This window comes from Canis lupus, chromosome 1, assembly GCF_048164855.1.
Source record: "Canis lupus baileyi chromosome 1, mCanLup2.hap1, whole genome shotgun sequence".
NCBI lineage: Eukaryota > Metazoa > Chordata > Mammalia > Carnivora > Canidae > Canis > Canis lupus.
The window spans coordinates 85,491,228-85,563,316 of record NC_132838.1 but is presented as its reverse complement, the minus strand read 5'-3'; the positions used below and the strand labels follow the sequence as shown (position 1 = coordinate 85,563,316).

Genomic DNA, 72,089 nt, shown 5'->3' with positions numbered 1-72,089 from the left:
TTATTCATGAGGGACACAGGGGTGGGGGGGAGAGAGAGAGGCAGAGACACAGGCAGAGGGAGAAGCAGGCTCCATGCAGGCAGCCTGGTGTGGGATTCAATCCCGGGTTTCCAGGATCACCCCTGGGCTGAAGGCAGCGCTAAACTGCCGATCCACCTGGGCTGCCCTTATTCTTATTTTTTAAAGATGTATTCATTTTAGAGAGAGGGGGAAAAGGGAGAAAGTGGGGAGAGGGAGTAGAGGGAGAGAGAGAGTCCTAAGTGTACTCCATGCTGAGCACGGAGCCCATGCAGGGCTCAATCTCAAGACCCTCAGATCACTACCTGAACTGAAATTAAGGGCTGGGTGCTTAACTGACTAGGACACCCAGGCACCCATGAACCATTTTAATATTTATTGAGACTTGTTTTATGGTCTTGAATGTGGTTTATCTCAATGACTATTTCCTGTGCACTTCTGTATTCTGCTGTTGTTGGGCATTGTATTCAATGAGTGCCAAATAGGTCAAGTAGGTTGAATGGATTTTTAGGTCTATTTACTTCCCATTTTTCTATCTGTTTGTTCTATTAATTATTGACAGATGAGTGCTGAATTCTTCAAATTTAATTGTGGATTTATCTATTACTTTTTTAGTATGTTTTGCTTCATTTATTTTGAAGCTTTCTAATCAGATACAGACACCTTTATGGTTGCTGTGTCTTCTTTATAAGTTGATCCTTTTGTTATTATGAATTGTCTTCTTTCTGTTAATTAGACGTGTTATTTTATATTGCCTATTGTCAATACATTAATATGTATTGTTCAGTCTTTTATGATTAGTATGTGTATGGTATAGCCTTTTTATACTTTCACTTTTAACATAATCTATATTATCATCTGCACCCTTATATTTAAAGTTTATTTTTCACTGACATATTTAGATCTTTTATTTAAATAGAATATAAATAGTTTATTTTATTTTTTAAAAGATTTTTTTATCTATTCATGAGAGACACAGAGAGAAAAGCAGAGACATAGACAGAAGCAGGTTCCTCACAGGGAGCCCAATCCGGGACTTGATCTCAGGACCCCAAGATCACTCCCTGAGCTGAAGGCAGACTCTCAACTGCTGAGCCACCCACATGTCCCTAATAGTTTATTATTTTTTCCTAATAGTTTATTTTAAGGCGATTATTGAAATGTTTGAACCTACTGTCTTGCTAGTTATATTCTACTTTTCCCATCTGTTACTTATTTGCTTTTTAACTGCCTTCCTTTAGATTAATTTAGTAATTTATAGGATGCTATTTTATTTCTATCATTGGCTGTGGCATAGGCAGTGAGATAGTAGATAATTTTGACTCTAGAATTGTTTTTAAACTTTAGGGAATTCTTAGAGTAACCTTTATTTTAGTGAAAATTTAGTCCCACTACTAATTCCTGATCCTTATTGGGTCTCTACTGAATATTCTGACCTATCGAAAAGAACTCTTCACTCTGGCTGGTTGTAACTCCAATGACTTCTAGCTCTGTGCAAGTCTTGGAGACCATCAGGTTCAGTTCCAGTTACTCTTTGTTGGATCCTGTGGAGTTTTATCTTCTATGTACACTGCTGAATATTTAGCAAGGACTCAAGAGGGCTCCAGTGCATATTTCTGGAGCTTGTCTTCTACATGACTTCCTTCTTCTGGAACCCATGAGTTTTTCATCACTTCAGCCTTCCTGAACTCCAGATAAAGTCACACTCTGAGGTGCTGGGGCACACTCTGGGTCACACTCTGAGGACTGGGACATAGTTTTGTATGTATTATAAAATATTTTCTTTTTTCCAATAAAACACTTTTCATTTGTTTAGAATCTCAGTCTTCCATTCTTTTGGTACAAGGTTATCTGCAGCTTTCAGTGCCTACTGAACCATCTACCACCTCTACCTCCATAAGTCTCCATGAAGGCTGTTGTCAACTAAAGTTGTATGCCATTTTTGAAAAACAGTTTGCATTCTTTTTAGAGTTCACAGTCATATTTTTTTGGTATTTAATATGTTTCTGTGCTGAACAAGGTTTCTTTCATCCCATTCTTTCCTTCTGAATGTGTTTCTTTTTGTTAGCATACATTCTCCAGTGTTCTAAAACAGGATCTATAAAAGCTAACTGATTATTCTTTGTACTTCTGAAAACATGTTTTTTTTTTTTTTTTCAAATCTGAATGTACTTTAAGGGACTACAAATTTTGAGGCTAACAGTAGCCTTTATCAGCATCTTGAAGATATAAGAGAAAAAAAGTATTTTAAAAGATTTTATTTATTTCTTCATGAGAGACACATAAAGAGGCAGAGACGTAGGCAGAAGGAGAAGCAGGCTCCATGCAGGAAGTCAGATGTGGGACTCGATCCTGGGACTCCAGGATCACACCCTGAGCCAAAGGCAGATGTGCTTAACTGCTGAGTCACCCAGATGTCCCTCCAAAAAAAATATTTTTTTAAAAGATATAAAAAGTGATGAAATACGGAAAAAATTCAGAGATAATTGATAAAAATTTAATGGTTCAGTAATTTTATGAAATGTAAATAGGTTAAATACTCCAATTAAAAGATTAAATTTATTAGGTTGCATAAATACATACACACATACATCATGATATACTACTTACAAGAGAAACATAATAAGCTCACCTATGCAGAAATAAAATTTTGTAAAATTGAACACCATATCTACAAACCTAGCAGTGGAGTTCCTAGCCAGGGTAATAAGTTCTGGAGGGAAAATTAATATAACAACTGGATAAAATAAGTAAAATTTATATAGAAATATAATCTAAAAGAATGTACAAAGTATTAGAGGCAATAGTAAATTAATCAAAGTCATAGGATACAAGTTAAAAATTAAGAAAAATTTATTGAAATTCTGTGAACTACTAACAAAGATTGAAAATAATATTTATTAGAGCCTCAAAATTAGGAATTAATCCATCAAAAGACTTTTTATACACTCTCTCCACAGAAAGTCTCCATACAGAACACTATAAAATATTACCAAGGGGAACTTATGACCTAAATAAATGGAATATTAAATGTGCTAATATGTTAAATATGTTAATGTAACATGTTCACAGATTAGAAAAAGCAGTATTGTAAAGTTTCATTTTTTTCCCCAACTTGATTTAGAGATTCAAAGCAATACCAGTTTAAATTCTAGCAAGTGTATGTGTACATTTATAAGCCAATTCTTATATTTATATGGAAATGAAAAGGACCAGTAAAAGCCCAGGAAATTTGAAGAATAAAGTTAGAGCAAGAGTAAAAGGGAAAGAGAGAGAGGAGAATATAATGGGACCTGATTTATTATAAAAAGACCATTGAAATGACCAGAGGAAAAAAAAAGGAGGCAGATTTTTATGAAGTAGTTAGAGTAGTTGCATATCCATATGGAACAAAATAGCACAAAAGTCAATTCCAGATTGATGTAGGCTAAATATAAAAGGCAGCATCACAAATTTCCTAGAAGGTAAAATAAGATAATATTTTTATGATCTGGGGAAAAGTGGCAAAGATTCGTTGAAAGAGACACCAAAAACATTAAGCATAAGAGAAAAGATTGATAAGTAGTACTCTACTCATTAAAAGGAAAAAAAAAAATCCTTGCCCAACAAATGAAAAGATTAAAATCATGACAGGCTATTATTTATATACCAACTCAGTAACTGTATGCAAAACTATATAGGATCACTATAAACCTATAAGAGAAAGTTAGGTAACTTAAAAATAATGAAAATATTCCAAAGAAAATGAACATCAGCCAATAAGCACATGAAAGATGCATAACATCCTCAGTGACCATGGAAGAGCAAATTAAAACATTGTGTGTTAGTATTAACACATATGGTAAACAAAAAATAAAAATTTTGATTAATAAAATGTATTTAATAGGTAATGTAGTAATTACTGATTATTTAAGTAGATACATACAATGAAAATTTATACATGATAGTTCAAAATATTTAATAGTATTCCTACATTACAAAGTAAAATTTAAGATTTATTTTAAAGGCCAACTTTTCTGAGTGTTTTGCAATGAAATAGAAATAAATACCTCTAGGTTGACCAAAATATTATTGAGTTAGAAAATAAGAAATGCACAGAAGGAAAAGCCTTGTGTCTAAGATAATAACAATAATGAATACTTTATGCCTATTAACTCACTTAGATTTTACATAAACAAGGAGGTAGATGCTATAATTATTCCTTGGAAACTGAGGCGACAGATAAGTTAAGGGAACTACTTGATATGCTTCTTTTATTCATCAAAGTATGATGGCTGCTCTGGAGTTAACAGATCAGTGATCTGTTCTCCTGATCTCAGCCCCCTGCACCTTCAAAGAGGTTCATTTGGAAGACCTCAATGTCATCACCAGATGTTACAAGGTGTAGTCACCTTTTATATTTTCTTTAGCTTTGTTCTGTTTTCTACCAGTTTTAACCTATTATTAACTGTACACAGCATTTTCTTAAACATTCTATTCCAAGGCTTGTTCCCTTTCTCCTTTATGGGACTAAGGTTTTTTCCTTCCAATTTTGGGAGGCATATTTTCTGTAATTCTAAAAGAATTAGTGGAAGATTAGGTATCTCAATATGTTCATTCTTCCATTATGCATCCTGAGGTAGAAAACACTAGAAGTATTTAAAACAGAGATGTATAGGGTATATACATCTATGCCAACAAGACTATTCAGTTTAGTTTAGTTTGTTTTTTTTTAAGCCAGTCAAAGCAGACATTTTTAATTATGTACTTGAGAAAACAGTTGTGTCTATAACTGATAGATTTTCTTCTCAATTGTAGGTGAAAACAAACAAAAAAAATACACAATTTTCTTGGTGACTACTCCAATCTCTACCTCATCCAAAGCATGTTTAAAAAACAACTTTATCAGCAACCCATGTTCACACTTGTTAAATGAAATATCATTAATGGGATCTCAAGTGTGACAAAACAGCCAATAACTGCTTGGTTTTTAAGAAATGCCACCTCACAGGCTGAAATGGGGTTGTGAAGAGAAGTGTTTGTTGAGTACCTGCTATACATCCTAAATTTAATAACTTTTTGAAAACATATTATGTGTTAGGTACTATGATAAGCGTGTTATATTTATCATTAGTTCACTTGCTTTTCACAATAATCCTAAAATGAGTTTCCCCATTTTAAAAGTGGTAAGACCAAGGCTCATAAGATGAGGAGTAAACAACCTAAAAGAACTGTCTAGTCATTAATTATATAAAAGTTGGAGAGTAAATTATTCATACAGCTAGAAATGGTAAAATCAGGCAAAATATCATGTTTCTCAATCTGTTTTTCCCCATAACTGGGTTTTCTTACAATGCCAATGTCAGACTATTGACCATGTAAACTTATTTTTCTCAGTCTTATCATTTTGATAGTTCTTCTGGAAAACTGCAAACTGCATACAGTATTTGCAACTTTGTTAAGACACTAGTTAAAGTAAAATTGGAATACATGGTTCCTAATTCTCAGGGGATTGTCTCATCATTTGACCGCATACGTTCATGATCCAATTTTAGAAACTTGGCCAACTCAAATTAAAACATTCCAGTTTGCTAATCACCCTCCAGGACTGACTGCCCAAGAGATGAGAGAACATATGTTGGTAACTGATTCAGCCTTATCTTGTTCCAACTACATTTTATTATAAACAAAATAATTTATGTGCGACAATTACAATGATTCCAACCATTATTTTCAGAACAGCTTTTCATCCACTAGGTATGAGGAATTTAATCACTTACTTTATCAAAATTACATGTCACTGGTACAGAGCTAATCTCACTTTGTAAACTCACGTGTCAGACAGTTTGCAGGTTTGATGTGTTCTGAGTGTAGAATGTGCAATCAAATAAACTAATTTGCATTTTAAAATGCACTTTTTGTTTATTTTAATTTTCTTCATGTTAATAATATTGTATTTCCTTATGGCTGATGTACCACAGGCAGTATAGAAATTACTGGATTTTATGAATATTTAACACTATATTCTTTTTGGATGATGTAGTCTTTGTTTGATATAACAAGGGATTGCATTTGTAGACAGCATTTTTTTTTGGAAATTTGTAGAGTTTTAAGTAGATGGGTTGTACTGATTATAAGCATCTAAATATTTGAAGGGACCTTAAAAGAATTTTATTTTCTTTAAGATACAAAACATGATATTTCCCCCTCATTTTTGAATAGAATTGCCAAATGTGTAAAAGGTCAGATAGTTGTCCAAAGTCATAAAAGAAGTTTAGTCACAGAAAGTAGATGAGAATACAGGTTCCCTCTTTTCTTGTATATTTACTTACTATATTTTAAAAGTCTGATAAAGTGTTCTCCTAGTAATCTGTAGTATGATTATTTAGGATTAAATGGTATGGAGGGGGCAACTCTGGCTATTTCTATATCATTCTTACCTAGGAGCATATAGTACAATTTACATATATAATTTTGAGGATAAACTGCTAAACACTGGATGATAAATACGAAACAATATCAAGCTTTCAGATACTGAACATTTGGAAGACATCAGTTCACTGTGCCACATAAAGCCACTAGCTTCTCATGTATATCAAAATGTCATTCTAGGAACAAAAATGATCTTAACCAAAACTTTTAATTCTATGTGTCTTAAAACAAATATAAAATTTTTGTACAATACTTATCAGTAAATTCTATTTGAAATTTTCTATCCTAGACATTTTCATAGACATTTGGTCCTTGCGACACCTTTTTCATTAAGTGAAACAATTATTACCACATTTCCATTTTATTATTTTATTTTACTATTTCTATTTTGACAATCAAAAAAAAAAAAGCTGAAGGTAATTTAGTTTAAATAACTTCCTCCAAATTTCCAGCATTTGAAGCGACAGATTTGGAAGCATCTCCCAGGTCTTAACTCAGGTTATGGTTGTAATTCACCATATTCTTATGCTAATACACTTTTTATACAATGTCCTGCTTGCAAGTCAGCTGTTCTTGACTAAGTTTTGTTACCTGTAGCAGGAAGAGAGCGAAATTAATTTGCTGTCAAAAACAGTGAAACTGGAACGTCCTATCAGTGAGTTTTCAAAAATATTGTTATCCCAAATAGTGAACCACTTGACTTGTAGCAGACAGGACTTCCAAATAGTTAGGGTTGATTTAAACTCAGGCTGTGTTAATTTTTAAAAAGAGAATAAATTTAAAAAAATAGGTAAATAAATAAAAACAAAATAAATAGTGATACAGTAAACTCAGTATTATATAAAAAATTGATTATTATTTTAAATTCATAATCTTGGTGAAACAGGTGGTTGTAAATGATACTGGAAGGCCTGTGTAGAGTTCTAATTTATATGATGATGATTGAAATAGAATAGCTATTTGATATAATTTTAGAAGACAGTTATTTTTCAAACGTGTAGTGTTCTTACATTTTATAAAGGTAAAAACACCAATTTTGCTTTCAAATAAAAATTTTGAAATTTCATTCATATGTAGTACCGCTGTACAATATCCAGTGTTCCTCTCATTCTTTTTAACTTTCACTTAAGTTTTTTAGAAGATATCATAAGAAGGCTAGAACAATATTCACCTAAATAAATAAATCATTACCATTTATATATTAGCTCATTTTTTTTTTTTACTGCAATATCAGTAAAGATTTAGTGTTTTGTATTTTCAGGAAACTTTCATTTTAAATTAAATATTTTATTCTAAATTAAAGAAAAAGGAAAGTGTTACTATAATCTCACTCAATTCCCTAGAATCCATTCTTCCAAATGTAAACTGAATGTCTGGATATGTAAATTTCTTGTTTGTACTTGTTTGTTTTCAAAAAGGAAAAAAATTTATTGTGTGTTATTTTTTTTTTTAAATGACTCATTGAATGAGTGAGTCTAGTCTTTTCATTCACAAAAGGCTGATTTTCACAATTTTGGACATGGGATAAACTATTAATTTAACATTGGACTCTGAAAATTCATCATGCCTCTGCTTTCCTAGTTTTGTCCAAAGCAGCAGAGGTGGTCATTTCAGTGAGATCCTGCCACTGTCCATTAGTGATATATCTTTCTTATTCTCTACTTTCCAATCTATGTTATTAGCGACTGAATCCCCCAACCCCAAATACATAAATTGAAGCCTTAAACCTACTGTGACTAACATCTAAGGACTTCAGAAGGTAATTAAGGTTAAATGAGGTCATGAGGGTGGAACTCAAATCCAAGAGAACTGATGTCCTTATAAGAGGAAGAGACATCACAGAACTCACTCCCTCAAGCACAGAGGAAAGGTCATGTGAGGACACAGAAGAAGGCATCTTTCTGAAAATCAGTAAGAGAATTTATCTACAACCAATCCTGAAGGTGCCTTGATTTTGAACTTCTAGAAATATGAGAAAATATGTTTCTACTGTTTAAGCCATGCAGCCCATGATATTTTGTTATGGCAGCCTGAACACTCTAATACATATTTTTAAAGAACTTTTCTTAATTTTTATGACTCGTAGATTAAGCTTTTTATTTTTCTCTTTATGCTAATCTTCTCAGAAGTGCTTTTTTTTGCTGCCTGGTAGCATCTTTAACATTCTACCTCCCACAGAGAGATAATATCTAAACTTATAAAATTAGAAATGACTCTAAATTCTAGGAACTATATTGGAATAAGAGTAGAAAAACTATCCATCAAAAAGTAGACTTACATGATCTCTATGAAAATCCCAATGCTATTTTTTTTTTTTGCAGAAATAAAAATAGCTATTCCAAAACTCATAAGGCATCTCAAGAGAACCAGGATAGCCAAGACAATTTTGAAAAAGAAGAATGAAGTTGGAGTTCTCACACTCCAACTTCACACACATTACTGATGACAGTAATCAAAACAATGTAGTACTGAAATAAAGACAGACATATAGATCAATGGGAAAGAACAAAGAATCCAGTAATAAACTCTCTTCTAAATATTCAAACGATTATTTGGCAAAGGTGCCACGACCATTCAATGGGGAAAGGAGAGATTTTTAAACAAATGATATTAAGGAAACTGCATATTCACAAGTAACATAATGAAATGGTACACTTACCTTACACCATACATAAAACTTAACTCAAAATGAATCAAAGACTTAAATGTAAGAAATAATACTATAACATTTTTAGAAGAAAAGGGGAAAATATTCGCGATACAAGACTTGGAAATGACTCCTTTGATATGACATGAAAAGCAAGGCATCATAAATAAATAAAAATTAAAAAAAAAAAAAAAGGGATCCCTGGGTGGCGCAGTGGTTTAGCGCCTGCCTTTGGCCCAGGGCGCGATCCTGGAGACCCAGGATCGAATCCCACATCGGGCTCCCGGCATGGAGCCTGCTTCTCCCTCTGCCTGTGTCTCTGCCTCTCTCTCTCTCTGTCTCTCTCTGTGACTATCATAGATAAATAAAAATTAAAAAAAAAAAAAGAAAGAAAAGCAAGGCAACAAAAATTAAAATAGATAAAGTGAATTTTATCAAAATTGAACATTTCTGTACATCAAAGGACATAATCAATAGAGTGAAAAGGCAGCCTACAGAAGGGAAAAATATTTGCATATCATATATTTGATAAGTGTTTAATATCCAGAATACATAAAGAACTACAATTCAACAACAAAACAATCCAATTTAAAAAATGGTCGAAGAGTTGAATAGACATTTCTCTTTTTAAAAAAAAATATTTTATTTATTTATTCATGAGAAACACAGAGAGAGAGAGGCAGAGACATAGACAGAGGGAGAAGCACACTCCTCACAGGGAGCCGGATACAGGACTCTATCTCCAGACACAGGATTACGCCCTGAGCTGAGGGTAGACACTCAACCGCTAAGCTACCCAGGCATCCTTGAATAGACATCTCTGAGAAGATACATAAATGGTCTGTCCTATAAGTTCATGAAAAGATGGTCAATGTTAGGCAAATGCAATTCAAAACCACGGTGAGCTACCGCCTCACACCCATTATGATGGCTACTATAAAAAAAATAAGTTACAAGTGTTGTGAGGGATGTGGAGAATAGAGATTCTTATGCACTATTGTTGGATGTATAAAAAGGTGCAGTTACTATGAAAAACAGTATAGGGTTTCCTCAAAAAAATAAAAATAGAATTACCATATGATCTAGGAATTTCACTTTTGGTTTTATACCTATTATAAATAGAATTGTGTCTCAAAATTCCTAACCCCTAGAACCTCGGAAAGTGATTATATTTGGATTTAATCTTATTTTTAAAATATTTTATTTATTTATTTATTTATTTATTTATTTATTTATTTATTTATGAAAGACACACAGAGAGAGAGAGAGGCAGGGACAGAGGCAGGGGGAGAAGCAGGCTCCATGTAGGAGCCCAATGTGGAACTTGATCCCGGACCCCTGGATCCCGGACCTTTGGATCAAGCTCTGAGCCAAAGGCAGAGGCTCAACCACTGAGCCACCCAGATGTCCCTGGATTTAATCTTTAAAGAGATAATTAAATTTAAATAAGTTTGGCCCTAACTTAATATGACTGGTGTTTTCATAAGAAAAGAAAATTAGGATACAGATTTACCCAGATGAAAGAGCATGTGACAACACAGGGAGAAAATGGCCATTTACAAGATAAAAAGAAGATCCTAAGAAATCAATTGCTATGGTCTAAATTATTTCGATATTCCAATATTCAAATGTTAGAATTCTAATGCCTAATGTGATGATGTTAGGAGATGAGGTCTTCAGCAGGTAAATAGATTAAGGTTGGATCTTCATGAATGGGATTAGTGGTCTTATAAAAAAGATCCCACAGTAATGCTCAGTTCCTTTAGAGGAGGGTACATGAGAAGTCTGCCTCTTGGAAGAGCCCTTACCCAACCAACTGTGAGAAATACATTTCTGTTCTTTATAAGCTACCCAGGTAGTGGATTTTTGTTATTGCAGCTTGAAGGGACTACGACACCAACTCTGAAGCATTTTTTGTAATAATCAAAAAAGGTGAAAGCAACGCAAGTATCCATTGACAGGTGAATAGATAAACAGAAGTGGAATACTATTCAGCCTTTTAGAAAGGTAGGAAATTCTGAAACTTGCTACATGGATAAATCTTGAGGATACTCTGGTTAGTGAAATAAGCCAATAACATAAAACCCCAAATAGTGCATGATTCCACTTATAAGAGGTCTCTAGAATAGTCAAATTCAGAGACAGGAGTAGAATGCTGATTGACAAGGGCTAGAGTGAAGGGGAAATGACAAGTTATTCAATGGGTATGGAACTTCAGTTTTGCAAGATGAAGAGTTCTGGAGATTGGTGGCACAACGGGAATGCACTTAACACTACTGAACTATATACTTAAAAATGATTAAGGCAATTGGGATCCTTGGGTGGCTCAGTGGTTTAGTTCCTGCCTTTCGCCCATGGTGTGATCCTGGAGTCCTGGGATCGAGTCCCACATCAGGCTCCTTGCATGGAGCCTGCTTCTCCCTCTGCCTGTGTCTCTGCCTCTCTCTATTTGTGTGTGTCTCTTATGAATAAATAAAAATATCTTAAAAAATGATTAAGGCAGTAAATTTTATGTTATATGAGTTTTATCACAATATTAAAATCAGATCAATGCAATGTGATGATTCTGTGTAGCTGTTAGTGGTTGTTACTGCTTTGAATATCAATATGAAAATTGATTTGGCTATTGTATTAGATACACAAAAATTAGTTGCTAGGTAAAGCGCAAGATACCTAGTTAAATTTGAATTCAGATAAAAATAGATAATTGTTAGTATATATGTATCCCAAGTATTGCAAGGCACATACTTCTACTAAAAACAATATTTGCTCTTTACATGAAAAGTAAATATAACTGGGTACTCTTTGTTTTTATTTGCTATATCTGGTGACTCTAATACAAATGTACATTTTCATGTTGCCTTCCTATAAAGAGTACATACTAATCTATGTAAAAGAAATGTAGTACTTAGTATTTGAGTATTGAGATTATAAAATAAGGGTACATCTGAGATGTCAAGTGACACTCTGAGTACCATAGGTGGCTCTGGTAAAGGAGTTCCTTTTATAAATAATTCCAACCTCTAGTTTTTACTCTAGTTTTTTAGTCACTGTCCTATGGCACTTGAAATATTTCTACATTTACACCTATTTGTCTCATTTTGAAATATGATTTTTTTTTGGTAGGGGTAATATCAAAAGCATATGCTGAAAAAAATTCCTAAGATGTAAAGTAATTGCTTTACACACACACATACATGTACTCACATATTTATTTCTGTGACCAAATAAATCTATTAAGTGGTGAGTCAAATCAGTTAAACCATGAAAAATTCTCTATTGATTCTTAATCATTGTCATCCTAACTCAGATTAGTCAATCAAACAGAATAGTCATATACAAATAAGGGACAGCAGAAAAAAACATGAAATTTATAATTATTAAGTCTGTGTTTGAATATAGGATGTGCTATTTTTTGGCTTGGTTCTTGGACAGATCATACAGCATCTTTAGTAACACAGATGTAATAATAATACCTATTTCTCAGGGTAATTGTGAAAATTGAAACAGTATCAACCTATCTCAGGATAGGTAAACATGTAGAAAGGTATCAGGACATGACTTATTTGAGAGGAGTAAATAAAGGTGGGGTTGACAAGAGGCTGAAGTGATGCCACTGGAGAATTGGAAGAAGTAGAGAGAGGGTTCTCAGGAAGCAAAGAAGAGAAATAGACATTAAAAGGTAGAAATGCATGAAAGTGATGATCCAGACAAATCATCGACTTCCTACATATTTCTTGGTCTTTCTCACTATTTACAAAACAAGTTAACAGAGGAAGAAGAACCAGTTGTTGTGAATAAAGGAATTGAGGGGTGCCTGGGTGGCTCAGTCAGTTAAGCATCACATTCTTCATTTCTGCTGAAGTCATGATCTTAGGGTCCTGAGGTTGAGACCCCATTCTAGGCTCAATGCTTAAGTGTAGAATCTTCTTGAGATTCTCTCTCTCCCTCTCCCTCTGCTGATCTCCACTCCTTGTGGGCTCTCTAAATAAATAAATAAATAAACAAACTAACAAATAAATAAATAAATAAAAATAAATAAATAAAAAATTTAAAAAACAAAAGAATAAAGGAATTGAGTAGAGGAGAGATTCTGGATTTCTTTCCTTTTCTTATTTTACAGATTAATATCCTGAATATACTCTGGAACAAAATGGGAAAAAAAGGGAAATAATATATAGAACCATTAATAGTAACCATGTATTTTATTAAATTTTTAACACACTAACACTATTGAGTACTTAAAATGATACAGCTATTGTTATCTCTTAGAGATAAGGAAATTCAGATGCAATGCACTTAAGAAGCCTAAGATCATACAGCTCATTAAGTGGCCCAACATAGATTCAAATCTAGACTATCTAAACAAAGTGCATGCTTTTATGTATGACACACATAACCATCCTGAATTTTATGTTCTTTCTTCCTATTGTGTCCAAAGAACAAGTAGACATACACATTTAATGAGCCCAAATTTTCACAAAGCTCATTGGTGCCTAGACCTAGGAGACACAGAAGAATATTACACAACATACACACACATGCACACACACATACAAAAATATAAAAATATATATGCATACATAATACACACATATAAAAACACACCTATATATGGCAAGGATAGTTAAAATACTGGTGGAAATGAGTGATTTCATGGTTTTCAAAGGATGAAATACAGATATGGCTGATATACTGATAAGTTCATTTTCCATATACATCAAAATCAGAAGAAATCTAGTCATAAAGCAAGGAGACAGAATTCATGACCCCATCTTCACACTTATTGCTTTAGTATATTAGAGAACAAGCAAATTTAAATGAACAAATACTTCAAAAACTTTTTAAGCATTGTGTTTTTGGGTGCTATAGTATCTTGAATACCTTGTCAAAATAATAAAGTTAATTCAACAATTGTGGTAGAAGTAGTCAATGAGCAAATACTAACATATTTAATATTCAGTGCTGAAATAGCAATGCATGTATCTAGGAGGAATTAAAAATGGATCCCTGTCTTAACACTATTCACAAAAATTAACACCAGTTGAATTAAAACGCTGATTGTATTCTTGCCATAGTGCAAGAAAGTCTAGACAGTTCAAGTACAATGTTAAACACCTAGAGTATTTAGAAACTCAGAATTTACCAAACGAAATTTAAACCATTTGTATGCAAAATATATATATATATATACCAAGCAAGACCAATAGGTATACAATACATCTGGGAAAAATAAAATGCGTAACATGTCATGAGTTCATTTCAGTAATACACAAAAAGTTCTTACAAATTGACAGGAAAAAATACAAAACACACAGTATAAAAATGAACAAAGATATGAATATACAATGCATCAAGAGCCAATCCAAATAACTAACACACTTGGGAAAAAGGAAGTTGACTAGTTATTAGGGAAACAGAAATCAATATGATTTAACCTTGAGAGAAAGTTTAAATGCTCTAAAACCTAGTGTTGATGTGGACATGAGAAGAAAGGGTAGTCTCAGATTCCTGGTTGAAATTTACTGTGATTTAACTTTGTTCAGCCTTCTGTTGCAGGAGCCTCAGTATTATTAACCTGTAAAATGAAAATATGACAATATCTACTAAGAAAAAAAATCTTGTTGTGCCCAAGATTGCAAATCCGAGAAACCACCAAGGAGCCAACACCGATGCAAGCACACAAGGGTTTATTAGCAAGCTCGAGCTTGGGTCCGAGTATACCTGACACAGTGGAGCAGAGACTTGGACCCCGAAGTGGGTTACAGCCGGGTTTTTTATAGGCTGGTCTAGGGGATTTTCAGAAGGGGTGGAGGGATTTCTCAAGTTCTGTTTACATTCTGATATGGGGCTTTCAAGGGCATTGAGCTCTGTTCTCTTTCTAATATGGGACTTTCTACCATGGGCGTGGGCTCTGTTGTCTTTCTGATATGGGATCTCCTGACGAGGACATTCTGCAGTTTTTCCTATAAAGTTCAGCTCTTATTCACAGGGGCCTAAGATGGCTGTACTTGTGCTAATGCTAAACTTGAGGTAGAATGGCCTTAATTTTTCTCGGCCTCCACATTTCCCCCTCTCAGAGGAACCTAAGGAAGGACCCAATCATGGGTCCAGGTTGGTCTCAGAGTGAGCCAGTGGGAATGATTAAACCATGATTCAAACCAACCTTGTTGCTGTTCTCACTCCCGTTTATGTCTAGCCAAACCTTTTCTGACTTTTGCCATAGATTCCTGGACTATTCCTGAGTGATCAGTAAAGAAGCAACACTCCTCATTTGGGGCCACACATAACCTCCCCCCCTTGCTTGCAAAAGCCTCTCTACAGTAAAGATGGTCCCATCTTTTTAAACCTTAAAAGACTTTAAAAGCAAGGCTGAATTGGATGCACATTTTTTTTATTTATTTTTTTTTGGGGGTGCACATTTTTAAATGGCTAATGGGGATTGGTTCTGGCACAAAGAGGACAGAGCATAAGCAACATTAGTGGGGTAAGTGAGAACAGCACAGTCTTAACAAAGTCCTTGAGAATAGCGTGTGGGTCCGCTGGCTGGGTGTGGGTGTAGTGGACCCAGGGAGTAATCCTGTCGACCTTGAGAGTGGTGGGAGTGGTCAGGATCACGATGTAGGGTCCCTTCCAGTGAGATTGAAGTGTCTGGTGTTGGTATCTCTGCACGTACACCCAGTCACCTGGCCAGTATCAATGGGGGCCCGGGGGTGGCCCAGTCTCGTAGAGGGTCCTCAGCTTAGGCCACACCTGCTCATGGGTTTGTTTTAACATTTGAAGGGAGAAAAGGAGTTGGTAATCCTTAAACTCAGCAAGCACCTCAGGTTTTAAATTGGGGATAATAGGTGGAGGAATACCAACCATGATCTCGTAGGGAGTCGGTCCCATCTTATATGGGAAGTTCCTCACCCTATAAAGGGTGAAGGGGAGGAGAGTCACCCAGTCCCCGCCAGTCTCCAGGGCTAATTTAGTTAAGGTCTCCTTTAATGTTCTGTTCATCACCTCTACCTGTCCTGAGCTTTGGGGCCTATATGCACAAGGTAATTTCCAATCTGTCCCAAGTACTAGTGCCACTCCCTGTGTTACCTTAGAGACGAATCCTGGGCCATTGTGTGATCCAGTCTTAACAGGAAAACCATACCTCGGTAAGATGTCTTCCAGCAGTTTCTTGGTCACGGTCTGTGCTGTTTCATGTTTGGTGGGAAATGCCTCTGTCCATCCTGGAGGACAGTTTGCGACTGTGGGATCCTTAAGACGGTTTCCTTCCATGCATCCATCAACCATCTTTGTCCATCCTTTAATTTGTACCCAATTTGTACTCACCTCTGCTCTCCAGATCTGGGCTCTTTTAGCTGAGGCCCGGTATCCTAGAGCTGCTATGGTTTGGAGCAAGTCCCTGGTGCTTCACAGGCATGTGTCCAGGCCCTCCACCAACAACAGGATATCAAATGAGCGTGCTCGAAATGGAACTCACCCAAGTCTTCGTGTAAGGCCTCATCAAAGATGGTTGGTGAATTTTTGAATCCTTGTGGTAGTCGAGTTCAGGTGAGCTGGCCATTAATGCCTCTCTCAGGGTCCGTCCATTCAAAGGTGAAGAGGTCTTGGCTCTTGCATGCTAAAGGCAGGCTGAAAAAGGCATCTTTTAAATAGAGGAGTGTGTATGGGTTTGGGACCATAGGGTGCATATCCTCTACTCGCCGGTTGACTTCCCTTAAGTCCTGGATTGGCCTGTAATCGTTAGAGTGCGGTTTCCGAACCGGCAGCAAGTTGTGTTCCATGACGATTGGCAAGGCCTCAATATGCCCGAGTCCAGTAGTTGCTGTATGTGGGGTGTGATTCCTGTATGTGCTATGAGAGGCATGGGGTATTGGTGGACCCTGACAGGGTCTGCCCCCGGCTTTAGTTCTATGTATATGGCTGGTCGGTGCCAGGCCTGCCCAATTCCCCCAGTTTTTGCCCACACTTGGGGAAATTCCCGCAGCCAATGGTCAATGTCAGTCATTGGGGTTGAGGGCGTTTGATGGAGATGATAATCGTTTTCTAAACTCAGGACAAGCACCTGAATAGGGTGTCCCTCCTTGTTTAGGATTTTTGCCCTTTTGGGGTGGAAGTGAATTTGTGCCCCCATCTTGGTGAGCAAGTCCCGACCTAACAACGGGTAGGGACACTCAGGGATGACCATGAAGGAATGGGATACCCAGCCCATGCCGAGATCCACAGTTCTTCAGGTAGTCCAGGAGTACTATTTGGTGGCCGTGGCCCCTTGCACCCATGATGTCTTTTTTGCCAATTTCCCTTGGGGTTGTAATAAAATGTTGTGTCCCAGTGTCCACTAGGAATTCAACAGGTTGCCCCTCCACTCTGAGAGTTACCCTGGGCTCAGGAAGGGGTGCCGAACCCCGACTCCCCTAGTCCTCCAGGTCCTCCATCTCCAAGATCTTGGCAGGGGCCTTAGGTCTTTTGTTAAGATAGTCTTTCACCCAGTGGCACTCTTCTTTGCAATAAGCACATTGGTTTTTGTTCAGCTTAGGGCGCTCCCGACGGGGACCAGGGCCATCCTCTTTACCTGTCCCTGAAGCCAGCTTCTTGAGGTGCCTCCGTCTTTCCTGTGGGTCATCCATGGTTGTGGCCAGCAGGATCTTGGCCAGGTTTTGGGTCTTCCAGTCACTTAGTTTGGTTTGTTGCTCTCCTGGACTTTATTATTATAGACTCTTTCTGCTACTATAAGTCCTGCAAGCTCTTCTCTCCTAGTATTCTCTCTAAGAAGGCTGCTGGACTCTCATCCTTACCCTGTCTTACATAACCATACCTCGTCCAGATTGGTAGGCTTGCGCTGGCAGCCTGGAGACCTGCCATTAGAGTCTGGAGGTGGACCTGGAGTCTCTCCTTACCTTCAGCCAAGTTCAGCTTTGGGGGGTAAAAATGGTTTTAGCCAAGGAGGAGAATTCTTGATTATGTCCTGCCAGACCAGGATGTAGGGCACCTGGTCAGGGTGGCCGTTCGGTTTGTCCCTGAAGATCATGGCCTTAACCTGTAAGATAATAGGTAAGTGGAGAGTTCCTTCTTGGGGCCATCCCACGCCAAAGGTTGGCCATTTTGACATGCAGTAAGTTTGAAATTTCCCTCTCCTTATGTAAACAGTTATGACAGTTAACAAAGATACAGTAATACAGACAAATGCACAGTTAACAAGGACATAGTAACACAGACAAACGTTCCCGTGCAGCCGCATAGACAAAACAGAAAGTAACCCGAAGGGCTGGCAGCTGGTCCCCCTTACAGATGAGGACCCTGTCCTCCTTATAGATGAGGACCTCCATCCCCCTTACATGAGGACACCCGTCCCCCTTACAGATGAGGACCCTGTCCTCCTTACAGATGAGGACCTCCGTCCTCCTTACAGATGAGGACCTTGTTCTCCAGGCGGGGGCAAGGGACTTCTCCTAAAGACTCCCGGTCGACGGCCCGCCAGTGCATCCGCCTAAGCCAATGTCAACCCAATACAGATTGGAATTCCTACAGGTAAAAGTACAGTTTAGAGCTCTCAGAGAATATGCGCACAAAAGGTGGAAAAAGTTGAGTGCACTCACCATGCATGAAACCCTCCGGATAGGGTCCTAGAGGTCTCGGATCCTGGACGAGCCCCCAAATGTTGTGCCCAAGATTGCGAATCCGAGAAACCACCAAGGAGCCAACACCGATACAAGCGCATGAGGGTTTATTAGCAAGCTCGAGCTTGGGTCCAAGTATACTCCATACAGCAGAGCAGGGACTTGGACCCCGAAGTGGGTTACACCTTGGTTTTTTATAGGCTGGTCTAGGGGATTTTCAGAAGGGGTGGAGGAATTTCTCAAGTTCTGTTTACGTTCTGATATGGGGCTTTCAGGGCATTGAGCTCTGTTCTCATTCTAATATGGGACTTTCTGCCACTGGCTTGGGCTCTGTTCTTATTCTGATATGGGATTCTCTGCCGAGGGCAATTCTGAGCTCTGCTGTCTTTCTGATATGGGATTCCCTGCCGAGGACATTCTGCAGTTTTTCCTGTAAAGTTCAGCTCTTATTCACAGGGGCCTAAGATGGCTGTACTTGTGCTAATGCTAAACTTGAGGTGGAATGGCCTTAATTTTTCTCAGCCTCCACAATCTATTACTTTCCTAGAAAGCTATTCTGTAGAGCCAAAGGTACCAATTTATAAGAGCTTATATATAAAGATAACTTTTATAGAGTTGTTCAAGGTAATGAAAAACAAAAATAATAACAGGAACAAAAACCCAACCCTCATATGTGTGTATGAATACATATATTAATACTTATCTACATATTTTTATGTAGTCTATAAAAGATTATTAAAATGTGGAGGAAAATATGTACGAATACACACTGAGTTTTTAATATTGAGTTATCTAAGGGAGAGGGGTTGTTGCAATCAGAAAAAAGAAAGGGAGGAATGAAAAATAGGTGTCTTTCCTAAAACAATGTATGTCATTCCACTTACAAGGAAGAAAAAATCATGTGATTAAATATACTCCTCATTATAGCAGTGGGAATTAAGTTTTTTTTCTGTTTTGTATTATTTTGTTTTTACCTATTTTGGGTCAAGTAGAAAGATAATAGATCAGTATTTAGAGAATTCCTATTTTTGATATGATAATGAACTAAAAATCAAATTAATGAAGCCACATCATAATTAGGTTATTTAATAAAAAAATACACTGCATGTAGAATCAGTGAGCTAGAAATGTTTTTTTTTTTTTTTTTTAAAGCTCATTAAAAATAAGTCCAACTATATTGAATAAAATAAATGTAATAATGTTTTTGGAAATTAAGTTAGCCACTTATATCTTCTCATAATGGAGCCTTTACATTATTTGAAATAGGATGAAAGCCAGGAAACTTTCTAGTCAAAAATTAATCGATTGATAGTGAATGATCTAGAAATCTGTTCATTTAAATTAGTCTGTGATAAGTCTTAAAACTAAAAACTTGAAGTAAAATTGCTTTTAAAGTTTTTCTTTCTTTCTTTCTTTCTTTCTTTCTTTCTTTCTTTCTTTCTTTCTTTCTTTCATCTTGATAGTTTGCTTCACTTCAGTTCAAACTGCTGGAAGCTGATCCTTTTTATGTCCATGTTTCAGGAAGTGCTGAAGGTCAGATCACTCAAAGCCAACCCCATCAGACATCCTACCAAGATAATCTCTAAAGAGGTCAGAGGTGGGAATGACACAGAGAAGTGGCAGGTATTACCAGTCCAGTTCAAGGGATTTCTCACTGTTCTCATAGGGGACCTTGTTTCAGTGGAAAGATAAAGGGTTGCAATGAGAAAGTAATGGAAATCCCTCCATTTTATGCAGATTTGTTTTTTCATGAGATAAAAGTAAGAAAACATTTATGTTATTTATAGAGAATATAGTGTTTTGCTGAAGGCAGATTATTTATTTGGGGTTTATAGTGCTCCACTGAATTGTGCCTCAATTTTTATGTTCAAGTCCTAACCCCCAGAGTGACTGTACTTGGACATAGGGCTAGTGACAATGTGATAAAGGTTAAATAAGACCATAAGAGTAAGGTCTTAATTCAGCAGGGATGGTGTCCTTTTAAAAGGAGAGATACCCCCTGTGAAGAGAAGGTTGCCATGTGCAAGCCAGCAAGAGAGCTCCCACCAGAAACTGAATGTTGTTGGCACCTTGATCTTGAACTTGCAGTCATCAGAACTGTGATAAAATTTCTCTTGTTATTTTTATTATGGCAACTTGAGCAGACTAAAACAACTAACTAATAAAACAATGTGGTTGTGTTTGTTTTCAGTTTCATCTATGGTTGCCTTGATCCTTTTGATCTCTGACAAAGGGGATGAATATTCATTTCAGTCAACAGTTTCATTATAATCATTTTTTTTTTTAACAAGAGTGCACTTACTATCAAATTCATTGTGTTTGAAAGCCCCCATAATTTTATGTAACCATTTATTTTCATGTGTTTAGTATTTGGGAAATAAATTTGTCATTTTCAGTTTTTTATACTTAAACATATTTACACAATTTTTCCAATGTGGGATTTGAGATGATGATGGATAAAGCTTACCCAATACAAAATTCAGTTCCTTCATTATGCTTAAAATTAGATGTTTAAAATTTACTACCTGGGCTTCAGTACTTCAGACTTATAAGTATAAAGAGTTTGTTGAATATCTACTGCAGTATATTTACTATACAAATGAAAGCACTGATGAAAGGGAATTTAAAGAACATACCCTCAATTGTAAATTTTATCAGTAGTGAGAAAGGAAAAATATTGCTGGCATAGTGGCAGTGAAAATTGAAACACAGACCACAACTTACAAAGTGTACCCTGAATCACAAAATAGATAAAAGGTGCCAGAGAAATTATGTTTATCACACACTGAACTCATTCTTTTAGCACCAGTTTATTTAGACCAATCTGGTTTACATAAGACCACACACAAAATGATCAACAGTGATTTCATATGGACTCACAAATCCTAAAGATAAAGACCTCTGACAGTTCCAGCAACCTTTGCATTTACATAGTCTGATGACATCCTATGACTCCAGCACCCAAAAATCCATTTCTCCTTCCTTGATTACACTCTCTTTCTTTTGAGGTACCCTATGAATTCCCATGGTGTGAAGTCTCTCTGGCTGCATCAAGTAATAACTTTTGACCACAGGTGTGTACTTGGTGGCCTTTGGTTGATGGAAATTAATATTAGTCAAACCAAGAGTAAGAAATCATAGAGTTTTTTGTATTGTATTTCAGAAAGACTTCCTCTTCCTCTTTTCCATTTTATCCTGGCAAAAGCCCACTCCATTTTTTCAAATCAGATTTCTGGTTAAAAGAAATCCTATCTTTCTACTTTGGCCTTTATTTATTTCCCATTTTGAAGATCATAATGGGAGAACATCTTAAAGAATATTAGTTTCTGAATTCAGTACCAATGGCAAAAATTATATATAATCAAAATACTCTAGAAAAGCTATCTTAAATTTTTAACTAAAAATAATATATATTGTTTTGTACAGGCACATTTATTTAATACAGTAAAATTATATTTGATATAATTATATATCATATTGTAATATAATGGACAAAATTACACATCGCACATACTGATGATATTCATGTTAAAATTTGATAGGGGAATTTAAATTATTATTGTTAATTCTTTTTCTATTTGATTTTCATAAGCTTCCATAGATGTATTCTTGTTATTTAAAATTCACAAGTGATATAACTATACTGTAACACTGACAATCCAGAGCCTACTTATATATTTCAATATATGTGTTTGTTTCATTTGAAATCATAATAGTTTTCAGGCAATATGTAGTTATTTTTTAAAGGTCATACCACGTGAGAATGTGGAAGATCTATAAAAGCTACAATGCTGGGTAAGTCCAGTCACTACTAGCAAGTAACCAACTAGTTAAAGAACTCCAAATATGGGGATCCCTAGGTGGCTCAGCGGTTTAGCACCTACCTTTGGCCCAGGGCACGATCCTGGAGTCCCAGGATCGAGTCCCGCGTCGGGCTCCCGCATGGAGCCTGCTTTTCCCTCCTCCTGTGTCTCTGCCTCTCTCTCTCTCTCTGTCTATCATGAATAAATAAATAAATCTTTAAAAAAAGAAAAAAAAAAAGAACTCCAAATATGGGGCAGCCCCAATGACCCAGTAGTTTGGTGCTGCCTTCAGCCTGCGGTATGATCCTGGAGACCCAGGATGGAGTCTCATGTCAGGCTCCCTACAGGGAGTCTGCTTCTCTCTCTGCCACTTTCTTTCTCTGTGTCTGTCATGAATAAATAAATAAAATCTTAAAAAAAAAAAAATAAAGAATTCTAAATATGTATTTTCAAATTATCTTGAAATAACATAAAAATTAGAAATAATTAAAACAAAAGTGTACAATAAAAATTAGAAAAGCATAAAACAAAATGTACATTACTTATATACTTAGGAACATTAGATTTTTCTCAAAATGTAAATATCAGAAGAGATATTTACAAGTATATACTTGGTTATCTAATGAAAATACATAACAATATAGTAGAATAACATCTGAAGTTTGAATCTGAAAATAGTATTTGAATTTCCCTATTTCAGATATTTGAAGTATTATTGTGGGTAAGTCATTTAAACTCTCTGAGATGATGTTTTATCATATAATAGATGCTCTGTCTGCCTTTCAGGTTTATTCTGAAGTTCAACAGGAATGATGCAGACATAGAATATCGAACCTACATATATATTCCGTTAAAGTTAGAGGTTCTAAAATCACAAAACAAAATAAGTGATATATTTTTAAGAGTGAAAATATTTCATGAAAGAAGTGTCTTTTTCATGAAAATAATTTTTTTTGTCATTTCTTCACTATTATGTCAGATTAAATATTGCTTGGCAAAATATAATGGAAAACATATTTCTACCACATGGGAGCTAAACGACCTTAATATAACCACTTAGCTTCTCTGAGCCTTAGTTTTCTCATCTGCAAGTTTGAGATAGAGAAAAAAAGAGCAGAAAATTGCAATCAGATTAGGGTAAGGTTCATGGTTACTGAAACGGCAAAATTGTGCCCGATCCCTTCTATTTTTCCATTAGGCTAGTTTAACAATGTTTCCCCATTCTGTCTTTTTTTTTTTTTTTAATGATTTTATTTATTTTTTTGAAAGGAACAGAGAGAGAGAGTGTGTATGAGCCTGGGGGAGGGGCAGAGAGGTAGACGCCCCGCTGAGCAGGGAGCCAGAAATGGAGCTCCATCCCAAACCCTTGGATCTTGACCTGAACCTAAGGCAGATGCTTAACTGTCTGAGCCTCCTAGGTACCCAATCCCAATTCTCTTCCTGGGCCTTCCCTCTTTTCCGCATGAATCATCCCCCCCACTTTTCCATGTCAAGGCTAGAACTCAAAACAAAACAAAACAAAAAATCAAGTTACTCCCTGGGATTCTAGGTGAATTCTCCTTACTCTTTCAATATAGTTCAGCCTGGGCATATTTATGTTCCTATATAATCTGTTCCATCTAATAAAGAATTATCATCAGCCTTTACTTGCTATGTAAACTAATTAAAGGTAGAAAAACAGAGGACATAAAGAGATGACTTAACTTTAAAAAATAGAATCTTGGGCAGCCCTGGTGGCTCAGCGGTTTAGCGCAGCCTACAGCCCAGGGTGTGATCCTGTAGACCTGGGATCGAGTCCCATGTCGGGCTCCCTGCATGGAGCCTGCTTCTCCCTCTGCCTGGGTCTCTGCCTCTCTCTCTCTCTCTTTCTCTCTCTGTGTATCTCTCATGAATAAATAAATAAAATCTTAAAAAAAAATAAAATCTTCCCTTGATTTTTAATACATGCCTCTCACCAAATGTTTTTGTTTATTCCTGGGACGATTATAAGATGCTATGACTATATATTTTCACAATAACTTTCTATTCATTTTTATTCAAATGAGATGTCCCTTCTATTTAATGTGATGTTGACTTTTGGAAAGTAACTCAAAGTGATAAACCAGGGTAAGCACGTTGTTTCCTTACCTGAGAGTCAAATGAATTTTCTGCATCATTGTTGATTTTTTTTTAAGATTGTATTTATTTATTCATGAGAGACACGGAGAGGAAGAGAGGCAGAGGCAGAGGCAGAGGGAGAAGCAGGCTCTCTGCAGGGACCCCTGGATCACTCCCTGAGCCAAAGGCAGATGCTCAACTGCAGAGCCACCCAGGCGTCCCATCATTGTTGATATAATGGAGATTTTTGTATTGCCATGTTTTACTCAGAAATCAGGTGTGTTCTCATCACACAGGGCAAACTAACATTTAGTATGAAATTACAAATTGTAGGGCAGCCCGGGTGGTTCAGTGGTTTAGTACTGCTTTCAGCCCAGGGCGTGATCCTAGAGACCCGGGATTGAGTCCACATCAGGCTCCCTGCATGGAGCCTGCTTCTCCCTCTGCCTGTGTCTCTGTCTCTCTCTTTCTCTCTGTCTTTCATGAATAAATAAATAAAATAAAATAAAAAAAGAAATTACAAATTGTAAAAACATGCCTTTTAGTTTTTTTAAAAAATTATGGCTAGTATGAAGTACTTTTACATTTTCTTTAATAAATTTTAATAAAACAGACCAAAACATGTCTTAATAACTTACCTATTTTAAAAAATACCCAATTAAAAAGAATTAAGAAGCATAAGCCCTGAGTTGACAAAAATAAAGCCAGAGAATATTTAATTATATGATGAATTCAGATTATGTAGGCAATATTGAAAATTATGAGAAAGAAATCCTAAAATATTTTTCCCCTTTTAGTGGCAGAATTTTTAAGTTGTGAATTAATGAGATTGTGTTTTTAGCTTTCTACTTCATATTGCCTTATTTTAAATCTCCATAAAGCATGTCTAATTTTTAGCCAAAAATGAATGAAATGACAAAAGCTTTTAATAATTCATAAAGCAGTAAAAGAAACAACCTAAAAATGTATTCAGAAAGCGAAGACAGAAACTCTGTGATTTTTTTTTATTGATACCCATATTTTCATAGTAATTATAAAATAAAACATATCTCTATTTTACTTGGATTATTTGGCATCAAGTATTTCATACAGACTGATTCTGTGCAGACATGTAGAACTGAAGTTCAGATTTGTACTAGGAAAAATCTAACAGTACTGCATGTTTTGATTGGAATGAGTGGTTGAATTTAAATAATTTTGGTTTATTTATATTTATATTTTATGAATACAATGAAGATTTTTTGGGGATTCATTTACTCCTTGGTTTCAAATGAAACTGTAAGAATATTTGTATAGTCATTACTTTTGAATCTTAAAAACAGGCTGTCATGTTTAGCCTTAGAACTACAGGAAAGTAATTAAGAAATTGTACTAGTTTTAAGGAAAACTGCATATCAGTCTCCTAACCCAGGGTTGTTGTCGATGGTTCCCTAAGTCTAACTGAATTAAATCCAAAATCTCTTACTGCATTGACAGTTTTCCACTTTGGGAATTGTTACAGACTAAACTGTCTACCTTCAAAATCTGTATGTTGAAGCCCTAAGCCCATGTGACTATACTTAGAAATAAAGCCTTAAAGGTGGTAATTAAAGTTAAATGTTATCATAAGGTGGGGCCCTAACCCTATAGAACAGGTACCATTATAAGAAGAGATAGAATCACCAGAGCTTTCTCCCTCCCCACGTGTGCATAAGGACATAGAAAGGAAGGAGGTCCATCAACAAACTAGTAAGAGAGGTCTCAGTAGAAGCTAACCCTAATGGAGACCTTGATCTTGGTTTTCTAGCCTCTAGAAGTGTGAAAAAATCAGTTCTACTTTAAGAAAAGCCATTGTAGGTATTTTGTTATGGCAGCCCAAACTGACTAATACAGGGATCTAGTCTCCCTTTTGAGTCTTACCTCTTCCTTCTGTTGCAACTACATTCATTTTAACAGCTTTCACTTATAATCTTTTTCTTCTTACTTATGTCTCATATTTACCTGATAGGATTCTACCTAAATGCTGAAGTCTGTGTCAAATCCACCTTGAAAATAGTTTTCTTCTTTCCCATATGTTCCTCTCCCCGAACCGTTTGGAGTCCCATTAACTCTTTGCATATCTCCAGTGTAAACATGATATATTGTCCCATATTTTATCTCTTTGGTCATCTGCCTTACCTTCTCTATTAGATTAACGAAACAACATATAAAGTAGTTAACTCTTTTGGAGTGCCTGAGAACCTAGTATGTTCCAATTTATGATTACCACTTGCTAGGTGTTTTTTATTGTTGCTATTGTTAAATGAAAACTAGAAAAAGGAAAATAATAATAATAATAATAACAATAATAATAATAGAAAACAGAGAAAGGCAAATTTAAAGTCAATATAAGTTCTTTCTCACAATCATAGGTGTTAGAAAGTAAGCAATAGTATCTCAGCATCACAATAGTATTTCAAACAGGATATTTAAGATAGAAGTGTTTTATGAGGAAAGATGGGATCAGATTACCTCCATATGTCCTTTAAATTATTGTATACAGGGACTTGAATACAGATGTATTAAGTAATTTTTTTAAAAGTAATTTTTAGTTCTATTTATTTGAGTTGGTTGTGTATCAGGTTAGGTAACTAGCTGCAATCCCTATGCAGTTATCAACAAAAAACAAGATATGTAACTAAACAAAGGTAAGCAACACAAACTAATTTATATCTCACTACAGTGTATGGCTTACTTTATGCTGGAATCCTTTATGTGGAACTCATTTGAGTTCACTATTGAATTTGTGGGGATAAGAATCAATTCTTTCATTTAGAAAGAAGAAGCTATGTAAAATTTTGCCCCAGATTCTTGACTTAAAATAGTTCCCAGTACAGAACATTTTCTTTCTATTTTTCTTCTCACTCCAGCTGCCTAAAAATCTTTTTTTTCTCTCTTGCTATCATTTTATGAATTATTCTGTATCTGGCCTTAACATAAGATTTCATGAAAAAAATAGAGATATCTCTGTCTCTGTAGGTATACCTATATTCTGATGGAGATTTTAGAATGCAGAGTAAAACAGAAGTAGGCTGAAAAGTACTGTCCTGAAGATAATTTTTATAGTATTTATTTTAAAAATTAAGTTGAAACATAACATACATTTCAGGTAACCTACTTGACATATCATTTTAAGTTAATAACTAGTTATTTTTATCTTTTAAAGCATATGTAAAAAAATTACAACATATTATAAAGCTATTTTTCCCCTACATGAGGTTTGCATCTTCATCTATTTGTTTTTTTAAAGATTTATTTATTTATTTTAGAAAGAGAGATTGCATGAGTAGGAGGGGCAGAGGGAGAGAGTGAAGGAGAGAAGCAGACTCCCCAATGAGTGTGGAGCCTGATGCAGGGCTTGATCTCACAACCCTGAGATCATGACCTAAGCTGAAATCAAGAGTCAGATGCTCAAACAACCGAGTCCCCCAGATGCCCCTAGGTTTGCATCTTTAAGAGAAAATATATTTTGAAGGGTGCCTGGGTGACTCAGTAGATAAGCATCTGCCTTCAGCTCAGGTCATGATCCCAGGACCCTAGGATGGAGCCCCTGTTTGGCTCCCTGCTCAGCGGGAATCTGCTTTTCCCTCTCCCTCTGCCTCACCCTCTGTGCTTTCTCTCAAATAAACAAAATCTTTTAAAAAAAGAAAATACATTTTGACAATTCTCTATTTCAGAATATATATATCAAATCATACCAGGTTTCTTCCAAATTAAACTAGAGCCTGAGAATTTTCTGATTATTATAGTAAAACTTTCAAATTTATTCACTCCCTCCTTTGAAAGATATCAATGACTTTTGCCATGTAACTTGTCTGCCTTGCACAAAAGCTGTATACTTCTCCATTCAATTGACTTTCGGCTTGGCCATATTACTTGCCTTGGCCAACAAAACATGAGCTAAAGCAACAGCATATCAGTTCTGAGCAGAAACTTTAATAGTCATTGCATATGTTTGTTAGTTTTTTTATTCCTGTCCTTTCCATGAAAGAACAGCATATATTCAGAGAATTTCTCTGTGAGCCTTAGTTCCAGAATGAGAAAACATCAGGAGCAGACTTACAGTCCTAAATCAGAAAATCCGAGTCTGATGCACAACCTTAAGTAGAACTATAGTTGACCTGAAGACCATTTTGGAGGAGAGACAGAAGTTTGCTACTATAAACCACTGCAATTTGGGATTATTTGACTAATACAAAGAATTTAGATTAAAATGGCCTTATTAAGTATCTACCAAAGATAATCTTCACTACCTAAGACCTGGCAAATAACTGACTGGGGTTCAAAAGACATCCAAGTATAGCTTATATTGATACATTTTTCTCTGGTTAGAATATTTAAAAAACCAACAGCTTTTGTTTTTAGGCTTATAGACTTTAAAATTTCCCTGGGAACTTCCAGGAATGGAATGACATGAAGGTGGAATAGACATACTTCTCTCCATTTGTCCCATTAAATACAACTGAAAAGCCTGGCATTCTATATGAAACAAATATATGAAGATTCTAAAAGATGTAAAGAAGAAAGTAAGATTGTTTAGGGAGCTCAGAAACCGATGATCAACAGTGTTTAATACTCTAGGTTTCCCTTTTTGCCTCATATATCCCATACTTGAAGCTAAGGAGATAGCCAACGAGGAAATACCAAAGAGCACAGGCAAAAAAATTCACAATTAATAACTCTTTTCTCCAGTCAAAGGTACAGCCTAGCAAGACTGAACTTTTACATAATAACTGCTTTAATCCAACTAAACACCACAGAAAAATTGTGGCCCTACTCCAACCTCACCAGTAAATGCTAAGTGGGGAACCTAGATGTCTACACCTGCAGCTGTCATGAAACAACCCAACATGTCCACTGGGATGATGTCAGACTGCCAAACAGGGAGGTGGAATTTTCCCTGCTGCTGGATGGTAACAAAGAGGCCACCTTGCCACTTCTCTACTAGAATAGTGTCAAAAGAGACCTAGAGGAGAGTCAAAAGGTTTACCATTACCCATTGTAATGAGGTCACTTTCACCAGTGTCAATGGAGCCCACAAGAAGATCACCATGCCTAGCAGTAACAAAAAATACCATCCCTGCCCTAAAGCCATCACAAATATAACAGTATAAAGTGGTTGAAATTGGAATAGGAAAAAGACATTCAATGAAAACACTTACCAAAGGAAAGCAGGAGTGACTATATTAATATTGTATAAAATAGACTTTAGATCAAAGAAAATTACAAGAGACAGACAAGGATATTATATAATGATAAAAATTTCTATCTACTGCAGCAAGAAGATACAGCCATCATAATTGTGCGTGCACCAAACTGTTTTTTGAGCTGCAAAATATGTAAAACAAAACCTTAGAGAACTAAAAGGAAGAAACAGAGATGTTCACAATTCTAATTGGAGACCTCAACACCCCCTTTTCAACTACAACTAGAAAGAAAATCAGCAGTTAGAAGAGTTTAATAACACCATTAATAGAATCTAATTGGCATTTATAGAACATCCCACCTGATAATAGTAGAGAACATGTGCCTTCAAGTTTCCATGAAATATATACCAAATATACCACTATGTTGGGTCATGAAATGAATCTCAACAAATTTTAAAACTTGAAATCCTACAGAGTGTTCTCTCTAACCACAATAGAATCAAACTAGAAATAACAGAAAGATAATAAAACTTGAAACATTTGAAAATTAAATCACACATTTTAAATAATCCATAAACTAAAAAAGAAATTTTAAAGGAAATTTTAAAAAGCTCATTGAATTAAATGAAAATACAACACATCAAATTTTGTGACTCACAGGTAAAGCAGTGCCAATAGGAAAATTTATAGCACTAAAAATACACATTAGAGAAGAACAAAAATCTCAATACAACAATCTAAGCATCCACCTCAAGAACATAGAAAAAGAAGAGCAAAATAAACTTGATGACAACTGAAAAATATTTTTTAATGAAGGTAAGAGAATAAATCAATAAAGTGAAAATAAGAAAATTGAGAAAAATCAATGACACTATAGGCTAGGTCTTTCTAAAGTCCAATCAAATCAACAGATCTCTAGCAATAATAACAAAGAGAAAAATAGAGATGACATACAATTAAATATTATAGGATATCATTACAGACTTGTAGACTTCAAAAGGATAAAGGGAGTATATTTGGAGTATGACAATCTACATAAATGTAATATGTGTGACAATGAAATGACGATTTACACAAAATGGACCAATTCCTCAAAGAACATAAATGTTCTTGAGAACATAACAATTCACCTGATATGAAATAGATAAATTGAATATCCTTATAACTACTGAGAAAATTTAAATTATAATTTAAAAACTCCCAGAAAAGAAATTTCAAGGCCAGACAGCTTTACTGGAAAACTCCACAAACATTTAAAGAAGAATTAACATGAATTCTACAATCTTTTTATAGAAAATAGAAAAAAAAAAAAAAAAAAGAGAACACTTTCCTATTCTTTTCATGATACTGGTGTTACCCTGATACCAAAACCAGACAAAGAAAGTAGACAGACAATAGGGTAGAATTAGGAGAACTAAAGACCAATAGGTCTCATAAATATAAACACAAAAATCTTTAAAATATTAGCGAATAAAATTGAGAAAATATAAAAAAGCATTATACACCATGGCCAAGTATCATAGGATAGCGGTCTAGTTCCATATTTGAAAATCAATCAACACAATCCATCATATTCACAGGCTAGGGAAGACAAATTGCAACATCATATCATCCAATCCAGAAACAAAAAGACAAATTGTAACACCCATGCATAATAAAAGCTCTCAGAAAACTAGAAGGGGAAATTCCTCAATTGGTTAAAAAAGAAAAACAGCTATCATTATACTTAATGGTGAAAGATAATGTTTTCTTCCTAAAATTGGGAACAAAGTGAGGATTTCTGCTGTCACCATTTTCTTTCAGCACTACTGGAAGTTCTAACAAGTACAAAAAAGGCAAAAAATGGAAATAAAAACGGAAAAGGAAGAAACAAAACTGACCTTATTTGCAGATGACATGATTTGCCCCATAAAAATCTTAAGGAATCTAAATTTTACTCTACAATGAATACTTTATTATCTTATTGGTCTTATTACAATAGGTTTCATGAGAATATGCTATGAAAATCTTAACAAAAGCCATGGTACTTCAAACGTTTCAATTATCTTCACTGTTTTGTTCCTACCATATTCAATCCTATTTGGATAGGATATGTAATGTTATAGTTCTTTGAAATTATAAGAGATTATTTAGATCCCTCCACTGTTAAGTGCTGGGGTTGAGTTCCTGCGCTTAAGACCAGACAGTGATCCACAGAAAGGGTAAGAAAAAGAAGTATGGATAGTTGGACACATTCAAGACAACTTTCTAAGAATTGAAAGGCCACCCAATGAGAAATGTATGTAAAGTCTGGGCTGTGAAATTTGAGCATCTCTTGAAACCCAAGCTTGTTTATTATCAGCTATTCATTTTACCTAATAACTGATTATCTTGGCACACCCTTTGAGATGCTGTTCAGAACAGTGCAAGATCGTAAAAATAAAACTTTAAGAAATATTGAATGGGAGTTAAATTTTGCTGCTTCCCATCCTTTCATTCCAAAGAAAAATTTCATCCCATAGCTTCAAACTTTGACATTCTGACTTAACTTCCTTTCTTTTGACTGAAGTTATGATGTTCTCTTAAGTTATATCCCTGGGATATATCGCCTGGGTGTAGGACTTGTTTTCTTTCTTCCAACTAACATTTTGCTGGGCCAAAAGTATACTGTGTAAATAAAACAAGTTTCTGCTTATAACATGTAAAAAAGGTTTTATACAAAAGTGCTCTGCCCAAATCTAGAATGTCCATTTCTTTCTTATTACACATTTGTACCTAAAAAACAACTCAGACACTTAGTGTGATTTGAATATATTTAGAAATCACATTTATATATTCTCACTGTGATATCTATGACTATTGGTCTAGTATAAGTCCAAGGTGGGGAACGAAATTATTTAGTATGCTACATCAATTAGCCAAGGCAAATTAAAAAAAAAAAAGTTTGTTTTAGATAATGCCCAAAGTAATTGGGAAATGATAACTTATTAATTGAAGTCCCCTTGGAATCTTGGTAATAATCTCTTCATTAAAGAGCTGTTTTATATCATACGTACATACATATATATGTATATTTATATAAGGCGAGATAGAGCAAATGAGAGAAAGAGAATACCAACAACCATTTTACTTTATTTTTTTTTAAGATTTTGCTTATTTCCTTGAGAGAGAGAGTGTATGTCAGAGAGAGCATGAGCAGAGGGAAGGGGCAGAGGAAGAAGCAGACTCTCCGCCAAGCAAAGAGCCCAATGCAGGACTCAATCCCAAGACCTTGGAATCCTGACCTGAGCTAAAGGCAGCCTTTTAACCAACTAAGCCACCCAGGCGCCCACCAACAACAATTTTAAATATAAAATGAGGGGATCTCTGGGTGTCTCAGTGGTTTCGCGCCTGCCTTTGGCCCAGGGCGTGATCCTGGAGTGCCGGGATCGAGTCCTGCCTCGGACTCCCAGCATGGAGCCTGCTTCTCCCTCTGCCTGTGTCTCTGTCTCTCTCTCTCTCTTTATGTCTATCATAAATAAATAAAAATAAATCTTTAATAAATATATATAAAATAATAATATTTAAAATCATCTTGGTAAAATGTTGGTGAAGGGTACATGGAAAAGTCCCTTCTACTACATTTGCAAATTTTAAGTTTAATGTTATTTATTAATTCTTAAAAAGTGCTATTTTGAAAATAAAACTTCATGAAACTTCTCCCAAATTTATTCAGGGACAAAGGTGATAGTAGCTATCACTAAAGGTGCATAAATAAATAGACTTATGTTTATGTTGTTAATACTTATTCACATTTAAAGATAGTTTCATAAAGATTAAACTTTGAAGCATTTTACTGGTAGGGACAATCTTCCCTATAGATTACCAAAAAACAATAGAATTACTAGCAGAGTAGAAATGTCATGCTTAAGAATAATACAAGATACATTAAAAAGCTGGGGAACAAAGGTAGTGTTGCAATGGCATTTCACCCTTTCTATCCATCCAAGAATAGAGAATATATGAATCACTTTGACATAACATCAAGTCTTTTTGTCTTCTGCAGTGACTTTCTCACATGTGTAAAAGTAATGCTATTTTTGTAAGGAGAAAATTGATATCCCAATAAATAAAAACCAGGTTATAAAACGCATAATGCATAACTGACACTGATTTAAAAAAAATAGGTATCTATAACATGTGTTCTGAAAATGAAAAATCTTAGTTCCTAAACCAGTTCAGGAAAATTTTAACAAATGAAAACAATAATTAATTCTATTGGGCTTGTCCATTTTAAAATTCAAATATAAGCCAAATAAGGAAAACTGAAATTTAAGGGTTGGGATTTTTATAGATTCTGATTTTTAAGGAAAATTTGTGAACTAGTAAACCAATGACCTTTGATTATATCTCCACAACCTGAACATAGGTCACCAATTTTGTTTTTGGATTTTGGAGAGTAATAGGAAATGCAGGAAAAGTTTCCAATTTGTTTTAGTTGGTTTACTTTTTATCACAACTCCCTACTGTATTCAGAAAATTAAGATCATTAAACTCCAAGAAGTTCAAAAGATATTAAAATTAAATGAATTATCAGAATGAAATAAACACTTTCCACAGAACAGTTACTCTATTATGTAAGGTTTAGACCCTGAACACAATAGGTAGAAGCGCAAACTGAAATCTGCAAATAAGAATCATTTTAATAATGTTTTAGTCTCTTACATACTGATTGAGTTTGGGGCATTTTAATTTAATTTTTAACAGTTTTCTTGTTTTTCTAAAATTTATCTTACCAGCAATTAAATCTCTCCCTCTTCATCTTTATCAGAAGCCATTTCCATGTTAAACTGGTTAAATTATTTCCATTCCAGACTTTAATATGTAGCTTTGTACCAACTTAAAAAAAAAAAAATCTTAACCTACAATAAACTGGACCACCCCATAACCTTGATTTATGTTTCAAGCTTTAAACAAAAAGTTTGCATCTGTTACCCTTAAAGTCTGTAATTAGTAGTTGAACCACCACAAAGAATTAACATGATGTCATGTCTAGACAACATGTAAATTAATATGAAAGCAATTGATTTACAAACTCTATACTAATACAAATTAATCTGAATTAAGTTTAATCCCCAGTTATTAACTGATTAAGTGTGGCTGTTGGTAGCTACAGAATGGTGATTTCCATCTGTGAATTTTAGGGACACTTAATCATTGATTCTGTATGGAGCATAGACCATGACTGCTCCCAGCACAGAAGAGCTAGAGAAGCAAAACTGAAATATACAATTTAAAAACATGTAGGAAGCTTTTCTTAAGTGTCATAATTAACTTTTGGCAAGGGGGATGTTTCAGGCGTGTTGACTCTGGCTGTGACTGGCACACCATCCCTCTTATAAAGTGCATTCATCTGTTCTGAAGGAGAATTTGCTCTTGCTTTGAGCAAACATGAAATCAAAATTGCCAATATGTTCTTTCTTTTTTAGCAGAATTATCACAATTTACTGTGGACAGAAAACACATCATTATTAAGTACTGATCCCTGTGAAAGATATTTGGTCTTTGGGATAATCATAATCCCAAGTCTTTAGAGCAAATCAACAGGTGTGTACTCTCAAACCAGAGGAGGTTATTTATTCAACCATCTCATATGTTTTGGGAGTGCCAGAAAAATGTTTTATTTGTCCTATTTACCAAAAACATTTATTTTTCTTTACATATTATGGATCTTCCCCCAGTTTTTTTTTTAAGAATTGCTTTTGTTTTGTTTAGTTTTGCTATTTTGTTAAAGAAATATCTGTACAAGTAAAATTAGCTTTTACTCATTTAGGAGTGCTAAAAATTCAACATGATTATCAGAATATAACAAAAATGTTGGTTTTGCTTCCATTAGCCAGTTCCCATAATTGCATTCATAGTATTTTTCAGATAATTGGAAGCCAAGAACAATCCTATCAAATTATGAAAAATATTTTCCTCTTTTTGATTTGGTGGTCATTAACTTAGTTTGTCAGAAAATTCTCCAGCTTATGTTGGAACAAAATTCAGGAGTATTTTATGACTATAATATATATGTTTGATAATTAAAAAGCAACTATGTAATATCAAAACGAGGGTCATTGTATTTATATAGACTCTTTTATAGACATCCTACTCATTGTCATAATAACTGAGGCTGTCATGACCATAGTCTGTGCCTCACATGAAGCCCTAAACAATTCTGACAGGCTGCAGCTCATTAAGGGACAGTCATTTTGTTGAAATGTCTATCAGCTCGCAGGGATGCACCAAGATGAATAGGCCCAAAACAATAGGCCCATTTGTTAGAGCAGTAGCTTCTCTAATACATGATGAGACAATCAAGCCAAGCTGCCTTCGGCACAAAGACATAATTAATCAAATGGACAAATGGTTCAAAAATTGCTCTAGTATATTCTGTAGTGGACAGAGGTTTCCATGGAAACATTGGCGTTTGCATCACAGTTAATGACCATTCTGTACAATGAAGGCTCCCCCTTCACACACACTTCTTTACTCCCTCTCCACTACGCCTGCTCTCCCCACTGTTCCAACCATTAAGAAACACAACCTGGAGAAAAACAAACAAAACAGGGAGAACGAAGAAGCATAAAGGAGAACCTTGAGTACCCGATTTTCCTATCAGAAAATCTAATAGTTCTATTTCAGGATTTATAAAAGTAATTGTGAATTTACTATCATGATTTCATTACTTCGACATATAAATATATAGGAAACCAACTTTAAACCATGACTTTTAATGGTATTAAATAACTATAGTGGTTTCATTGTAGTGTTTACAGATACAGCTTAGGTTATGGCAGTGACTTAAACTGTATTTTAAAAATTACATTGCAACATCTCTAAAATGTTAAATGAAAATTTAGGAAAGTCTTGTGAGAAAGGAAGATTTTATCTTCAATCTCTGGAGAATGACACAAAAATATTAGGTATAAGTGTGATCTTTTACAATGTGTTCTGAAACATCATTGAGTAATATCTAATCAGGCTATGGGCAACCACTACTTTGTACCTAAAACATATTCTCTATAGATAACTGAGTCAATTTGTTTTTGAAAGTAGTTTCTTGTTACTTTATGGTGGCTTTTGAGTTTTTAATCATTGCTCACCATTTCCCCCGCAAGAAGACAGCTTATCAAAATATTCTTTCCAATCACAAAAAGTACAATCTTTCAGAAGTGTCCTGATAAATGCAATATTCTTAATCTTGATAGTTTAAGAAGCACAAAAATAGCTAATTTCACGTGTGTTAGAGGGTCCAGTGTAGTACTTGAAATAAGAGTTTGATTCTTTGGAAAATATATAACAGGTAATTTATTGAATTTTTTTCCTCTAATGCAGTTTTCCCTTTCTCTTAATTTTTTTTTTTTATCTCTGTACAGGAGCTGGATACCTTTGTAGTGTCCCTTGAAGGCATGTTCTTTTCCTGATATTTAAGTTTTTATTTTTAAAAGCCTATGACAATGGAATCCTTTGCTGGTGAGAAGCATGAAGAGAGAATTTCAAGGCTTTTGGAGTGAGGGTGGCCTAGGGGACAAGCACAGCAAGAGAACTGGTGATATTTTTAAGACTTGAAAGGAGAAAGTAGTTTCCCAGGCCTGAAAAATTGAAGAGCCCAGACCAATATACTGGAAGTGATGGTTAGTTTTATGTGTCAACTTAACTGGGCTAAGAAATGCCCAGTTATCTGAGAGTTGGTAAGACATTATATCTGAGTGCATCTGTTAGAGGTTCTTGAACAGATTAGCTTTTGAATTGGTGGCCCGAATGAAAAAGATCCCCCTTACCAATGCAGATGGGCATCATTCAATTTCCTATGAGCCTGGATAGAAATAAAGGCAGAGTGGTTACTTTAGGTGGAGTAATAATTGGCAGAGTGAGATAGGAAGCTCTTTATTCTTGAGCTGCTGGGACATCCATTTTTTTCCTGTCTTCAGACATGGGCACTCCTGGTTCTCAGACCTTCTGGTTCTCAGGCCTTTGTGTATGGACTGAATTATATAAGTGGCTTCCTTGGTTCTCTAGCCTGCAGAGAGCAGGTCATGGGACTTCTCAGGCTCCTGAATTGTGTGAGCCAACTCCCATATTAAATCTCAACCTCTCTCTCTGTCTTTTTTTTTTTTTTTTAAATTTTTTTTTATTTATTTATGATAGTCACAGAGAGAGAGAGAGAGAGAGAGGCAGAGACACAGGCAGAGGGAGAAGCAGGCTCCATGCACCGGGAGCCTGATGTGGGATTCGATCCCGGGTCTCCAGGATCGCGCCCTGGGCCAAAGGCAGGCGCCAAACCGCTGCACCACCCAGGGATCCCTCTCTCTGTCTTTCTTCTCTAGATAGATAAATAGTTGATAGATAGATAGATAGATAGATAGATACATACATACATACATACATACTTATACTATTATATCTATACAGAGTTATATAAATATATATCTCCTGTCATAAATATATCCTATTAGTTCTGTTTCTCTAGAGAACACTGATACACTGGACAACACAGAAAGAAAACTGCCAAACTCAAAGAAGACTGGCTATATGGTACACTTAGGGAGGTTGTAACTAAAGACAACCTGTCTGGGTACAGATTTCTTTGTACAGACTCTGTCGGAAGCCTACTTTCAAAGAGCTATGTAAGGTGAACCCTGAGCATATCTGTAGTTACCAAGATGTATGGAAGGAAGCCCATGGACCCTAACATGACTTTCCTGTATCAAATTGGTATTCCATATTCTTGTACCATCCTAGAATCAAAAGAAATCAAATCACTACCTAACTTATATACAAAAAATTGGTATTTCTTGCACATCTAAATTTGTAAATTTTATTTTTGTGCCAAGTGTTTTTTTTTTTTAAGATTTTATTTCTTTATTCAGAAGAGATACACAGAGAGAGACAGAGACATAGGCAGAGAGAGAAGCAGACTTCTAGTAGGGAGCCCGATGTGGGACTCGATCCCAGGACTCTGGGATCATGACCTGGGCCAAAGGCAGATGTTCAACCACTGAGCCACACTGGAGTCCTGTGTGCCAAGGTTTTGCTATAGAGAAGAATGAATGAGAACACTCTTCTTATTACTTACTAAGGTAAAGAAAAGGACATGGACATGGACAGGTGTTCAGTTAAACTATCCGGTAAGGGTTTAAGCCATGTAATATTTTTCTGTAAACATTTTATTGAATTCTAAGATACACACAGAAAAGGTACACAACACATACATAGAATCCAGCTCGAGAAACAGAACACTAAAAAAATAAAAATAAAAATAAAGAAACAACATTACCAATATTCTGGAAACTTCCTATTTCACACTGCCGATTATTACTCAAACAAGGGTAACCACTATTTAGACTTCTACTGCCAGAATTTTTTTTTTAAGATTTTATTTATTCATGAAAGACACACACATATTGAGAGAGAGAGAGAGAGAGGCAGAGACACAGGCAGAGGAAGAAGCAGGCTCCATGCAGGGAGCCCGATACAGGACTCAATCCCAGGTCTCCAGGATCACACCCTGGGCCAAAGGCAGGTGCTAAACCGCTGAGCCACCCAGGGATCCCCTACTGCCGGGATTTAATTCTGCCTGTTTCAAGTTGTGGATACTATATTTTTGAGTTGATAGGTACTCTAGGTATTCAGGCTGGAATGACTACGTAAATACAAAATTAATAAAGTGATAACAGAAACAAATGAAAAGAACAGGAAAATAAATAAATTTGGAGAGTTCCTTGACATTATATGGGCAGTTTCTGTCAGTGAAGTAATTTGATACAATATCTACCCAGTTTGCTTACATGAAGCAGTGCCCTGGTTCACCTTACTCCATAGCAACAAGACTACCTCTATATATGGATTCATCACTGAATGGTGCTATTTATATGAGGAAGACAGTCTCTTTAGGACCCAATTTCTTTAACTGTAAGAGGAATGGTAACATGATAATGTTATTAGAAAAATAATAAAATGACCTATCACGAAATACTTTGAAAATTTTAGGATCCTCACAGTGAAGCTATGAATAAACAGGTGTCCATTATATTTTTGGTGGGAATGAAAAATAATCCTACCATTGTGCTAAGGAGGGTGGAAATATCCACCACAATTACAGTTGTATTCACTCTTTGATCCAGCAGTCCTAATTCAGGAAATATATCCCAAAGAAATACTTTCCCATGCATGAGATAACATATACTATATATAAGGTTATCCACAGCATATTATTTTTATTAGATTAGAAACTCAACAGTCCAAAGGATTAGAGCTACCCACGAGTCCAAATTTTTGTTTGAATAAACTATGGTGTATCCACACCGTAGAATTCTATGCAATTGTGAGAATGAATGAGAAGACTTCAATGAAGCAATTTCTAGGATATATTTTAAGTAAATAAACTGATATTTAGGATTGTATATATAGTATGCTACTGGCATGTAAGAAAGGCAAAATAAGCATACATTGACATTTCTTTGCATTTGCATAAATCATCACTGAAACGATAAACATAAAGCTGAGAATGAGGGAAGAATAGAGTTGATAGAAACGGAGCTGAGGTGGACTTTTTAAATATCTTTTAACAAATTATTTTGAAAAAACTTAGGCTTACAGAAAAGTTGAAAAATAATAAACAGAGTACCATATACCTTTCTCCATGCTTCCTTAAATCTCAACATCTCATATAGCTAAAAAAATAAATAAATAACATTAGTAAATACTATTCATTGAAATACAGATTTTATTCAGATGATTTTATTCAGTATTTCAAATGTTCATTTTTTGTTTTAGAATCAACCAAGAATTCTCTTGCATTTATTTCTTATGATCCTCAGTCTTTCCTAGAAGTCTGACAGTTCTTCATTATTCCCCTGTTTTGATGACACTTTGAAAGGTATTTTGAAGAATGTACCTTAATTGGGTTTGCATTATGTTTCCTCACAATGATCTTGAGGGTATGCATGTTGGGGAAGAAGATCACGGACAATGGACCTTCTCTACTGCATGATGATCAGGGGGCTCATGTGATGTCTCATTTCCATTGGTATTAATCTTGATCACTAAAATAAGGTGGTGTCTGAAGGTTTCTTCATTGTAAAGTCACTATTTTCCCTTTGTAAATACTGTTTTGAGAAATATAATCTGAGATGAGACTATGTAAAAATCTGTCTCTTCTTATACTTTGCCAAACAATTTTAGCATTCACCCATCAATCTTAACCACAGCAATTATTACTGTGGTTTTCTAATGGAGGCTTTTAATTTCCCTCAGTCATTCTGTGTTTATTAATTCAAATTCTATTATTAGGAGGAGTTGTCCCTTCTCAGCCTCTTATTTATTTGATAACTTATTTATATCAGTATAAACTCACTGTGTATTTTGTATGATTTAATTTTAATTCCTTTTTGGTTCTATCATTTAAACTTCCTCTTCAAAAAAAACCCCCTTTTTTAGAGGTTTTACTAGTGTTTACAATATACATGTTAAAATTGTCTAAGTACATCTTTACATAACAATATACTGTTTTATGTATAGTACAAATACACTATAACCTAGTATCCCAAATCTTCCCTTTCTCTTGTGACATTGCTGTTATTTGTTTCATTTATCCACATAAACATAAAATATTACTATCATTGCCCCAAATCATTGTCCTTTAGGTCAGTTAAGAATAAGACAAATGAAAGAATTTATTTTACCTTCATTTATTCCTTCTCTGATGCTCTCCTTTCTTTTATGTAAATGCAAGTGTCTGATCTATATCTCTTTCCTTATGCTTGAAAATCTTCTTTTAACATTTCTTGCAGGGCAAGTCTGCTGTCTGGGAATTCTCCCAGTTTTTGTTTATCTGAGAAAGTATTTCTTTTTTACTTTGGAAGGATAATCTCAATGGATATAGAATTCATGGATGCAGTCTTTGTTTTCAACATTTTAAAGATCTCATTCCACTCTGGCTTGCTTTTTTTTTTTTTTTTTTTTTTTTTTATGAGAAGTCTGCTGTAATTTTTATCTTGTTCTTTTGCATGGAAAGTATTCCCCAATCCTTGGATTCCATCAATATTTTCTCTTTATCTTCATTTTTCTGCAGTTTAACTCTGTGATGTGTCTATGCATATTTTGAGTATCCTATTCTCTAAACTTCTGGTTCTATGGTTTGGTATCTATCATTAATTTGGAAAGCTCTCAACCATTATTATTTCTGCAAACATTTCTTCTGTTCCTTTCTCTCTTTCTTCTCTGATATTCTAGTTACACGCATTTCACAACTTTTGATATTGTCCTCCAGTTCTTGGATGTTCTACTCTATTCCACTCCATTTCATTCCATCCTATCCTTTTTTCCCCCTCTTTTGTCCTTTAGCATTGTAGTATGAGAATTTTCTATTTACTTATGTTCAAGTTCAGGGATTCTTTCCTCAGCTGTGTCAAGTCTACTGACTGATGCACCCATCAAAAACAGTCTTCATTTCCAAATCTGTTTTTCATTTCTAGCATTTCTTTTTTCTCCTTTCTTATAGTTCCCATCTCTCTGCTGACATTCCATCTGGTCTTGCACATTGTCTACTTTTTCCTGAAGAGCTATGACCATATTAGTCATTGTTACTTAAAATTTCCTGAGATAATTCCAACATCTTTTTTATATTTGAGTCTGGTTCTGATACGGCTTTGTCTCTTCAGATGGTGTTTATTCCTGCCTTTTGGCATGCCTTGTGAATTTTGTTGAGACCAGACACATTACACAAAGTAATAGTAACTGAGGTAAATAGGCCATTAGTATGAGGATGTGTGTTAATCTGTCTAGGGGTTTAGGTACACTTAATGTTCATTTTAACTTGTAAGCACCAGAGGCTTTGCATTTCTCTAGCGATCTTGTTTTCCACTCCTCTTGGCTTTCAGTTTCCTTTTGTCCTGTTTTTAGAGAGAGTGCATGTCTTGAAGCCCTTTTTCTATAATCCACCTTTATTACTTCTGGAGGTTTGTTAGTATTATGATAGGTTATGGAGAAAAAAGGGTGTACTCTAATTTTCTGATTAAATGTGCATCTTTTTAAAAAAGATTTATTTATTTATTCATGAGAGACACAGAGAGAGAGAAGCAGAGACATAGGCAGAGAGAGAAGCAGGCTCCATGCAGGGAGCCTGATGCACGACTGGATCCTGGGACTCCAGGATCACACCCTGGGCCGATGGCAGGTGCTCAACCACTGAGCCACCCAGGTGTCCCAAGTGTGCTTCTTTTAATAGGCCGGTCTTGGGGATTTGGCCAATGAAGTATTTCTGCTTCTCTTCAAAGGGTAGAGCTTTGATCACTCCTATCGACTAGTCTTTCTGGCCCTAGTATTTCTAGTATATTTTCTTGAAGCCATCTTCCTTGTTGACTATGGCTCCCCCCCATCCCACGCCTTAGGTGACATGGGAAGATAGAATCTCTCTAGAGTGTATTTTCTTTCCCCAAATTGGGATATGTTTCCAGATTCATCCTCAAGTGATGTCCTCCATCCTAGAGATTAGGAAGGGTCTGTGAGAGTTTCACAATACCTACTGCTCTCTTTTCCTGTTAGAACCAGGGAAATGGAATGGAATGGAATGGAATGGAATGGGATAGAAGAAAATATCTAAGAACTGTGGAAGAACCAGGACCAGCTCCTTAGGAGCTTTCTCAGATCTCCCAGTGAAAACCTGACGGTGTTCCTGGAGGAAAAGCCTGAGAAGATATTAGGGGATCCCCTCTACGTGCAACCTCTAGGAGCTTCTCACAGCCCATAGTCTCTATGCAACCTGGTAATTCCTAATGTACACTGCACAAATGATCCTTGATTGGCAATTCTTGCTCCAGGTAAGCCAATCTCAGGAACTTTCTCTCCCTGGATGCACCTGACTCTCCAGTTTTTGGGAATGCAGTTTGTCCTGCAACCTTAGTTCTCTTGCCTAAGAAAGTCATTGATTTTCGGTTTGTCTAGCTTTGTCTTCTCAAGGTTAAGAGTATTGATTTCCAATCATTTTACATGTTGGGCTAAAAACTGAAGTCCTCAGATTCATGGATATATATTTTATTTGGGGGTTATAATCTAATATCATTACTATTTATTTTGTTGCTCAAATTATTCCAGCCTTGGTCACTGAGAGCTGTTTAATTTGACCCTTTTGTCCCCCTTTCTTTCTCTAATAGTGAGATCCTGACTCTCATTATCTAAAACTTATTTATTTATTTTAAAGATTTTGTTTATTAATTCGTGAGAGATACAGAGAGAGGCAGAGACATAGAGGGAGAAGCAGATTCCCGGCAGGGAGCCTGATGTGGGACTCCATCCCAGGACCTCAGGATCACGACCTGAGCCAAAGGTAGACACTCAACCACTGAGCCAGCCAGGTACCCCTAAAACTTATTTATTTGTTCAAGCCTAGTATTCATATAAAGCAGTTTGATAATATGTCCCATAGGTGCATGTGAAATAAGTCTACCAACTAAAATGCAATATCCCTCTAGTTCTTTTAGCCTTAAGCCTTGTACGATCCAGTCAAAACACTATTTCATGGTTACTTAGGTTGGCTTTTTCTTCCCCACTCACTTCATTGTGTTTATTTCATTCATCTGTAGGCTCCTCAATCACAGTCTGCATTCTATCCTGGGTGACTTCTGTACACCTGTCTTCCAGTAAATGGATTCTGTCCTTGGCTGTACCCAGTTTACTATTGAGCCTACTGAAGACATTTTTTTGTGACTGTGTTATGCATTTTTAGGATTTTCATCTGAATCTTTATTATAATTTCTAAATTTAACCACCTGTCTTGCATGCTGTCTACTTTTTCCTTAAGAGCCTTTAACATAATAATCATAGTTATTTTAAATTCCTTCTCAGGTACTTTTAACATCTCTATCATATTTGAGTTTGGTTTTAATGACTGCTCTGTTTTTTAGGAATGTGCTGGTTTTTCTTACTTTTTTGGTATGCTTTCTAGTTTATTCCTGAATATTTTCTTGAAGCCATCTTCCTTGTTGACTATGGCTCCCCCCTACCTGCCGCCTTAGGGGAGCAATTTGTTTAACCCATTAAACCTGGTTTTTCAGATTTGCTGTTGCTATGGTTACTCTCAGGTTACCACAGGTTTCAAATTCTAATACTACCATGTGTTTAGGGTAGGGGTTTTCAGAGGGCTTTTTATTTCAGTGCTTGCTCCATGCCAATCTTACTAGTTCTCTTCATACTGGACCTCAGTGAAGGTCTGTCTTTTACAAATTACTTATTACTTAATGCTTCTTTTCCTGGGGTGTGTGCTTGAGAATGGGGGCCACAGGTGTAGTTGGTCTCTATTCTGATTAACTGTTTGACATAGGCACTATATATCTGCTTCTTTGTCCTGGAGCTTGCTTTGGAGTTCTGAGTCCATTAGACCTTTATGCCCATCCTCCAGGTTTCAAGTTTCTTTTTTCCTATTTCCTTCTCCTAGCTGCAATGGGTTTTCACCAGTGACCCATGAGCACCAGTGTGCTGACCATCCCCCCCTACAGGTTTAGGTTTTTTAGTTTTATAGGGAAGATAGAGGAGAAATGTCTCCGTTGAAACTTGGGTGTCTCCCCCACCTCTATAGAAGCTACTGACTGTTTCCCTCCTCTAGTTCTGTACCACAAGGGAGACTTTCTCAGAAACTTTCACTTTCTATGAGGTCTCAGTTGCCAGACCTCCTGGTATTTGCAGTTCCCAGGATTTTTCACCACTTCCCATGCACATTTATTCTCCACCAATTTTCCAATAACCCGAGCTGACTTGCCAATAAGGAGCATATAACCCCTTCTTGCTGTCCAGCTGCATCCTGTCCTGGTAAGCCACTGTTCTTATCTTGTGTTTTCCTGGAGGCTCCAGTCTTTTCTTAGATTTTTTTTGGACCAGTTGACTGCCTTGCAACTTCAGCACTCCAATGGATTCCAGAAAAGTTGTGAACTTGCTGTTGTGTGTATACCTTTTTATATCACTGTGAATTTTGAATCATGCAAATGTATATTCACAAATTTTAAAAAGAAAGAAGTGCAAAACAAAGTAGTACCTACTCAAAACTCTTGCATGTGAGAAGCAATCTGTTCAAAAAAGTATAGTAGTAGATCTTGATAGATTATTAATATATGTAACCACACCTAACTATAGAGGAAAAACTAATACTAAAATTCTCCATGCCTGAACTCAAACTCTAAAAACCTCACTTTTGCTAAAAGTAAGAACAACAAATAATCAGTGGAGCCCATATTCAGATTAAAAGAGATGCAATGATACAATTGTTGCCATGTACTAATGGAATTTTATGATGGCCTTTGCTTTCAAATTTGAATTAAGCTGCACTTCTGTACTGAAACTTCATTTTTATTTATGACATAGTTATGCACTAATAGCCTTCCTACCTTTGGTGGTAATCTTATTTGCCTGGCTATATAAATTGTTCTGTTTATTTTTTGATTTTTATTACTTTGAAGATTCTTTCATTGAACTTAGTAACTATTTTATTTATAACAAATTTGTTTTCCTTCTAGGAATTTATTCTTCTCTATACACATTCACACACAATTGCAGATGCTTTTATTGAAATGAGTTTATATCTGTGTATATATATTTATATATACATAAAATATATTGCATATTTTTCCTACTTATGAAACATTTTAGCCACCCTGAAATTAACATCTATGTATTTTAATATATTTATATATATCCCTTAATAAAATTTATCGTGCTCAACTCATTGTAGATGTTGGAAACTTGATAAATTTCTCTTATTTTATAAATGGTAAACATAAGTTTACCATAAGTTAGGTATGAAGGAAGTATTTTATTCCATATTTACTCATTGGATTGCTTGGGAGCTAAAATTAGAATACAAACATTTAATGAATAACTTCTGCAGTTTTCCTCTTGTCAAGGAACCAAGTGACACATATTCTGAAAAGCACTTTTTTCTGAGCTCTACTAATTTACCTTTTGTGTTAGACTAATATATTTAATTCATAATAAAAGAAATTTTGTTAGCCCTGTGACATCCAGGATACTGTTCAATTCCTGAATAAAAAACAAACATGCAAGATAGAATTAGCAGTCCTTGTCTATCAAGAGCTTACAATCAACTGGGCAAAGCCTAACAAGAGCAACATCCTGTGTATCAGACCTGTTTGTGACTCCTTGTGATATTCTAACTTCTGAAATTGCCAGGAGTAGAACAAAATTCTTTTCAATGGGCTGAAGGTTCTGTATTGTTAGGCAGGCCTGGTATGAGTAAAATTTGTGCTGTCACTAAGAAGAAAGTGAGCTTATTTCCAGATTCCATGGAATACTCTACAGTCTCTTTGACCTTGGCTCTTAGACATCAAGCACAAACAAGTCTCAGAGCTCACCAGCTGATGAGGAAATAGTCACCTGGGGGCACCTGGGTGGCTCACTTGGTCAGACAACTGCCTTCTGCTCAAGTCATGATCCCAGAGGCCTGAGTCTGAGCCCCACGTTGGGCTTCCTACTCTGCAGGGAGCCTGTTTCTCCCTCTCCTTCTGCTGCTCTCTCCCCCTCTCGAATAAATAAAATCTTAAAAAAAAAAAAAAAAAGAATAGAACCTTTCAAGATGGGGTTCCTTTATGTACAAGCCAGAAAATGAGAGTTAAAAACTACTGAGATAGTTTAAATAGGAGGTTAAAGAAATATAAACATTGCTTTGTTGAACACTTAGATGATTTTTTTTTTTTGAGGTATAAGAGAAAGCAAAAAACAAAACAGTAACATTCACAGAGGGATAGAAAGATCAAACTAGCTTAGGTATGTCAAGAAGGGAAGTTTCACCTAGAAAACAATATTCAATATTACAAACAGAGCAGAATGATTGGGATAGATAGATAATATAAAAGGGCCTTCTATTGTAGTAGCATGGTATAGATTCGAAATTTTAAATGAATAAAGTTCTCTTCCAATTTACTGATAAGGAGCAAGGTACAGTTACCTTAGGGTTGAGTAGGGTTGACAAGAAAATATTGCCCACCCCTCCACTCCCCACCATTAGTGAAAGAAGCAATAGACAGTGAGCTTTGGACTCAAGTCTCCAGGGTTAAAGCTCAGTTCAGCTACCTATAAGCTGTGTATCCTTAGATATTTAACCTCTCTGCCACTCACTTTTCTCATCTGTTAAATGGTAATATGAGTATCTCATAGTACTATTTTGAAGATTATAAAAAAATACTATTGATAAGTGTTTAATAGGTTCTTTATATGAAATCCTGAGTCATAGATACCATGGAATTCAGAATTTGAAGTAACAATGATCATATACTTTATGTCACATAATACCTATCATGGGTTCTGAGGAAGCACACATGAATAATTCTGCAGCAAAAATATATGAATTTTAATACTAAATGGAATAAAGAATATAAACAGATTCTTATGAGTCCATTTCAGGTGTTGATGACAAATGAAATCAACCACAAAGTTCTCCCAAATTTTTAGTTTTTTAGAATTTTCTAGATAGAAGATTTGTCTATAAAAGATCATGAGCAGCAGGAGCAACATCACTATCTAAAACTATAGGATGGTATCAGGTGTCAAGTTTACTCTTGACAAGAAAGTGTCTTTACTTAGACACCTGAAAGCATTTGGAGTCATCACAATGATGTGGAGACCCTCTGCTTTGGTAAGTTTTATTTTTGTATCTTGTAATGTTAGCCAAGACTTCTAATACAAGGTTAATAATTGTTGGTAATAGCAGCATCTTTGTTTTTTTCCAGATCTTAGGAGGAATATGTGAACTGGTTAAAGTTCCAGAAAGCTTGATACAAATTCAGCATATTAGGTAATTTGGTTTATAAGAATCACAAAATACCCATTCAAGTACCTTTTTTCTATTAGTGGCTCTATATAATTTTGACAAGCTTATAACTATTTCTGTGTTTTCTGAATTATTCTATACAAGAAACTAGGTGGACTTCTGGTTTTTCAGTTGTACATGAAAGGAGCGTGGAAGTTGCCACTCCTTGCTAACAACCACAAAGAGAACAGACTGAGAACCTAACCAATCTTAAATCTGTAAGAGTGAGGAGGACACAGGGCAAATCATTGCTGTCCAGACTGAAGAGGCAGACAGGTGAATACAGGGAGGTGGGTGTTACTAGAGCAGAGATTAGGAGAGGAATAGCCCTGGATACTTGTGCTGGGATAGGAAAATATGAAACATAATTGAGGAATTGCTAGAGGCTCAGTGTAGACAAGTCTGAGAGTTAAAATCTTCATGGGAAGATGGGGAAGTAGAGAGGTCCCTACAGTTTTGTGAGATTGACCAGAATCTCACAATAAATGTCAGAGAAAATTCCCCTTGTGCTTCTGGCACTGAGAAGTAAAAGTTTGAAATACTCCAAAACATTCTAGTCTTTGAATGAGGCCTTTCCGTAGGGCAAGCTGGTTAACTGAAGCCTAAGATCCCAGGTTATTATCAGCCTAACTGACCTGGGGATGGGAAATACCAAAATCCAGCTCACTCTGCTAGCCTCTCCCACATTAGGGGTGTGAAAAACCTGAGAAACACTCATGAATTTCACATTCCAGAGGCACATACTCACTAAAAGACTAGAACCTAACCATGGACTATGTTTCCATTCCCCCTACCTAACCACCATATTGTCAATGGCCTATTTACAGCAGTTCCTTTAACCTGTTACATCATGTTATCATGATGTTATCAAAAAAAAAAAAAAAAAAAGATAATGTATACCTAGTGGCAAAAACACCATTTGAAGTTACAGAGCAAGCATAAGAACCAGACATGGCAAGGATGTTGGAATTATCAGATCAGGAATTTAAAACAACTAATTAATATGTTAAGGGCTCTATGGATAAAGTAAACCATATGTAAGAACAGATGGACAATGTAAACTGAGATTTGGAGATTTTAAGAAAGAATCAAAAAGCGATGCTAGAGATAAAACAACAACAACAACAACAAAACCCAAAAACCTCTCTAACAGAAATACAGAATGACTTTGATGAGCTTATTATAGACAAGACACTAATACATCTGACTAAAGAAACTCTGAGTTTGAGGATACAGAATAAAAACTTCCAAAACTGAAAAAGCAAAGAGAAAAAGACTGAAAACAAACAAATAAACAAACAGACAAACAAAAAACACACATCAGAATATCTATAGACTGTGGAATAAATTACAAGAGGTATACCATATAAGTACTGGAAATACCAGAAGAAGAGACAGGAATAGATGAAATATTTGAAACCATGAAAACTTCCTGAAATTAATGCCAGATACCAAATCACAAATCTAGAAAGCCCAAAGAACATGAAACAGGGGAACCTGAGTGGTGCAGTCAGTTAAGCTGCCAACTCTTGGTTTTGGCTCAGGTCATGATCTCAAGATTGTTGAGATTGAGCCCTTCCTCAGGCTCTCCACTCAGCATGGAGTCTGCTTGAGATTCTCTCTTCCTCTCCCTCTGCCCCTCTCACTCATGTTCTTTCTCTCTCAAATAAATCTTAAAAAAAAAAAAAAGAACATGAAGCAGGATAAATGCCAAAAAACTACATCAAAGCATATCATATTCAAATTACAGAAATCAAAGATATAGAAAAAGTTCTGAAAAGAGCCAGAAGGAAAAAAAAAATCTTAGAGAGAAAAGATAAGAATTACATGCAAGTTCTCAGAAAACCATGCTAATAAGAGAGTGGAACGAAATGTTCAAGTATTGTGGGGGAGAAAAAAACCATCAATCTATAATTCTGTTCCCTACAAAATTATCTTTTAAATGTGAAGAAATACTTTGTCAAACAAAAATTAAAGAAATTCTTTGCCAGTGAACCTGCTTGGCAAGAAATAGTAAAAGTTTTTTTAGGGAACTTGGTATTTCCCCAAACAAATTTTAAACAAGTTTAAAACAATGTCTACAGAACAACTTATATACAAATGTATAGCAGTATTGTTCATAATTATCATACTTGATAGCAACTAAGATATCCTTCAGAAGGTGAATAGATAAATAAACTGTGATACAACCAGAGACCAGAATATTTACTAGAAAAAGATCAGTGGCTTCTAGAAGTTAAGGGGGAGGGAAAGATAAATACACACAACAGGGATTATTTTAGGCAGTGAAACTATTTTGTATGATACTATAATGGTGGATATATACATACACCTACATAAGTATAACAGTGGATATTATACATTAGTACAAAATCACAGAATACACAATACCAAGAGTGAATCATAAAGGGTAGACTTTGAGTGATAGTGATGTGCCGATGTAGGTTCATAGATTGAAACAAATATACCACTCCAGTGGGCAAATGCTTATAATGAGGGAGGAGGGGATGAGGGTATGTGAGAAATCTGTACCTCTGCTCAATTTTGCTATGAACCTAAACTGCTCTGTATTACAAAGTTTAATTTTAAAAAGTACAAAGTATTTTTTTTTAACTGTCAAGTTCAACACTTTCAAGATCAGGAACTATTGTTCTGAAAAATACACTGATAAGAAAATAAAAGGCTAACCACAGTTTGGAAGAAAATATTTGCAAACCATATATCCAAAGAGGATTCATATCTAGAATATGTAAAGAATCCTTCTAACACAATATTAAGATAACAAAATTTAAATTGGTCAGAAGACTTGAAAGACAAAAATATACGGATGATAAAATATGCTCAACAGTATTAGTAATTAGGGAAATGCAAATTTAAATCATGAGACAATACCACATAATTGCTAGAATGATTAAAGTTTAAAAGAATGATAACATGAAGTGAGAATGTGGATCTATAGGAAATCTCAAACATTATTGATGGGAATATAAAATGATGCCATCATTTATGAAAAAATTTTTTTGATAGTTTAAGTTGTATGTAACACATATAAGTAATTTAAAAAAATACAAAAATATACTTTCATCCAACATCTTCTCTCTGAAGTTTTAAAGAACTTTATTCATAATAGCTCAAACTAAAAATACCCCAAATGTTCATTAAATATTTAATGGATTAACAAATTGTGGCATATTCATACAGCAAATACTACTTGTAGTAAAAGAATACAAACATAAGGGAATGATCTACTGATATATACAATATTACAAATTAATTATTTTTAGATTTTTATTTATTCATGTGAGAGAAACAGAAACATAGAGGGAAAAGCAGGCTCCCTGAGGGGAGTGTGATGCAGGACTCTATCCCAGGACCTCAGGATCATGACCTGAGCCAAAGACAGATGCTGAACCAGGGAGCCACTCAGGTGCCCCCACAAATTAATTTTAAAGCATTATGCTAAATAAAAGAAGCAGCTACAAAGCTGGTTTCACACATATTGTATGATTCCATGAACTACGGAGTAATATGTAAAAAGCAATGACTATCTAAGGGCTGAACTGAAGCAAAAGCAGGCAGATGTTATAGATAAGTCAATATTTCGTAGAAGATCCAAGACTTCTGAAGACTGAAGCAAAGCAGGCAGTTGTTATAGATAAGTCAATATTTGGTAGAAGATCCATTTCAAAAAAAATATTTGGTAGAAGAGAACAATCGTAGGTAAGCTTCCTGGTTTTATCACTCATAGCCTGAAGGCAGACATCATTAGTGCAATGCTGTACAAGTAACATATGAAAGTGATAAGACTTTCTCATTGGACTGATGAGCCAAAAAAGGCAGAATCTGGGACAACTACATAGCTGAAAAATTAAGAGGGGTCAGAGTCAAATGGGGAGAGGATCTTTAAAAAGAGATAAGGTAGAAAAAAAAAAAAAAAAAAAAAAGAGATAAGGTAGAAACACATTATACCTAAATATCTGACTGAACTTGCCATGCACCACCTAGAAAAAAATGGCAATTTAGTTCTGCCAAGATAACCACTCAAAAAAAAAAAAATCAATCAATCAATCAATCAATCAATCAATCTTCTTTGGAAGTATATAACATAATCTAGAAACTCAACAATGTATAATTCACAACATCCAGAACCAAAATCCAAATTATTCAAATTTCAAAGAAACAGAAAAATACCACACTCAATGGAAAAAATAATCCATGAGGACAAAACTAAAGCTGATCAAGAGTTTGGAATCAAGACAGATTTTAAAGCAACGACTATAATTATCTCCATGGATATGGAGATACATTGATGATGAATATAAGAAATCTCAGCAACGGAATAGAAGCTATTGGAGAATAAAAAAGAAAAAAGTGAAAAATGCAATCCAAAATAAAAAGTGTATCTAATGGGATTAACAGCATATTGAAGATAAAGTGAATGAAATCTAAGACAGATCAATATAAATTAGCTACACTGGATAACAGAGACAATAAAATGCAAAATATGAACAGACTCAGAGAAACTACAACTGAAGATGGTCTAACATATATGCAATTACAGTTCCAGGAGAGAAAAAGATAAAGGGACAAAATAAATATATGAAGAAATGTAGCGTAAAATTTCTCTAATTTGGTGAGAAACAAATTTCAGATTCAACTTATTGGAACACAAGGATGGTACATGCAAAGTAAATAGCACCTAGGGACATACAGTCAAATATATGATTAATTTGAAAGTTTTGAAAGCAGCCAGAATAAAACAACATATTACATGCAGAAGAACAAAATTTACTTGAGTTCAGTCAAGGTAACTCTTACATCTCTACTAAGTAACACAGAGATATTAGGAATATTAGAAATTTAGTAGATATTTACTAAACAAATAAGAGATTTATTGAGATGTCCAAATGAAGCTATAATTATTTGAGCGAGCGAGTGGAAAAATACTATACTTGGGGTAGAAAAGCGCATTTAAAGTTCACATCGACCATCAATTTGCTGAGATTCTGAACAAGTTCCTTAGTCTCTATAAATCTAATCTTTACAAAGTAATTGTGAAGATGACATAAGACAATCCATGTGAAAAATGTCTGTTTCTTAACATACAGAAAATGTAATACTTAGTTGAATCTAAATGATGTTTCATGTTTTAATGTTTCTTACAAAGATACTGTTGATTTTCTGCAAGGAAAGGCCATATTTGTTGTGCTTTCTTCTGTACAAATGGTTTATGGACTAAAAATAATTGCCCATCATAAAGGCAAATTACTTGTTGACATCTGCAAAACTACTTCAATCTTTTAAAATCTTGTCCATATATCCTCTTGAGCCCTAGTATGATGATAGAAATTTTAACTTAACGCTTCTAGTTATTGATTTTCTACAACTGGCCATCCTCCAGAATTGCCTTAAGTGAGTTTTTAAAAATATTTGTTATATTAAGATTTCTAATAAATAAACTGAAATTAAAGAATTTTCCTTAAAATTATTTATTAGAATTTTATTTTGTACTTGCCAATGAATCTCATTAAATACTACTATCTAATATCTATCTCCAAATAGCTACTAATATTTTTAACATTTGCACCACAATAAAGTTTGATGGTTTAACAGCTGTAAAAGTATACTGCACTGTTTAGCTGCACTCTCATTGCATATACAATCAGGACTTATTTAAAGCATATCAAATATACATAAATGTAAATTTTTTATCTAGTAAAATTGAACTTGCCCAAGGTTGGCTGATATGTATACCTCAAACGTATAGGAATCTGCTTTCCTTTTTTATGGACTAATGTTTACCAAAGAAATTTCTTTGACAAGGTTTCTGAAACAAACTATGACCTCCTACAAAACTGAAGTGGTCAAAATGAGAAAATACTACTAAATCATGGACAATACTATGTTTTTACTTCCCTGGAATCTGGAGATTAAGAAAAAAATACGTTCTACTCCAAACCATGTCAGGTTGGGATTATTATCCTAATACTATGAAGACAATTTTTCATTAAGTCACAGATTTTTATGTGTGAAGTACAAGCAGAGAATTATCTTTATGAAATGGGAGAAAATTGCAACTACTTTTCAAATGTAACCTTGACATTTTGAAAAGTGCAGTAATGGATCTGTCCCCATGGAGACAAATATTTTACTCTTCATTTCTGCGCCAAAATTCAGCACATTATACCCAGATCTGATCTAGTCTCTATGGTCCGTCTTGGGGGGTTATATAGTTATGAAGACATATCTGAATTAAAGCAAAGTTTCACTGAATATTTCTGTTCTTCAGAAATTGATATTGACAGTTGTCTTTTTTTTAAACTTCTAAGTTTTTCAAGATAAAATCTGTTTTTATGCAGTAAAATAGATGATGCAATCAAAAGAAGAAGTTTGTGAGAACTTAAAAGCAGCTATAAGCCCTGGGACTGAGAACTGGATCCTACGGCCCCATTGTCCCAGTAGGACACATTTATAGAAATAAATGTCACTTAAAAACATCCAGATTTTGCCTTCATTTTACCCCTTATTAATACTAAGTGGAAGAAATGCTTAGATTTACAAAAATTCACTGATATGTGTGCTATTATTTTATTTTTTATCCTCTTTGCATTGAGATAATATGCAAAAGTGCTTTACCTGGTACCTAAAAAAATTAGTTGTCCAATAATGTGTTCATTTTGGTCTTTTAGTTGTTTTGTTTCATTCATTTTCCCCTTCATACTTGAAAACATACTAATTAAAACATTCTAATCAATACAAACAGCAGACCTCATGTTTATTATTTGCAGAACTTTCTAAATCTTTAGAACAAAAACAAAACTTTTTAATGAATCTCATAATTAGCCTATTTTTATTAGTAATTTCATACATGTGGCTCATCAAAATGTTGACTCTCTGTGTGTGTGTGTGTGTGTGTGTGTTGAGAAATAGGAGAACTTAGATTTTTGTCACCACACCAATGTGCTTGACTTGGTATTATCTCTTCTTATATTTCAATGTTGTTGTCTATCTCGGTGTCTAAGGACCTAGCCTTTGAAAACTCTATAGAACTTGCTAAGATTTCAGTGCAAACACAGTAATTTCACTTGAACACCCTATCACAAGATATCTAAACAGCAAAATCACATAGTTAATCCAATTTACTTCAATGGCTTACTTATTTCAAGGCTTTGTTTTTTCTTAGTCACTTTATGTTTTTACTCTCCAAATGGAATTTTGCCTTTGTGCACCTTCATTTCCATAGGCATATCAAACTTAACATAGTTCATTTGCAAAGGCAAAACTTCATAATTCATTTCATGCATTATTGTTTTTAACTTAATTGATTTTTCCTCATGGAAAACTTTAACACGTAAAATTACATAATGCATTTGTTTGTTTACCTATTTGCTGTCTCTCTTCTACACTAGAATATCAAGTCTATGAGGACAAGAACTGTATTTCTTTGCTGCTATATCTTCACTCAATGTAGTACCTATGATACATCAGATATACAATAAATATTTGTTGAATGGATGAGCAAATAAAAGTATGGTAAATATCCACCTGTACTTGTTCAATCCTATGGAGGGTCAGATATTTATAATTTTAGGTGGGACAGGATGGCTCGAATGGAATGGGATTGAGTATTTTGTTTCCCTGATGTCATTTAGGCTCTGTTAAAAGCCCAGAAGATTAGGCTGCGGTTAAATCCTCCTGAGGGCTGATATTAAAAACAATGCACTGAGGTATATCAAAATAGTTTCTGTGAGAACCTGGTAAAACTTCGAGATAAAACACGTAAAATGTATGTGGCTGGTGGCGGTGGGGGGTTGCCGTGACTGGTCCCTATGGAGTTTTTGTCTCTTAGACTTGTCCACATTGAGCTTCCAGAACGTTGTCAAAGTTCACTTTTCCCTCCCCCAGTACTGCTCCTGCAGAGTGTTCTGCTAGTGGATTTCCATCACTCAAATTCATCTGTCTTTCCAATTCTAGGGATAGTAGTTTTCATGTAACCTCACTTCTCTTAGAGATCTGAGAAGAGCTGTTGACTTTTTAGTTTGTTCACTTTTTACTTGTTAGAATACAGTGGTGACTTCCAAACTTTTTTATATGGTGGACTGGAAATTGGAAGTTCAATTCTGTGTGTTCTTTGTCCTCTTTAAGAAATCTTTGCCAAACTGAAAATCAATTTCTCCTAATTTTTTTTCTAAAAGTTTTATAAGTGGGGGTTTACATTTAGGTCTATGACTCATTTTGAGTTAGTTTTTATGATCATCCTTAAAAATACTTTAAGTGGGGGATCCCTGGGTGGTGCAGCAGTTTGGCGCCTGCCTTTGGCCCAGCGTGCCATTCTGGAGACCCGGGATCGAGTCCCACATCAGGCTCCTGGTGCATGGAGCCTGCTTGTATCTCTGCCTCTCTCTCTCTCTCTCTCTCTCTCTGTGACTATCATAAATAAATAAATTAAAAAAAATACTTTAAGTGATTTTTTTGTGTTAAAAATTTTTAAAAATCATTTTTGTGCAAAAAGTATGTATGTCCCACCCTCAGAGATAATGCACTTTTAAGTGAGGAAAATGATACTGCTAGCAGTTTATTGTAAAAATTAAAGTTCATTTCATTATTTGTATTTGGCTATGCCAAATACACAATTTGTTGTGTAAAAATGCACAATTTGTTGAAAAGAGTATCTCTACCCCCATTGAATTGCCTTGGTAACTATGTCAAATGGCAATTGGCTTTATGTATATGGTTCTATTTCTGGTCTCTCTAGTCTGGTCCATTAATATATATAAAGATCTAATTTTTAAATAATCACCACACCCACCACAGGGCTTGAACTCAGAACTCTGAGGTCAAGAGTCACATGATCCACAGACCAAGCCAGCCTTGGACCCCTCATTCACTTCTCTTTTATCTTTACGCTAATGCTACATTGTTATGACTTTTGACCTTTATCATGAATCTTGAATTTAAGTGGTGCAAATCTCCAAAGTTGCCCTTATTTTTCAAAATTATTTTGGTTATTCAAAGTTCTTTGCATTTCCACACGTATTTAGAAATGTACTTTTCAGTTTCTATAAGGTGTCTGATGGGAATTTGATTGAGATTGATTTAATCTATAGGTAAATTTGGAGATAATGTACATTTTAGTTTTGATTATGTTGGTCCATTTGTCACTTGTTTTTAGGCTTTGTTAGGGAAAGTCTAAAATAGCCTTTACTCTATGGTAGTTCATCTCTGCTATGAAGCATTTTATGAGTCTGCTCTGAATACTCCAGTTATCCAAATGACTTCTAGACCTGTGTGATCTCTGAATTATCCAGCATAGAGCTTCCTAGAATTTTCACCTGCTTAGCTTGATGGAGGTTACTCCTTTGTGTGCAGTTTAACATGCAGCCAATATTCAAAAGGATCCCTCTGCCATTCTTTACAGTATGCTGCCTTGCATGACCAGCTGGCATAGGCTTCCCCAACAGTAATTTCTGTTTTCTCAATCCAACAAGACAACCCTGCTCCCCTTGGGTTTCTCCTTCCAGCGCCATGGCCCAGGAAGTGCTTTTAGACAGGAAATGAGGTAACCTTGGCTTCCATCTCCATTTTCTTGCCTTAAGTGTCATATTCCAGTGCTGTATGTTCCAATATCTGAAAAACAACTCTTATTTCTGCTATCTAGTTTTTAATAGCAAAAAGAGATATTTGGTTCCAGTTACTCCAACGTGGATACTTTGAACTTGTGAACCTTTTAAATAGAATTCTCTTTTCTGCTTCTTGCTTATACAATAAGACATATGAACATTGGTTTGTATGGTGGCTTTGTAAAATATTCATACATGGGACCTTTTTCTCTTTTGTTTTTCTTTTTCTTTCTTTTGTATTTCTCCCACAGAAACAGAAATTTTTTTTTAAGTCATATTCTTCATACCACCCCATCATCCTCCTGTTGAGAGTGATTATTGCTAGGTACTCTCACGACGTAACATCTCAAGCTTAACAGCTTAAATGATTATTTCTCACCTAGTCAACAGCCCAGTGTGATGAGCCAGGCAGATTCTATGTGGTAACTCAGGTATCCAAGATCTTTTCATCTGTGATGCTGCTGAATTCAGAAGAGCAAGAAAAGAGAACAGGGGGTGATTATGTACAAGGTATAATGATCAGGCCTAAAAGTGCTATTTTTCATTTCTACTACATTTCATCATCCAGAACTCACTCTCATGGTTGCAAACTACTCATATGGAGTCTAAAAGATACAGTATTTCATTGCGTTCAGTAGAAGGCAATGGTGTGGGTAAATGACCCAGTCTTTACCACAAATGCTAACTCATACACAATTTCTTTATTATTTTATTTTATGTCATTTCTTCCTCTGTATCTCTGATTCCAAGGCCCATTATCAATCCTTCATCATAGGCAATTACTTTGTTAGTTTTTTTTGATATGATTTTTATTCAAAGCTTTGAGTTGTTTAGACATACATATAGTTTAGATATAATTTATTTAATTTATATTGTGCCTAAGAATTGTTTTGAAATAACATGTTTTAAAACATATTTCTGTCGTCATATGTATCTCCATAGAATACTGGAGATTTAAAATTTTTAATCACTTAGTATCATAATTTGAGATTCTGATTTAGTATTTATAAGGTAAGGTCTGAACACTCAAAATAGGAAAGAAATCAAAACACTAAAACAAGCAAAGATAAAATAAAATAAAACAAAACAAAATAAAAAAATGCAAAAAAAAAAGCTGTCAATAGAACTGAGATTCATAGCCATGATAGAGACATAATGACCTAGTTTTCACAACTTATTAGAAACTATATTAAGAACTGTCATTGTTTTTTATTTTTTTTTTTTTTATTTTTTTTTTTTTTTTTTTTTTTTTTTATTTATTCATGATAGGCACACAGTGAGAGAGAGAGAGGCAGAGACACAGGCAGAGGGAGAAGCAGGCTCCATGCACCGGGAGCCCGACGTGGGATCCGATCCCGGGTCTCCAGGATCACGCCCTGGGCCAAAGGCAGGCGCCAAACCGCTGCGCCACCCAGGGATCCCAAGAACTGTCATTGTTATTTGTAATCTCAAGGACCCCAAATTATGCTAGTTTCTTCCATTTGTATCTTTCTTCCCCCAAATTACTTTATAGGGATCTATCTGATCTATTGATCAGAGATGAATACTCTATGTCAGAAATATCCTACTAGACTCTATATTCTTAATACTTCTAATAATGCTCTGATAATAAAATAAAAAAGTACTCATAAACAACATTTGAGAATTTTATTTTTTTTAAAGATTTTACTTATTCATGAGAGACACACAGAGAGAGAGGCAGAGACATAGGCAGACGGACAAGCAGGATCCCTGCAGGGAGCCCAATGTGGGACTTGATTGACTTGATCCTGTGACTCTGGGATCACGCCCTGAGCCAAAGGCAGATGCTCAACTGCTGAGCCCCCCAGGCGTCCCAGGAGGTGGTGTCCTCAATCTTAATCTTCTCAGGTCAGTTGTCTCTCTTCTATGATTAATCTCCCCCCACCCCATCTTTCCATTTCTAAGTTATGCCAAATAATAATTGTAGCATCAGAGAATTAAGTTATGGCATGCACAGCTTGTACTGAATTACTTATTTTGCAGATTTTTTGTATATTTTTTATTGGAGTTCAACATATAGTATAACACCAAGTGCTCATCCCATCAAGTGCCCTGCTCAGTGCCCGTCACCCCATCCCCCTGCCCACCCCACCTTCCACTACCCCTTGTTCATTTCCCAGAGTTAGGAGTCTCGCATTTTTTGTCACCCTCTCTGATGAGAATCATATAATTTTAATGCTGAGAAATGTCTTCCTAGACATTTCCCTATGCACATGATACTTGCACATACACATACAGCACATATTCATATTCTTGTAAAAAGAATATAAAATGCATACACAAATTGAGAAACAAACCATGAAGATAGTTTACAAATAAGGAATTGTTCAAATCAATTTAAAATGTTCAGTTTTTCATAAATTTTCTGTAGGCCCATTAGCAAATTGGAGATTATTTTGAATGACTATCTTCTTGGAAAGTATATAACTCTTCTAGCCTCAAAAAGTAACAGACATGACCAAAAGAGGGAATATTATTGATTGAATAGTATCAATGAGTTCTGAGTTCCAAGGTTGGAAAGTAAACTAGAGAGTTCCAAATGTGGAATTCCTGACAAGTCAGAGAAGCAAGTTAAATAAAAAAGCAACTAGCAAGGGGTGAAATATCCTAAAATTTGTTCATTACATATATGATGTCTTTAAATACACAGGTTTTGTTGTGCTAGAAAAGCACTTCTATGCCTAGTGTTTTAAAAGTTTGTAATCACAAAAAATGTTGAACTTTATAAGTGTTGTTATAGGGCTCTTGGGTGACTCATTAAGTTAAGCATCTGCATTTGACTCAGGTCATGATCTCAGGGTCCTGAGATCGAGCTCTGTGGTGGGTTCCCCACTCAGTGGGGAATAGCTTCTCCATCTACCTCTGCCCCTATTCAGACTTGTGCTCTCTTTCTCACCCTTTCAAAAAAAAAAAAAAATAAAAATAAATAAATAAATAAATAAATAAATAAATAAATAAATAAAATCTTTTAAAAAATGTTGTTATGACATCTATCAAGATATGTATTTTTTTCTTAAGTACAGTGACACATTGCCTGACATTCTAATGATAAATCATCCTTGAATGTTTGGATTAAATCTTTCTTTAATAGAATGTCATTGTCACGTATTTTGCATAGTAATGTAATGCTAGTTGCTATATTATTTTACTTATCTTACTTTTCCTTTATTCCAATTTTTTTGGTTACCTTTTTATTGTTGGACTAATTTCATTGTATAGGCTACCTCAAATCATTTTTCTGATCAGGTGGGATATAAATAATCACACATTTACAACACTGAAATGTAAACAAAAGAGCAACTTCAGTTCTCATGTTTCCTTCATTGAAATAATAGTTATATTTGTATATATACATAAATATGCAATTATATATATATTTGTACCCATATGAGATGTTACTATCAGTATATTGAGCAGCAATTCTCAATCACTCCTTAGGGCATGCCTCCCTGTTCTATTGATGTGACACAATTATGTACTAAGAACACTGAAGGTAAGAAAACACAAAATTGAGAACTACTGGCTTAAAGGTAATTGATCTTCAAGGTTAATGTGAATAGCAAGATGATTTAGTATGAAGGAGGTAGAAGTTGAATGGCTAAGCTCCTCAATTCTCTTTCATGCTGTATGCAATGGAGTTTAGTATAATTTCTATTTCAAATTTAATTTCTAAACGCTATCTTTATTAAAATATCAAATAATCAGGGTCACACAAAAAGTAAAAATAGTACAGATACTTAGCTATGTTTTAACTTCTCTATACATATATATTTCTGTTACTAAAGGCTCTAGACTATTGCTTCAGTATAGAGAGACCTAGCCCTAGAAACAGGAGTTGTAACACCAGAATCATACAGTAGCAATGCTATTAAGTAAAAGTGTGGGAAATAATTCTAATTGAGAATATCTTCTACCTTTCTATCAGCTGAAAACCTCAACTGTTAGCCTAGCATCTTACGCACTAAAAACACCAGGTACACAAGATCAAATAGTATTACTGCTTGTATAATTTTTCTTATGGCTGCCAATTAGGAAAATACTTCTCAGCCTATCTGTACATTTTAACACAGATTTAATTCCTAATCTGGGGATAAGATAAATGATTGACCCATCTGACTCAACAGTAGTATCAATTTGTCTCTTAGTAACCATGGACTATATGAGTATATGGGGGGGTGCCCACTTAAATTATTTTATATTCTTTGTTATGGACTGAACTTTGTTCCCTACACCCTACAAAAAAAAAACAAAAAACAAAAAACAAAAAAAAAAGTATGTTGTAGTCATAATTCTCAGCATCTCAGAATGTGATTCTATTTTAGAAATAGGATCTTTACAGAATTAATCAAGTTAAAATGAGACCATTAGGGTGGGCCCTAATCCAACGGAATTGTTATTCATACAAAAAGGGGAAATTTAAATAGAGAAACGGACACACGTAGAGGAAAGACAATATTAAGAGACATAAGGAGAAGACAGCAATTGACAAGCCAAGGAGAGAGGCCTACAACAGATTCTTACCTCATAACCCTTGAAAGGAACCAGTCCTGCCAACACCTTGATTTTAGACTACCAGTTTTAACTCTGAAACAGTATATTTCTTTTGTCTAAGCCATGCAATTTGTGGCACTTTGTTCTGGCATCCCTAGCAAGTAATACACCCTTGTATCGATGCCAAGTGGGGTTATTAGTCAGCACGGGAAGTCCAAAGTGAATTCATCCAGTCTTTCCTATTGCCTTTCCATACCAGGAAAACTTATACTCATGACCTTTGATATGGTAATGTGATGGCTTTGGGTGTGGTGGTAGGATCTATGAAATTTTGTCATGTGTATGCTCCTTGTCATTGATGTCACTTGCCTATATAATTCTTAATTACCTAAATACTTCTCAAAGTAGTCTGTGCCAGGGTGTAAGTTCTAATATGAGCTACTTGAGGCAGTTAGGAGTCGTAAAGACAGAAGTCTCAGTATTTTTTTTTTTTATTATTTATGATAGTCACAGAGAGAGAGAGAGAGAGGCAGAGACACAGGCAGAGGGAGAAGCAGGCTCCATGCACCGGGAGCCCGATGTGGGATTCGATCCCGGGTCTCCAGGATCATGCCCTGGGCCAAAGGCAGGCGCTAAACTGCTGCGCCACCCAGGGATCCCAGTCTCAGTATTTCAATCTGAGAACTTAACCAATAGAAAGACCAAGTCTGAATAGTAAACCCAGGAAGCAAGTCACTGAGAATAGGCAGCCCTCAAAGTTATGCAGATCTCTATGATGGGGGGTGGGAGTTGGATGACTATAGGAAGTGGTTCCAGAGAACAGGGACTAACCCATTTTGTCTCCATAGGTGAAGTTTGATTATGAAACACATCTTTTGTGTCAACATTTGAAAAGCATATGAAAGGTTAAATATCCTCCCCTCAATAAAACACTGGAGAAACACAAAGATAATATTGAATCTGTTGCAAAAAACATCAAAATGGGAAATGAGAAGCTTGAGATTATAGCTTATGTGACTTGGGACTGCCAATGTAAGAATCATCCAGACCCAGGCCTACAGGTGAAGGAAAAACTCTCCAACTGTATTCCATCATCAAGAAGAGTAGTACTCGTACCCCTGAAACTAATAATACACTAAATGTTTACCTACCTGAATTTAAATAAAATAAAAAGACTTCCATTCATGAAAGAAGATGTTAGTTGAAAGATGCTTTCAAAAAAAGGAAGGAAAAAAATAAAGAAAGAAAGAAAGAAAGAAAGAAAGAAAGAAAAGAAAGAAAGAGAAAAAGAAAAGAGAAAGAAAGAAAGAAGGGTAGCACTGAGAGACTCTATTAAATAATATTCAGGCTTAGGGCACTGAGTGTATCTTTTTTGTAGGTAATGCCAGCCAGAAGACCTGGTATGTAAAAGTCTCGGGAAAAGTATCTATGACTCTTGATCCTATTAACTCATAATGTTCTTTAAATGTTATGACCTTTCAATTCTGAAGATTCCATAAATGCCTGAGACTGCACCAACCATTCTAGAGTGATCACCAGAACCCTACGAAGAAGACCCGGAGAACCTGCAGTCTTGAGGCTGATAAAGAACTCTCTAAGACCCTCTGAAAGGTTTTTTTTTTTTTTTTTTTTCTGACACAGAACACTTGATACCCAGAAAAAAATCTCATGACTCATATTATTGTTAAGTTTTTATCCAATACTTCAAGTTATTTGTAAACTAGTTTGAAATGTCAGAATATAAACATGCAGAAGACAGTGTAATGGAGGTCAGTGGTCTAAATTTTCTTCCATTTCTACAGTTTCCTGCCTAATATCAGAAGCCATTATGATCTGTAAAAGGACTGTAGCAATAATAAATATATAGAACCAGAAGTTTACTTGAGGTTGAGTAGCAGACACAAGATTTGAAACAAGGTCAAGATTGTTTGGGAGTGAGAACAAACAGCAGGTACAGAGAAATTGAGGCAAGTCCAGGGAATTGCTGTAATCAACCAGGAAAACCTACCCTTTATTTTTCTAATTCACTGTTAAGATATTTGGGGTTCATTTAAACAAATTAGAGTAAGGACAGACATTTAGATAGGATAAGATTCCATTTTATGTAGCTTCTCTTACATTCCCAGTTACTGTGTTTGTATGAGAAGATCGCTGGACTTGATGCTTCTCTAAAGAGTAGTAGGTTCAGGTGAGGGAGGTAGTTAATAAATACCCTTGTCCGTGTATATAACTCCAGAAATAAGTACCTAGGAATTCTATGAAAGACATAGAAATATGGCATAGGATGCAGTCTTCCAGAATTGAGTTTACTGATTCAGTCGACTGTCATTGTGCAGGTGATGGACACAGGTTGGAAGAAGGCAGGTAAGAAAAAATTTTGTATAGTGTTCTTCAGAGTCAGGATATGAACTGAGAGCACTTTCAGAGACTTAGTGTAGTGAAGGCTAAAGGCTCAGTCTGAGAGCAGACTGTCTGTCTGTAGTGGAACTCACTACAGAAGAAATTAAATAAATTCAAACAAAAAATAATATTCTGTTGAAAGGAATATAACACAACTTATTTATCTATTACATGTTGATAGGCAAGAGTTGTTTCTAGCTTTTGAAGAGTACTGATATGAACACTAATATATACATGGGCATATGAACTCTTTTGTGTTTAGAAGAGGAATTCTCTTAACTATAGAGAACAAACACTAGAGGATGGGTGGGGAGATGGGTAAAATAGGTAATGGGGATTAAAGAGCATACATATCATGAACACTGAGTAATGTATAGAATGTTGAATCACTATGTTGTATACCTGAAACTAATACAAAACTATACATCAACTATACTGGAATTAAAATTAAAACGTAATTTAAAAAAAAAGAGGAATTCTATGATAGAGGGTATGTGTGGTTGATGGACATAACTCCAGTGCAGGATTAAAGAATGACTTCATTAAACTATGACATTGGTTGCAAAATCCTATCTCTGTAACTTCTGACTCTGACATAATGTCTTCTTTGCTTAATATTTCATATTTTCAATCCACAGCTCTGGGCTTACCTGTTATTCTTTCTTTCCTAATAATTATCTCTTTTCAAACATGAAAATACTAATGACAAACTCCTTGACTATGTGCTTAATATTTTTAAAAAATATTTTATTTATCTATTCATTAGAGACACACACACAGAGAGAGAGAAAGGCAGATGCACAGGCAGAGGGAGAAGCAGACTCCACGTAGGGAGCCCGATGTGGGACTTGACCCTGGGTCTCCAGGATCACGCCCTGAGCTGAAGGCAGCGCTAAACTGCTGAGCCACCCAGGCTGCCCTGTGCTTAATATTTTATTGTTCATCTGATCAAGTCCCATTTAACTTTCTTCTTCTTTTTTTTTTAATGCTAGCCCCTGATGCAGTTATTCTAAGAAGTTACTACTCCCAACTGTTCTTCATATCCATTTTCTTTTGGCCACTTCATATGTGTCTCCTCATTTTATTATGGTTAGGTATTGTTGTTATTGATTTTACCTCTGCCCTGGCCAACATCTGAGGACCTCAACTCTAGGGCCATAACTAATTAATACATTTTAATATTCCAGCGCCAAGTAGGCAGAATGTATGACCCATAGCAGATGATAAATAATACTCACAAATATATGAATAAATGAACATATATCTCAATTTGTATAAACTCAGTCTCTTGTTTAGGCATGGAGTCTCCTCTTTTTGCCTATTGTAATTAAATTAATCTTTTTATGTTTGTCTCATATATTTTTTTATGCCATACATAGGGCCCACTTTTGCCAATAGTTTTTTTAAAAAGATCTTATTCTGTTGATTAGTTATTGAAATACATGCATAGATGAAGAGGTGTTAGTATTAAGGTTATTTATTTCTTTTAGAGAATCCTGAAAGAGATAAAACAGTTCTTCCAGCTTCATAGTGTGTTCCTAGGCTAAATTCTATTGCATCTCCTCTCATTCAAATATTAGTTTTTTGTCATCTGATTTATTACTACTGTGAAAGCCCTTTTTATTGTATATAATACCAAGATTTCTATATCTATGATTTAAAAACAATGAAGATAAAAACATTTTCTATCTAATTAATCCATAGAATTAATTTAGTTAAGACTTCTAGTTATTGGATGTTATCAGGGATAGGTCTGAAATTTAAAGTGACATGAGTACAACATTCTCCCATCCCTCCAGAATCCCAAGTGAGAGCAAAAAATAAAGGCTCAAATTTACTAACTATATATAAAGATGTAACCCAAAATCTATAAAGAACTTACCAAATCAACACATACAAAAAAGAAAAAATCCAGTCAAGAAATGGGCAGAAGATATGAACAGACATTTCTCCAAAGAAGGCATACAAATGGCCAAAAGACACATGAAAAAATGCTCAACATCACTTAGCATCAGGAAAATACAAATCAAAACCACAATACTACCTCACACCAGACAGACTGGCCAAAATTAACAACTCAGGAAACAACAGATGTTGCTGAGGACGCAGAAAAAGGAGAACCCTCTTATGCTGTTGGTAGGAATGCAAAACGATGCAGCCACTCTGGAGGCTCTTAAAAAGGTTAAAAAGAGAACTACCCTACAACCCAGGAATTGCACTACTAGGTATTTATCCAAAGGACACACATATAGTGATTTGAAGGGGCACATGCACCCCAATATTTATAGCAGCAATGTCTGTAATAGCCAAACTATGGAAAGAGCCCAGATAGCCATCAACGGATGAATGGATATGGACAATGTGGTATACAATGGAATATTACTCAGTCAACAAGAAGAAGGAAATCTTGCCATTTGCAATGACATGGATGGAACTAGAGGGTATTATGCTAAGCAAAATAAGTCATTCAGAGAAAGACAAATGCCATATGATTTCACTCATATGTGGAATTTAAGGAACAAAACAGATGAACAAAGGGGAAGGGAAGGAACAATAAACAAGATGAAAACAGAGAGGGAGGCAAACCAGAAGAGACTGTTAACTCTAGGGAACAATTTGAGGGTTGCTGGAGGGGTGGTGGGTGGGGAATGGGATAATTGGTGATGATCATTAAGGAGGGCATTTGATGGAATGAGCACCAGGTGTTATATGCAACTGATGAATCACTAAATTCTACCTCGGAAACTAATAATACAGTAAATGTTAACTAAATTGAATTTAAATAAAGATTTTTTAAAAAAAATAAGTAATTCATTGTCTCCTTCTGGATAACCAATTAAGAATAAAGAATAAACAACTATTGGATGGGCATAAAGCAATGGTTATGAAATCAAATACATGTGCAGCAAGCTAGGATCTTTCTTTTCTCATCACTTTAAAAAAGGAATTATTATTTGTGGGTATTTGCCAGGTTAGAGTAAAAGTATATCGTAAAGTCAGGCTTTCTATGAAGAACCTAAATACATTAACTGAGAAATTATGTGTCTTTAACATTTGTTTTTAGAAGTGTGATAATTTGATGTAATTTTTGTCCCTAAAAGACATATTTATTAACTTAATACAATTTTATATTAATTTGAAGGTTGGTGACAACTTATTTTCTGTGCTTGAAGGTTGTTTTTATTGCTTCAAGTATTATTTTGACAACTATAAATGCCAAAGATTTTGAGAAAAGCACTTTTGCACAATCTGTTGGAAAAAAAAATGGATCCACTGATACATAAAGCAAATTCTAAACTTCATGTTTTCAAGTATCTTCACAGATGTATGCCTTGATTTTAATTTTCCTCTTCAAAATACTGATAATGATCCCTACCTGCCGTCTTCACAAAGCTGTTCTAAGACTCAGTTGAAATGGGTATGAAAGCAATTTGAAAAATCTAAGAGTTCTGAAATTAAGAACTTTCATACAAAAGAGTACTCTACTAGTCTTTTGAGAGTTTACATAATTAAACTAAGTGCTTAATTTTCTAAGTTATGGAAATACTCTGGAGAATAAGCATGATGGGTCACTTGCAGTGTGAGTTTCTACAGTGTGACTAGAATAATAAGTTAGCAGTTTTGTAGGGCTAAAGGCTTCCGTTTCATTCTGTTAAAACAAATTGGTACCTATGTGTCATGTTTCTCTTGAGTTTTTCTTGGCATTTCATTGGTTTGGGAAAGTTTCTGGTTTGCCACTCAGTAGTGATTTGTTTATTTATAATTTGGGAAATGCCTTTTTATTAACTTTAGGAATACTTCAGGAAACAAAGACATTTTTGCTCAAATACAATCCACTTACTAAGTAATATCTGCTTTTAAAAGTGCATTTCAGTTAGATCATACGTATCTCAATAATAACATCTACCAAAAATATTTAAGATCTACTATTCTAAGAGAATGTTAGTTCAGGCAATTTTCATTAACAACAAACACATCAGGCATACAAACATATATCTTTACATACTATGTAGACAGACATAGATAGGTACAAATTATATGTCTCTATAGACAAGTATGTATGTGCATGCATACAGACACTCGTGAAGAAAATTTTTAAATCTGCCTTGTTGAGGGCAGCCCAGGTGGCTCAGTGGTTTAGTGCTGCCTTCATCACAGGGTCTGATCCTGGAGACCGAGGATCGAGTCCCACATCTGGCTCCCTGCATGGAGCCTGCTCCTCCCTCTGCCAGTGTCTCTGCCTCTCTCTCTCTCTCTCTCTCTCTCTGTGTCATGAATAAATAAATAAACTCTTTAAAAAAAAATCTGCCTTGTTGAAATGTACTCTTAAAACTGTGTTGATCATTCATAGCCAATAACATGAACTCCAGTAAGTTTCTCTTATCTCACAGAGCCTTAGAGATACCATCCTCATATGCCCTTTCCCATTTAGTTGAGTCTTTGTCCATCAATCTGTCACTTTTGGGCATGAATAGTTAAATGCGCATTTCTTTTCTCTGAGTTATGTATTTGAAATCACATTACTGGGCTCCAGGTACATGTAAATGGTGGTCAATATAGACCACTCTTGGAATATTAAACAGAAACTCTGTGACTTTTGGCAAAAATATTTCATATCCTTTCTCCTTTCTGTTCCTTGATAGTGTAAAAATAACATGGTATAGTGAAAGGAGCATAAATGCATATACCTATAAATTTGAATGCTGCCCATTATTTCATTATTTCTTTTAAAATAGAGATTATAGTATGAATCAAGAGATAACGAGCAATCAAATTGGTCCAGAATCTCTATATCTCTATCTCCTTCCTTCCTTCTTCCTTCCTTCCTTCCTTCCTTCCTTCCTTCCTTCCTTCCTTCCTTCCTTCCTTCCTTCCCTCCTTCCTTCCTTCCTTAAGTATAATCAACTGCACCACCCAGGTGTCCCCAGAATCCCTATTTTCAACATAGTTGTTATTGTGTTATTTTATGGACAGAAAATGGTATTGGCTTGATGAAGAGAATGTGCAGTGGCTTATTCATCACTTGGCTAAATAGGTGAATTCATGAATTTTCAGCTCAAAATCTATGCTGGCCGTCTGTTTCTGAATACCTGAGAATCTACTACAGTAGTAAGGGAGCCTCACAAAGTTTTAGGCCTTTAAACCTTCTCCAACACCTCTCATTTCCTTTAGTTTTATAAATCTCTATGGAATTTAGCTATAAGTCATTCACACTTTAGTGAAAATATACTCAATATTCATCTAATGAGTAACATTATATTCCAGATATTGGGTGACACAGATGGTATCTTAGAAATAGATTGAAAAATTCTTCCAAACTTTACTACCTAGAGACAAATCTTAAAAGGAGGAAGCAGGATAAAGAGTATTTTTGTCTAGATGATTTAAGCAGTCCTACCCACCTTCCCACCACTGCTGGGAAGCAGATAAACTTTTAACTTATTGACAAATTTCTCAACTATAAACTCCCACACTCTACAAGGCTTCTTCTATTCTCTCATGTCTTATCCACAAATTCTTTCACTGTTTTCTCCCTTTAAAGCCATGCTTCATTTTTCAAATTTGATGTGCATTGGTGCCTTCCCTTTTATGACTTTAACTTCTTGACTGATTTTATCGACTCATAGACAGTACCTCCCACAATCACTTGCAAAAAACCTGTTCTAGCTCTAACCTTACACTGGGGAATTTATACTTTATACTTACTAACCCACTTCTCCACTTTGAATTCACAAATAGGATTCACACTGTCAAGGAAGAGCTACAGAACTGGGAAGCTAAGGTGACTGCATTTGAGATTTTCAGACAAAGAGAATGGGTCGGCCTCAGGAGCATCATCACAAAGCTATATAATAGAGAACTCAATGGTCTTACGTTGTGCCCAGGGTGGAGGGCCTGCAACATATATATCCTGTTGTTCAATTTATTTTTTTTTTTGCCTTTTTATAACAAATGGAATTCAGAACACTCAAGAGAGTATATTTCACATATGGCAGTCATTCTGACTCTGAAATTAAAATACAAAAATGGAATCTCTTGGTAAAAAAGATAATAGTATAATCAGAGAACGTTCATGATATGATAATTCTAGTCTCTAGTTATAATAAATTCACATCTAGGAAGATGTCCATCTACAAATTTAAAATTTTTATTGTTTTTTTTTAACATTTATATTATTTTCTCAAGCCTTAAATGTTACCATCTTATGCTCCATTGCTTGAACTAATCACTTCCTGATTATCCAAGATCATTTTAGTTTTTTTCATCCCAACTCTAACATACTTCTCTAATTTTAAAATGATATTTTACGGAAATGATTTTTATCTTATGCGTAACAATACTGGGAAAAAGAGAAGATACAAATGATGTCCACAAAGTCATATGCTGGGTCTCAACCTCATAAGAGTATAGATCTTGTGAATAAAATTGCAACTCCTGCAAGCCAAAGCAAATGTTTGCAAAGCAAAGAACACCCTCTGGGCCAGACAACTCCTGGGAGATAGTTCAAAGCTAGGTCACAACAGAGAAAAAAAATGAAATCTTGACTCTCGCCAGAACACCCAGCTTTCATTTTGTTCTGGGGGACTTAAAACCCAGAATGCCTCACTAAAGCTGAATTATTCAATGTTAGGCATTTTACAACTTAAAACATCCTATCTCCAAACTTTCAACCTATATTGGATAAATTAGGTCATAACTAAAATTCAAAATTGGAAAGTAAAAGCTGGAAAATCTACTAAGCTTACATTTTTATCCACACTAACAGATAAATTATGGTTTGTAAATGTGGTGGCCACTGAACATCTGTAATAATAAGGCAGATGTGTACATTCTGATTTACAAATAGGTGTCTAAATCACACTGTGAATTAGTAAATAAGCCTTGGGACATTCTTTATGTGTTATGTGTTAGAATGACATTATTAAAAAATAAAAAATAAAAAAAATTTACATACACATTTTATCAATCAGAGTTCTCCAAA

General features: G+C 35.2%; 1 long non-coding RNA gene across 4 annotated transcripts; it reads left to right on the top strand.

Moving 5' to 3' along the window:
* The first annotated feature begins 36,219 nt into the window (after window positions 1-36,219).
* Window positions 36,220-64,350, top strand: LOC140639687 (uncharacterized). 4 transcript variants are annotated; one of them, XR_012036317.1, is made up of 7 exons: window positions 36,220-36,414; window positions 37,138-37,395; window positions 40,538-40,640; window positions 43,307-43,581; window positions 48,496-48,560; window positions 61,655-61,709; window positions 63,556-64,350. It is a non-coding gene; the product is annotated as an uncharacterized lncRNA (long non-coding RNA). The 4 variants fall into 4 exon arrangements; XR_012036321.1 differs by having other exon boundaries at window positions 37,138-37,452; XR_012036322.1 differs by lacking the exon at window positions 40,538-40,640.
* Window positions 64,351-72,089: the final 7,739 nt, after the last annotated feature.